The sequence below is a fragment of the Neopelma chrysocephalum genome, unplaced genomic scaffold (assembly GCF_003984885.1).
Source record: "Neopelma chrysocephalum unplaced genomic scaffold, ASM398488v2 Primary Assembly neopelma1_22, whole genome shotgun sequence".
NCBI classification, from domain to species: Eukaryota; Metazoa; Chordata; class Aves; order Passeriformes; family Pipridae; genus Neopelma; species Neopelma chrysocephalum.
Genome location: NW_020897689.1, coordinates 20,676,335 through 20,748,423, shown reverse-complemented (window position 1 = coordinate 20,748,423; position 72,089 = coordinate 20,676,335). Strand labels below are relative to the sequence as shown.

At 37.9% G+C, this 72,089-nt stretch overlaps 1 protein-coding gene and 1 non-coding gene across 5 annotated transcripts; one reads left to right on the top strand and one right to left on the bottom strand.

Annotated features, from left to right (window-relative positions):
• The first annotated feature begins 8,451 nt into the window (after nucleotides 1-8,451).
• TRNAD-GUC lies at nucleotides 8,452-8,523 on the top strand. The gene has a single exon. It is a non-coding gene; the product is annotated as a tRNA-Asp (tRNA).
• A 3,676-nt stretch (nucleotides 8,524-12,199) lies between these two features.
• On the bottom strand, nucleotides 12,200-63,717 carry TRAPPC8 (trafficking protein particle complex 8). Of its 4 annotated transcripts, XM_027674622.1 has the most exons (31): nucleotides 63,437-63,717; nucleotides 57,680-57,874; nucleotides 55,204-55,287; nucleotides 52,318-52,407; nucleotides 50,806-50,980; nucleotides 50,273-50,426; nucleotides 49,180-49,261; nucleotides 47,479-47,726; nucleotides 45,806-45,921; nucleotides 45,058-45,208; nucleotides 43,705-43,805; nucleotides 42,153-42,258; nucleotides 40,510-40,641; nucleotides 38,327-38,551; nucleotides 37,167-37,275; nucleotides 36,259-36,453; nucleotides 35,928-36,058; nucleotides 34,892-34,966; nucleotides 34,075-34,201; nucleotides 32,892-33,049; nucleotides 31,683-32,125; nucleotides 28,884-29,031; nucleotides 27,574-27,670; nucleotides 26,661-26,729; nucleotides 26,505-26,545; nucleotides 24,801-24,986; nucleotides 24,165-24,266; nucleotides 17,840-17,887; nucleotides 16,345-16,490; nucleotides 14,656-14,745; nucleotides 12,200-13,241 (listed from the first exon to the last, which is right to left on the bottom strand). In XM_027674622.1, exons 1-31 carry the CDS (start codon nucleotides 63,591-63,593, stop codon nucleotides 13,007-13,009), a joined length of 4,416 nt encoding a protein of 1,471 aa, XP_027530423.1. In that variant the 5' UTR covers nucleotides 63,594-63,717; the 3' UTR covers nucleotides 12,200-13,006. The 4 variants fall into 4 exon arrangements, with proteins under 4 accessions (XP_027530423.1, XP_027530430.1, XP_027530438.1 ...); XM_027674629.1 differs by lacking the exon at nucleotides 17,840-17,887 and having other exon boundaries at nucleotides 63,437-63,716; XM_027674637.1 differs by lacking the exon at nucleotides 55,204-55,287 and having other exon boundaries at nucleotides 63,437-63,716.
• Nucleotides 63,718-72,089: the final 8,372 nt, after the last annotated feature.

Sequence of the window (72,089 nt, the reverse complement as noted above, 5' to 3'; positions counted from 1 at the left end):
ATATACAATCTTAGCTATGTCTCCTATGATAAATCAGTATTTACAATGGATCAGATCTCTTCTCCCTCCAATAAAAGTCCAGAAGGGAAAAGAAAAGATCCTTTCCACCTTTAGGGCAGCAGCCTCTCTTCTTCCATGCAACAGCTGTAACTGGCTTGTTGTAGCTGGATCTCTTTCCAATACACATAAGGGGGGTCTCCTCTCCCCCCTCTCTCCCATGGACTGTGATATCAGGGATAAGCTCGCATCACCATGTCATATCACAAACTGCAGAGGGTCTTCGTGACGGTCCCTTTCCTCAGGGGATTCAAGCTCCCTTGAGTCAGAATGTCTCAGGCAGCTTTCAGTTGAAAACCTTTGCCTCAAGAGTTCTATCAGAGCTCCTGTGCTCTGTCTCAAAACTGCCAGCCTGGCAGCAGCAGCAGGGGGGGGGGCCAAGATCACCCCCTCCACATTCCATCTGGCCGTCCCGGAGCTCCGGGATGTCTCCAAGCTTCCCAGCTCCTTTCTCCAGTGCTGCATGTTGCATTTTAGGACTTCCATCCAGTAGGAGTCCACCCACTCCACTTAGGAGAGGTCACAAAAGGGTTTTGGGGGGTTTGGCTCAGTTCTTACCCAAAACTCTGTCTCTGTAGAGCTTAATCTGCTCTGTTGCCAGCTCTCTCATCCTTCAGACAACTCTGTGTCTCTCTGCTTAGCTGCGTGCTTGTTTTGCTGCTTCTTCAGTTCTTATCTCTTTTGGCCTTTAGTCACAGCCTCCATTCACTGCTGTCTCGTCCGCTGCTCCTGTTGCCCACTCACAGTGAAGGAAAACTCCCAGCTTTCTAGCTGGGATACTTAGCCCAGTCTAACACTGTTCCAAGTTCCTGCAGCCCCCCAGCCGGGGCTGGGGGGGGGCCCAGCCCCCAGTGGGGTTCCGGGCCCCTTCTCCTCCTGGCCTCAGAACATGGCCACTTCTCTTCAACAACAACAACATCCTTCTTTTCCAGTCTGGTTGTGATATGTTTATATTTGCAGGAGCGCTGATTGGCTCAACACCAAGGGACACCACCCCCTCGGGTGTTACCATTTTTTTTAACTCCGGGGGAAAACTTTTTTCCCCCACCACAAGGAGTTTATAATTGCTTAGTACGTTTTAATCAGGCCACAAACCATTGCTATTTAAACATAAAATTTAGTGTACAATCCAGTGCAATGCTTTGAGAAATGCAAAATGTATATATTCCTTACAGACTTTGTAATATTAATTATCATCATATTTCTACTTTGCAAACCATTAATTTATCACAGACCCAGCACTGTTAACTACCCAGGAGTTGTGTGTCTGGCATTTTCATGAAATTGAGTTTAACTTTGGCCTCATACTTATCGGTCCAGGTGTATTTATAAACTTATCTTTCCCTTTTTAATTAAGATTTGTTAGCTTTTTCTGTGGGAAGATATCCACACGCAAAGCCATTGCTTATCTCTCATGAGTGCTTGACTATTGGCTTTTAAAAGCCATGAGAGCGAAGATTCTTTTATTCACTGATGGTGTAGATTCTCTTCTAGATGAAATAAGCCAACACAAACTCTTACAATCAAATCTGATTACTTTTTAGTCTACTTATGTTCATGAAATAGGAGCGTACTCTACTATTTTTAAAATGTGGGAAGTGAAAAACATGCAGGTTCTATAGCCTCATGATGTCTTAATTATTAACTTCCAGGTGGTTTACTTGCTTTACAAACTTAAAGGTTTTGGGACAGCACCTGCCCAAAGGATACCTCTGGTGAAATTGGAATTAAATTCAGATCCCACTCTAGAATTTTATCCATACACTCGACCGTTTTCTCTGTGGCAGCTGCTTTCACCAGCTCTAGTTCCTCATCTAAGTAACCAAAACTATCCCTAATTTCTCTCTTTTCTAATAAACCTCGACTTTTCTCTTCTTATCTTTACCTCCCATGGACAACTCTGTTGACACTAGACTAGTTTTTGCTTGCACCTTTGGGCAATTTCCTAGAGATTCAGGCTGCATTCTTCGTATACATCTGTTCTTCATATGTACACCTTCGCCTATTACCATACTCTTCCTACTAAGTAAGAATCCCGTCAGCACAAGTGCTGCATTGTGTTTTATTTACTGCTTGTTCTGGGTCCAAAGCGAATGGACACTGCAAAAAACCCAAACAAACAAACAAACAAACAAAAAACCAGCTTATTATTAAAAGAATAATTTATTCTAATTAGGATCCAGTGTATTCTCCTTTTATGTCTTTCCAGGACCTTGGCAACTGGTTGAAACCTCCACAGAAGGATTCAACAAAAATAACAGTTCCAGGCAAAGTAACAATATGTACCTGAAACATCCTCTTCCCTCCCAGGAAGTAACACTTTCAAAGAAACTGAGTTTCTTATGAAACTGTATAACCTTATTGTCACTTTTGACCGGAACAATTAGAAGTCATGAAATTTGAATTGATTTGCACTGATGATTAAAGTGAAGCAATACTTTGATGGGATACAAAGAGGCAACAGCAGGAACCCTGAAATTCACTGCCTTCCCTGGTTGTTAATCTACCCCTTTACATTTTGAAGTTCTGCCCCAAATCTCCCTGCCTCAGATTTCTGTCTGGGTCACAATACAAATACTTCTCCTTCAGTAATTTTTAGGTTTGTTTTGCCAGTTTCATTTTGGTTTTCTAGAAGACAGTTGTCATGAGGAGCAATTTTAGAGAGTTTTGTGATTATCCATCACAACCTTCTGACCACCAGCCTAATATTCTTTAAAGCAGCATAAAGGATAATACAGATTTAATCTCACAAAAAAGATGAGAAAAGCTCTCTATTATAGGACACAAGTCAAATATATACAAGTGGATTAGCTTCCGAAAAGCTGTATCAGCATTTTCCTCCGTTTTTGCCAAAAATGGCCACCAGAGCCTATCTGCCCCTACTGGTCTTTTCGGGTATTTCTACAGGAATCTGAGGGAGAGGGAGGCCAAGGCTTTTATGCTTATCTCCTTTTCCCATCCAGGTTGAGCAATAAAGGTTATATCTTTCCTTCTTACATTCTTATCATGAGCTGATAACAGGAAATTTCTATTAGTAAACATATACAACTTTTCATATACCATTTTCCACCCTTTTCTCTTCCTAAGACCACAGGTGCAACAACTGCTCAGTGTGCTCATTTACCCTATCATTTTGTCTCAGATCCAGTATCAGGACTGAATAAATTTAGTTGGGAATAGGTATTTATTTGGATTGTTTTCCCCCTCAGACCCTTTTTAGCTGCCTAGTGACTGTCCTGCTTTCAGCTGGGATAGAGTTCATTTTATCTTATTGGTTGGTCCAGTGCTGTGTTTTGGATTTAGAATTAGAATATGGACTTGGGGATTTTCATCCTGCTCCTAAAGAAATATGGCAAACTTCAACTACCTTCATAGACACAGACACCCACATCAGTGGAGTTCAATGTCAAACCACAGTAGTATGTCAAACAGCTGATTTTGTACTATAATATGTAAAAGCAGGATTTTTAAATTAAGACATTGGCTTCTTTTCTCCTCAGTCAGGAGCCAGTGCCTACTGAGGTGCTGTCAGTGCTGTTATTTCTCATTTCTGTGACTTTAGAAATGCTACATTGATCAATGCATCCATCATACAGCTACTACATAAGTAACACCACACCTGACTGTATAATGTATAAGCGGCCACACCTGACTAAACACCCCTGACAAGAATAATTACCTATTTAACAAACTTAACAGTCTACAGCAGCATATAGGATTTTTACTAAGATACTTGATGCAGGGCATTCATATGAACAGGACTAATTATACTTGAAACAGACAACTCTATATGGTATTTGGTAAACTGCACTAAATAAGGATGTGAAGAGCACAGTCCCCTTTTCCTTTACCAGCAAACAGTGTCAGAATCTTTTAGTAGGAATCTGCTTTTAACAAGCAGCAGTATCTGGACTGCTGTCTCATCTGCAGGTGTGTTGATCCCACAGCTGGGATTGTTTCATGTGATCAACAGAAGAACAGGTCCTTGAGCTCTTGTTTCCATATTCTACTTCTAGAGCTGCCACTGAAGGGCTTCCACAAGGCTGGCACCTGCCCTCACTCACACTGAGTTACAGAGCACTGACAGCTCAGGCAGAGCATAAACTCACACAAAGTTTTAAACCTATACACTTAAAATTACAAGTTTTCACTGTAAAGATGTCATTCAGGGAAAAAAAAAAAAGGAAAAAAAAGGAAAAGAAAAAATGCAACAATACCTAGCAGCCAAAGTGAGGAAGAAAATGGCAGCACAGTGAATGTTTCCACTACATATCTGCCGTTCCGCTGTCATCCCAATGCATACATACTTGTTTGTCTTGTGTAACAAAGGCATACTACCACGGAAAGACCTTCACTGAAAGGGGTTTAAACATCCCATTTTTAATTGCAATTTCTCAGTGCTAAGAAAAGTATTTTCATGGCAACCTTCATCAATGTCAAGTCCCAGGCACTCAGAAATTATATTGTAAAATGCTAAAAATACCTAGCAAGTCTTCAGAAAAATTCTAGCCTGTAGGAAGTTTCATAACGTACTGAACAAAGTTACAGCATTGCTTCGGACAGAAGAAAACTTTTCTGAGGAGTATGTTCAACACCCACTCATGTTTTCTGAACTCTAGCTTGCAGAGAAAAAAAAATGTCTTAGGTAGTAGGAAAAAAGTGGTGACAAGCAACAATAAATTATTGCCTGTCTCCTTGTAATCTTTTACAGCTCTGTTATGGAAAAAGTTCTAGATATTACTCTAAAAAATACATACATTTCTAAGTGGCATTTCAGTAAGTTAAAGAGAGATTCTGCTCTAAACAGAATAATTAAATCTAATAGTATTTTTAATGCAGCTGAGGATACAATTAATCCAGAATGCTTAGGGCTCATGTGGCCTACAGAAGGAGAGAGTGGATTTGAAAAGCAGCCAGAAACAAAACATGAACATCTAAGGCAGTGACATCTCCCCTCTGTGGTCTGGAGAATGAAAACTGTGATCCTCGAGGACAGATGTTAAAATGAAAAACAGTATTAGCTGTGATTCCTGAGCCTTGTCCCCTTAACTTGACTGATGTGTTCAATCAGTTCTGTCACAGCAGGAAAACTTTTGGGTTTAGTTTTCCCTCACAGGGCTCCCACTGCTCCTTCCAAGCAGAGCCAGAAGTGCTCTGAGCTGCCACTGCCCTTTCCTCTCTCCAGCAGCTCCCTTCAGTTGCCCATGGCACTACAACAGCAAGGGATTTTTATAGTGTTCGTTTGTTTGGTTTTAAACTGTTTTATGGCTGCAGAACTTGTGGTACAACCAAATCACATTTTCAAGTATTTCCCCGACATAGTGAGAGCCAGCAAAAGCTGGTATTTTCAAAGTGTCTCCTGAATCCAAGAGCTCAAGCTTTAGCTGCAATTAATACAATATGCCACCAACACAACCCTGGCATCAGCAACTACAAGAAGTGGAGCCCATGTCCCAAGCACATTTTTGTCTCTCCCTCTGGCATGCCCCCAACAACAGCATTTGCAGTGGGGGTGGGAGGGGGAAAGCTGGTTATGTTGCTGACAGTGTCTTCAAATGGATAGGAAGAAATATTTTGCCTGTGAGTTTCAAGAAATATTTATTTTCTTGGTCAGAAGTGGTTGTTACTTTCTCTGCAAAATCCTCAACATACAGAAATAACTCTTTCATTCTCGACCTTCAAAACACCTGGGGATCATGAGGCAGCTGCTTGAAGATGATTACTAAGTTATTTCCGTCAGTAAGTAAAAATCTATAGTTACATCCTTTTTCCTTTTTTTAGCAGAATTTTCATCACCCTGGAGGAAACAGGCTAAAGAACGATCCACAGTTATCAGGAGGAGAACACCATATCTATCCTAACTTACAAAAAGGAAAACCCAAAGGAATAACACTTGCAAGCATCAGCTGAATTGATTTATTCACTGCTACAGTCTGTAAGCAACAGTTTTTAAACTGTTAATTTTTCACTTCTTCAGCTACCACTAAAGCAATTAGCAGAACTCATTAGCCAAGTGACATTTTACAAATTAATGATTTACTCCTGTAAACTGATAGAAACGCACAGTAAATAAATCTTGAGTTAAATAGGATCAGGAAATCACTCAGTCCTAGACCGTGTTTAATCAGTATTCATGGTTTTAAAAACAGAAGTGTTGAGAAAATTATTATCTTCTGTTCCAGTCTAGCTTTTGCTCTATAGAAATAATTTTTTTCCATGAAATTAATCAAGGGTAATTTTGAAAAGACAGCAAACATTAAGATTTCAAGGGACTGAAATAATAGCAACGTGCATATGAAGAAAGGCTGAAGTTCCCTCAGTGCATTTCTATTACTGCAGACATCTTTATATTTTAGTATACTCAGAAATAATCCCTTATCTCATTGGAATAAGTGTGTAATAAGTGAAAAAACATCCAGGAGTCTCTCCTGCATCCACTGCAGTTCAGAGACCTGACTTTTGATACACCTGGGTTAGGCAACACTTTGGTGTAGATAGCTCTATTTCACAGTAGATACTGAATTAGAAGATGGTCTTTAAAATTTAAAATTCTGTCCCCATTACTCTGACTGTGGCTGTTGTTGTACCACATGATTCCATTCTCCTTCAGGCAGTCTCACTGCAGGTGACTGCTTTTCAGTAAGGCAGCTCTACTTACACTTTACAGCTGAGGAATAATAAAAATGTTGATTGTTGTGGTTTAGTCAGTGCAGGGAAAACTTAACTTTAGATCAGTAAGGAAGCTTTGGTATATTACTGAGCTTCTTTACATTATGTAGTTATTGTATCCTCAGGTTTAAATAATGAAAACCATAGATTTTTTCATCTTTCATTAAACTTTTTATATGCTATCCTCCTCCCCAACACATAGGTATTTTCCACTCTAACACTTTGATAGACTTTTTCACACTACTTAAAGTAATTATACTATCTTTTTATCTTAGTAAACATACTATACATATATGTCTCAGTGTTACACAAGGAAAGAAATTTGTTAACAGCTCAAAATTCAATCCATGCAGTGGGACCCACAGAGGCCGTGGGTATCAAGTATTATTTCTGCCAAACAGGAACTATGTCAGTGAATCCAAACATGAAATTCTTCTATTTTTATACTGGCACCTTGTGCATTTCTTCTGGGGCAGCACATGATGTGAGTGACTGCCAAAGGACAGTTACTTTGAACCTCTCTATTCTGCTACAGAGCTTGGCAAAACCCTATCCCGAAAATGAAATCAAAGGGTGGTTGAGTTTATGTTTCAAGAAACAATATCACTTCCTAACAATAAGAACTTTTCCCAAACATCAAGAAATTGTACTTACAGACATAGTTTAGGGGCCTTCCCTGTCCAGAAGGAAGATATGCAACTCCAGCAGGAATTCAAAGTTATTTAGTAAAGAAAACCAGGACTAAAGTTTCTAAGTGTATTAACCAAGGAACAAATAATCATCATTGGGGAAAAGCCGATGTTTTGAGGCACAAGTCACTAGAGCATTTGCATCTGAACAGAAACTAGTTACAGTCAAAACTGAAAGAGAATTGGTGCTCATTTCCTTTGTTAGCTTCAAGCATTGAATCCTAAGCGTCAGTAATAATTATCAACGACCTATGACATGAAGGATAATAAAGAATACTATTTGGCTTTCTATGTATGGACTCACTGGTAGAGAAATATATCTCCAACAATCCTATTGATAAGTTTACAAATACAGAACTGAGTTCTCCCTACAGTATTTTTCCTGAAGCTATTTTTTACCTGAATCTTTGAATGATACTGAAATCATAGAATCATAGAATCAGCTGGGTTGGAAGGGACCTCTGAGATCATCAAGTCCAACCCTTGATCCACTACCGCTGCAGTTACTAGACCATGGCGCTAAGTGCCACATCCAGTCTCTTTTTAAAAATCTCCAGGGGCAGAGAATCCACTACTTCCCTGGGCAGCCCATTCCAATTTCTGATCACCCTCTCTGTAAAGAAATTCTTTCTAATATCTAACCTAAACCTCCCTTGGCACAACTTGAGACCATGCCCTCTTGTCTTGCTGACAGTTGCCTGGGAAAAGAGACCAACCCCTACCTGGCTACAACCTCCTTTCAGGTAGTTGTAGAGAGTGATGAGGTCTCCCCTGAGCCTCCTCTTCTCCAGGCTGAACAACCCCAGCTCCCTCAGCCTCTCCTCATAGGACTTGTGCTTGGGTCCCTTTACCAGCCTAGTTGATGATGTTATGCGTGGCTAAATCTACCCCCACTCAAGTATCAGTTTCTTGATGGAGATAAAAATAAATTCATTTTCCTCCCTGTAATGGTCTATATCAAAGCCATCGTAGTGGATACATTTTACAGTTATTGCCATTTATCCATAACCTTCTCAGTATATGTCTGTGGTGAGGACCCCTGGTGGTCTAGTGGTTAGGATGCGGCGCTGTCACCGCCGCGGCCCGGGTTCGATTCCTGGTCAGGGATACTCCCCCAGGCAGATGGAGCTCGTCAGCCCTGTGAGGCCATCCATCTAAGAGAAGGTCACTCTAAACAAACCTACGTCCTGAGGACCTCACTGCCATTGTCCAAGCTCGCTTGGTCCCGGCAGATGAACCTTAGGATTAAAGGGTGGGCTCAGTTCAGCGCATGCTGTGTCTTACCTAAAAAATCCATTGCGCAGGCTGGAAAGGTAAAAGACCTTTCCCAAAAATCTTCGTTCGCGAAGACTGGCCATACTTATATGTCTGTGGTGCTCTTCCCAGAAACTACCAATGTTTTGGGGCATCACTGACAGTCTTTATGATATTACTTTTGATTTTTTTACAAGATACTCCCTGCAAAAAAATGAGATGAAAAAGTTAAATTATTTTGAGTGGAATTTTTGAAAGTCTCCGGGAAAACTAGAGAAATTCCCTTTCATTTAGGAAAAATTTCTTGTCATAATAATGCAATGGAGAAACTAGTTCAATTTCCTTTTTTAAGTAGAAAGGTAATGTTTTATTATTTTGAAATCAAAAAATCATTTTACTTTTTTTCCCCTCATCTTTCACGCTAAGTTTTTCCTGACCCTACATGGCTAGTCCCGCTTATTTCACTGTAGAAACAGTCTTTCCAATATAAGTGAATCCTTTCAGAAACTCATCAGCTTTTAAATTTTAGGAAACCATTTTTAAATTAAGGGGGCTTCAGAGGATTTTTTTTTTACTAATTAGTATCAAGCCAAGCTGAGTGAAAAAGAGCAATTACCTCCAAACTTCCAAACTTGAAGTTGTAACCAACTCCTGCAGAGGGCAGAGCTTTTCATGCATGCTGAGTATCAGGAGAATAATACCTGTCTTAAACCATTGTACAGATGGACTTTTTATGTAATTTGCTAGACACTTTTCTAATAAGACAGCAATAATCAATTAAAATTACACCAACCACAAGAGTAAGGAAACAGACATTTTGTTCACAAGTTAGACAAAAATTGATACCGCTTTTGCTACAAACTTTTAGGTATTTATTGATAGTTAACTCATTATTCCATTACTTGATGTTTAGACAGGATTGAAATAATATATTTTCAGAAAAAGACATTAAATGAGTTTCTGTCATAAGTAATTTGTTTTATTTTAAAGTTATGATTATTTTCCCTATTTTGGAGTATAGAAGAGTTCAGTATACAACTTAAGACAAGGAAACAAGTTCAGAAAACTGCTCTATCAGAATAATCAGTCCTTCTAAAATTTTTTTAGAAAAAAGTTTTGGTCAGGACAAGTACACAATTCAAGAATACCCCATTTAGTATGATTTCTACTATTTTTGAGGAGATAGATGCTTGAGATGAGAAAAAGCACAAGATCTTGCTATATTATCAGTCATCTCCTGTAACACTCACAGCCTGTGATTGACTCTGTAAAACCTTATCACTCCAGATTTGCATTGCACAAAATAGTAATCTGTCAATGCAGCATTTCAGCAATTTTTGGCTAAGCAGCCTAGAACCACAAGAATTCCTCCAGCACAGGATGGAGTAACACGTGCCAAGAAGTATGAAAGGGATGGCAGAATTCACCTAATTTCTTGTGCAAGTTTGCTGGGGACACAGCTCAGATTAAAAGCCTAACTTTATGTCTATTACGATGCAGAATTATTTCTGTATTTTATGTAATACAAGATCAAATTGTTCCCACTGTGCCCCGATTGAAATAGGGCATTTTATTTCTCACCAAAACCTCCAGTTTGACAAGTTTCATGGTTTTATCTTACAAAGGTAGTACCAAATGAAAATTCATTAAATTCCTACTACAACAAAGATCCCCTGGATCTCAACATTTTTGAGTGCTTTTTCTAGCTATCTCAAAGTAATATGTGGTATTTTGATCTACTCTGAGCCATAGCATTCCTGTGAGAGATGCACTAGTATGGTCTTGCACATTACAGCAAGTTCATGAGATTCTTCTCAAGTATTGTTTTGCAAGTAGTGAAGTTTCGGCCTTTGCAGATTTACTTATTTGCTCAATAGGAAGACAAGATTAATTGTCATTTCAATAGAACTGTTTTTCATCCTCACTGGGAGTCCACAGAGTGAACTAAGAGTTTCCCATGTGACAATCCATTTAGGAGCCAGGCTTAGTTCTATCTCCATGCTAGCTCCTCTCCTAAGCAATCACAGTAAAATTCTGTTCTACTCTGAAATGAATGTGTAGTCCCAAGAAGCCACAGTATAACCCTACTTTCTGCCACCACTCACCACAAGTCAGAAGATGCCTCTTATCATTCTGTAATGCTTTTCAGAGCTCAAAGGAATGACCCAAATCCACACTTAGAATTTTTCAAGAGACACTAGGAGAGACAAAGAGCGTGTCTCCAGCAAGGAACTGTTACAGCAATTCCCTGAGAAAGCTCCACTGGTAAACTCGAGATCCATGAAAGCAGGTTGACAAGGGCCTTCCTCTCTCCCCAAACACCCACATCACTCGCTGGCTCTCAGCTTGACTGATGAATCACCGATTGCTCAGCAAGCCAGGTGAGCATCAGAGCTCATGCATTTGGGCCTGGAGCACCGAGAACCTGCAGCAGTTGCTTTGCTCTGCATCATCTCATCTCTCTGGCATTCAGAGAGATTTGAAAATCCTCACCTGCTTTACCTGCCAGCCACTGTTCAATGGCCGGATCTCACTGTGCATTGCCATTTTGGCCATCTCCAGCCTCCATCTGACAAGCCTACTTTCCTCTACAAAGTACCTCCTCTTTTCATCCTGGACAGACTGTCTTAAACATACACCAACCATGACTTAGAACATCGGGGCCTACAGCTGAATGGCTTCATTAATGACATCTCTTCCCTAAATGGGTGTTGACACAGAAGGAGGACTGATGACAGAGCTTAAGGCTACAGTGCCGAGAATCTTTTAGATTAGTCTTCCAATCTACCCAATAGCAGAAAAGAAGAACTCAACTCCTGAAGCAACATATTAATCGTTAGAGAATTCTATTCTACTGGTTCATCAACATGATACACAGTCCTATTAAGTAGAACTATGAAAGGTCACGTGCTGCGAATGGGTTTCAAGACTTTCAGGAAGTCTTAAGTCCTTACGGGACAGTTATACAGAAGTACCAAAAATGAGTAAAATTGGAAGCCTTGGCTAAAAAGTATAAAATGCAGCAGAAGGTAGATGTACTGCTTCATACACCAGTGTCGCCCTGTGAAATTTCCTTCAGTCAACAGAAAGAGCAGACTATCAGAAGTCATCAGGTGATCCATTTTCCCTGTACTCAGCTAACCCATCACTAACATTAGCTCCTAACTCATAGCTGGGTTTGCTGCACTTGACTGTCTCCCTACCCTCAGCAGCTGTTACCCAGATGAAAAATCTGCCTCCCCAGAGCGAGTAATTGAGATTTCCCACAGAGCTGAATTCTGTGTTGTACCTGGGACCACTGGATAAGAATTCAAACGACAAAAAGCAGTCACTACAATGGCTTCAGTGTACACTTCAAAGGCACTTCAAGGTAACACACCAAGGCTACACATGGCAATAGGATGGGAATTTCACCTGAGCAGAGGGTGCCACAACAAAGACAGTACACAATATATACATACACACACAGTATCAGCACCTGTGGATTGCTACAGCTGTATACAAGGGAAAACAAAAAGGCCACTAGTCCATACAGTGAATATGGTGTATGCTTTATTCTATTTACAGTACATTTGTTATAAATATAATACATTTCTTGAAAATCTTGAGTAGATTTTTTTAAAACAGATCAGTTGTTATAGTTACATAATAAAGTAAGTGACAATTTAAATGACAATCTCATGGTTGTGAAATAGTGCATTCTGTGTTGAGATGAGTGAGAAAATACTCAAAATGGTTCAAGAAATTATTTTTTTAAACACCTTAGGTGGGACTTTTATGTAAACCTTGAAAGGTCACCAGTTTCCATAAATATGAAAACAAAATTTTAAACTAAAGAACTGAGAATCAGAAATGGATTTGAGAGACCTTATTGAACTTCACAGTAAGGTTGGGATTTATCATGACTAATGGCTTCAGACAGGAAAAAGCCAAGGAGGTTTTCTTCCTGAACCATATCCTAATACAGCCACAAATATTAAACACACCATGCTGGAAGTTGTAACAGCAGTCAAGCTGCATTTTTGACAGGGCATTGGACATACAAGTATGTTCAGATCTGAAGTTAGAGTATTTCGTGTTATGAATACCTTAATTACCAGAGAAGAAATACATTATAAAAGGATAAACGTATTTTCAGTCCAACGTGCATTGCATCGAGAAACAAATTGACAAGTCATCTGAATAATTTTGCTATTTTCTTTTCTACACGATCTTTAGTAACAAGTTAGATGTTTGAGGTGCTATTTCAAAAAAACTGCAGCAAAATGTCAACCAGCAATATAAGAAAAGAATCCCATTTATTTCATCTTTTAGTGCGTTTTTTTCTCAGGAAGTGGTCAGATATTATTGATAATAATCAGTGCAGGCATGGAGTTCTGCTGACTTGTTTCAAACAAAGTAACTTGGTCCACTAGCTTGGCAAATACTCTGGGGGTTCCAAGATTATAGACACCTGTATGAACGAAGCAAGCCTTCAGCTGCAAGCTATAGACCTCCTGGCCTTTAAGTTGAAGCTTGTACTGTGTTTGCCCAAGCCATGTAAAAGATCCATGTATTTCTAGTGCTTCAGAGCTGAAAAAGAAAGTAAAAATGTTACCCTCTGAATGTGAAGCGTATATTTACCAATTTACATGATTTCCTCCAACCTCAAGTTATTCCCAAGATTTCAGGATGCGTTGTGTCCATCACCAGCCCCTTACAAAGAAATGCTTATTTATACTTTCTGAAAACTTCTTTTCCTAATATACTGTACACTATATACAACATTAATTATACATATATGTTTAGTGATGGATTCCTATGTATTCTCAGCTTTCTACATAACTGGCACGTAACACTAACAACAGATGGTAGTAACAAGATCCAAACTGTCACAGTTAAAGGAATTCCTGCTTAAGGCATTCTTAGACCTGTCCCATAACCTAGAGTTAAATCAGACTGTCACACAGGAATAGTTAACATGGATATACACTGCTTTAGAGACATTGCATTAATAAATAGGGAGGGGGAGCGTTGGAGTTTTTTATTTTTAAGAAGTTTCAAGGTTCATGAGTACACAGTCCTTCCAGTGACACATCTCACAATGTTACAAAACATGACCATCTTGCGAAAAAACAACAGATCAGTGAATAGGTTCCTAATCGTATCTGAAAAGTAAACCACACATAAGTCTTCTGTTCTGCATTTCTGAACCTGTGTATCAGGCTCCGGGCTTTTCATTTCTTACTTGCCTGCGTGGATTGTTGGCAAGAAGCCAACGTTCCCCCATGACTAAGCCCACCTCAATGTCTTCACAATCTTTCTCACCCCCTTGGAAGGAAGCAGACCAGGTAGTATTATGTCTAAGGGGGCAAAAGGGAGGAAGGGAGGCTGTCACCTGAATTACACAGGTTAAAGTTGCCTTGTTTTAATAAAAGTGGCAGAATTCTCTCTCCCACAAAAACCTTTAACAATTTTTTTAGAAGCAATTCACAAACATTTCCTCAAAGCTAATATTTTCACACATAATACTACACTTCTAGGCAAAAAGAAAGTTATAAGGATCTGCTGCTAAACCTGGAGGAAGTATTAAAAATATCCAAGGCTCTATGAAATTTTATGCTAAAAAGTATAATTTTATACTAATTTTATACTAAGAAGAAAGTACTTGTTTAAACTTCTAAAGTTGCTTTCTACAAACTACTTGGCATTTTAAAAATTAAAATCTAACAACATGTTTAATAAAGTAAAATTGCTGAACTTCCTATTTCACCAGTTGAAAAGTATTTCCACTTTACTAGAAAAGAGTTTTAACAATTCAAGAGTCACAATTCAAGGTCCTGTCTTATCAAAGTAAAACAGAGCACTGATTGAAGACCCTTTATCAACTTCTGTTCTTTCAAAGAAGCCACTGTTGAAAAAACCCTATTCTAGGTATTCAATATAGTTAAAACACTACAGGGAAGTGTTCTTAAAAAATACTGTTTTATTAACATTTACACATTACCTTGTTGTTTTATGCCGCAAATCAATCAGCACATCTACAACAGCCTGCGAACAATTGGAAAGTAGGAGAGTGACAGGTACCAGACAGAGGCTGCAAAGAGAAACAGTTCCACAGTAAAGTAAAAAAGTTTTACTTTGGACAGTCTTAATTATACTCAAATAGTTAAAATGAATTTCCAATAACACAGAATTAACATGTAGTTGTCAATTATGCAACAGTCAGACAGTGTATGTAGCAATATAATCACTTACATTGACTAGAACTACTCAAAATAAACGCTGTCAATTAAGGCAAACAGCATTTGAGCCAAATGAAGTTACCATCTCCCCTCATCCAGGTGAGAAAGGATAGCAAAAGGATAAATACCACCTCAGTTTACAGGAAATATACTTTTATGACAAGAGACATTTCAGAATGGGAAAACATGGTCCAGCATGCTAGTCTCTGAACCAGTGGTTGGCACATTTTGACTGGTTCCTTTTCTTCTGCACTGCCTCCTATAGAGGCATTGCTGGCATCGCGCCCAAAGTTGTAGCCTGAACAGTGCCCAAACAGAACAGACAGCACATGCACATTCAGTCTTAATGTAAGCCTTTATCCTCAACAGAACATACAGTTAATTGATATTCTGCTTCTTCATAATTAGTATTATTGATTTTATAAATAATGCTGCAGCAAGAAAGACCCCAAGATACTGACAGGCAGGAACACAAACTACTGCAACTGAAACAGTTCTATTCAGTAAGTGATTTGTGTCAATGGAATTCCTTCCCATTGCTCAACAGTTTAAATATACTAAACTTGACTTACAAGAAAAGAACAATTAGCAAGTATAACCAATAAGAAGTGAATGTTTTACGGGAATGATGCATGCTTTGTAACTGTCATTAAAATATGATACCTTATAAAACATTTAAATGTTAGATTTAAAAAAAGAAAGAAATCCCTTTCTTTTGGCAACTTGTACTAACTGAAAAAACTATAACACAGAGTTTTCAGATAAAGCAACTCAAACCTAAATAGGTATCTTCATGCTTCAAGTACAATTCATTTAATGTTTGGAAATTAAACCAGGGGGCTTTGTTCATGTCATTCTAATTTTGAAAGACCCATGGGTTTCACAGGCTCCAACTAATTCACTCCAGCAGTATGCTTTTGGCAGAGGTTAATTCTGATATTCTTCCAGGAGACAAGCCCTGGTGATCTGAACTGTTACCACCTTTCCTTGTGACATAAATCAGAACCATGTGCAGCTAATCTTGGCAAGTCAGATGCTGTAGACATAACAGTTCTTTTGACCTAAAAGTACCTCTTTACTTTCTGTGTGGCTTCTCAAAAAAAATCACACTGTTATACTCTGACAACAAAAATAAACACAAAGGGAGCACACCATTTCCCTTTCAGTAAGTTTGATAACATTACTTGTTAACATTGAAACTGTGACCTGTGGTATTACTGCCGTTTTGTTTGTTTTGCTGGGGTTTCCTTTGTTTTGTTTTTTGGCTTTTTTTACACAAAACTTTCATTTTACCTATAAAACTCTGAAGCTGTGAGTTTAAAAACGGAGCAAGATTTCACCCTTGCATACCAGACTTTTATCTTTTGTATCATAACCCACATAGCATCTCAAAAGGATTTATGCCCAATTAACAATATTTCTAAAGTCTCTAAAGGAAATGTTTCACTAACCTTTTTTGATGAAAAGAATGACTGAAAGACTCTGGATAATGAAGACTTGTCTTAATAAGACTAGAAAGCTGCTCTGGTGTTGGTCTTGCAGGTACTGGTGTGTTTTCTGGTCGAAAAAACTTTAAGAGAACCGTTTCTGGTAGTTCCTGAAACACAAATTCAGAAGAACACTCAAAATAGTGACATAAGGTACAAGAAATCCAGTCACAGATGCTACAGTGTTCCACTACAAACTATAGCTCATAAGGGAAACAAGTCTGCAGTATCACAAAGCTTACATTTTTTTTTCCAAGGTGTTTTCTATTTAAGCATATTGAATGAGGAACTGCTATGATCTATCTATTACTTTCTTTTGAGACAGATTTCACAGCTGCTTGTGAAAACACTCTCTGTGCAAGGTTCACAAAAGCACGCTACTGTTGCAGTGGTTTGCTAGTGTTTGGTTTTGGCTTGTTTCTAAGAAAAAAGAAAAAAAGTTTACACAGTTCCCTATTCAGCAGCTGTACCTAACAACAACAAAAAAATTCATCATCTGCCCCCGGAAGTTCACAACAGGAAAGGCAATGCACAAGTTTCCCAGAACAGATCCAAAGTAAAGACAATATTAGTAATACAGAGTATCTTAAAAATACCACAACAAGCACTTGCATCTGCAGAAGTTACCTTTGTCCCCAGATAAAAGCCCAAGACAAGCACTGACACACTACTTAGGATTCACCCTAATCCTGTGGGCAGAATCAGTCCCTGAAGGAGAAGAAATAAGTGATACAGAAAGCTCCAACACCAAATGAGGGAACCAAGTTGCATTTGGTGCAGCACTTCTGTCCAACATCATCTAAGCTGTTTTGTGAGCAGGATTTATTCAGGAAGGAGCTGCCTTTTAGTATTCCCTTATGAATCTATTCTACAAAAAGTCCACCTTTAAAAGAAAAACGGAATTTGCAGCAGTAAGTGTGACTGACTACTAAAAGTGCTTGAAATAAAAAGATTTTTTAAAAGCCACCAGTAAGTTCAGTACAGTGTCATAAAGTAACACTTTTCATTAAAGGGTGACGGATTGTACCTTCTAAATAGAAAAACACTACAGGCAATAAAACCTGACTTAAAATCAAACACATTGGGCATTCTGCAATGTATCAACATCTTAGTCACTGTTTGTACTGGTAATAGCAGGAAAACACCCAATGTTTTCTCAGGCTTGCAATTCCTTCCTTCAAAAGGAAGAGTAATTTTCTTAAAACGAAATTTCAGAAGAAAATAAAGGTATTTCACAGTAACAATAAAATATATTTTAAGCATTGAACGAATTTGATGTTTCCACCCTACCCTATGGGTACCTAATGGTGAAACCTGACAGCATGAAACCCAGAAGAGATTATAGGTTTTAATTTAAACTAATCTTTCCCCTCAAATTACAGTCCAACCAATTACTCAAGGCTGTCTTCAACCACATATCAATATCCTACATAGTATAGTTTGCCCTAGAGTCAATTACCTGTTCCAAGTCCTCCCAATCAGAATTCCCGAGTATTTTTTTAAAACCCTACAAAAGACAAACACGAATATTTATCTCTACAAATAGACAAGAACATCGTGAAATGCAGCAGGAACATTTACTGGAGAAAGTGCAAAGAGCTGTTAATGTTTCAAACCTTTAGTTCTAATCTTACACCTCTGGCAAAGGACTGGAAACCAGCAAGATCAACCATTTACCATCAGAGGCAAAACTTAATTCCAGCCAGCTTCTGGGTGTCAGAGTCACAAAAGATGTCTGGCTCTCCAAGTTCAGCTGCTCAAAGTCTAGTTTTTTTCTGATTGTGTACCTAGAACAAAGGCTAAGATATGACATTTAGTACATGACTCTCTTACCTAACGGTTCAGGAAAGAATTAAGCACTTCCAAATGGCAACCAAGATGATGAGCATAGAGATCAGGGAGCTACCTAGAGACAGCTAATAAATGCTAAGTTTAAGGACGAACTAAACTCCCACCCTACTCTTGTGAAATTAGATCAAGGCTACAAAAAAACCTACTTGGGCATCTGTACCCTCCCTTCAACAATATACACCAAGCAGTAACAGTCTCAAGACTTTTGTTTTTTTAAACTTAGGAACAAAGCAAAAAAACCCAAAGAATTAAACTCCTAGAATATCAGCCTAAATGGAGTACTGCCATTGTCTTTTAAAAGGCAATAAAAATGAAGTTTTGACAACTGAAGTCTGCTTGCTGACCTACTGTGGTTCTTTGAAAAGCCTCCAGAAGTGTCACAAGCTCCAGTAGAACAGCAAGCACCATATATTGCACACTGACTGGAAAAAGGGTATGTGTTTTTGTTATTGTTTTAAATTTTTTACCTGCATTTTTAAGCTTTTTGGGGTTTGATTAGGAACACGCAACAGGCACTAGCAGCAGGACCGCACTGCTCCTCAGTTACCTTTCAAGAGTTACAAACTGCATAACTGGTGTTAGGAAAATTGTTTCTGTTTTTAGAAAGCTTCTTGTTGTCCAAAGTCATTTACAAAGGCCAGCTTTAAACAAATACACTTAAACCTAGACCCAAGCTTGCTGTTTCAAGTAGAATAATCTCAACATCCTCATTTATTTGGTAGTTACAAAAAAGCCAGGACACTTTTAGAGTCTGATGTTTTGCTACTTTGAAATAGTTACGTATCATCCCTATGTATCCTTCTGAAATTGCATTTTAGTCATTCACACTGGTTTCAGATCTCTCCTGCAGCTATACTAAGCTAAGAGTTGAAAAGGCAACATTTAAACCATTCAAAGCATCTTCTGATAGATATAATAAACAGATCTACCCGTAATACATTCCTTATATCTCTGGAATGCACTTTCAAATTGAAACGTTCTTCCTTTCCCTCAGATGGATGAAAGTGATGGTACATGCAGTCATTTTAAAAAATTTTCTAGGTAATATTAGACAACTTTAAAGTTTTCAGTTTCAAAAACAATATTCTCACAGATTGGGCTGATGTGCTCTTAAACACACCAGAACAAGTCAAATACCACAATTTGATTTCCAAGTTGTACAGAAAAATCAGCATATTTGCCCCATAAATCACAAGTCACACATAGCCAAAAGGATTATTAACGTGCTTGGTCAAGTATGAGGGGTCAATATGCACAGCAGAGGAGAAAAACCTTAACACGAAACTCCTGAATGACGCTAAGCATAAGTAAAAGCAGAGTATAAAAAAAACGACAGAATAAGAGTGAGACAAAGTGAGACCCTAAGTGATGTGTCTCCCTTTCCCATTTTAGATCTGAGAACTTCCATTTAAAAACCTCAGTTTTAAGTTGCTCCCTTCAATATGTGACTCATCTATTCCCTCTAGCTAAGTACAGAAATGACAACTGCAGGAAGAGTATTTTACTGACACCAGTAATAATACATTTGAAAACAAATACCATTAGCTCTGCAGTCCATCAATGTGTAAAGCAGCAGATCAAATGTTTCAGCTATTTGGAACATTTCACTCATGACAATAATATAAGCCAGTCCTCACCCAGTGGTACAGTATCTGCTACATTAATTGATATAACAGAGTAAAAACTTATATTTCAGCTCTTGATGTTTATTTACCCTTAAGAACTTAACTTTTTCTCCACCAAGCTGGTTTAAAAAAAATCTTAAATGCATTCCAACAATCTGTGTTTGATTCAAGCATCCCTTCCCACGTATTCTGTAAAAAAACCCAAAACCCTGAACTAGCACAAGAAGTCGCTTCCAGTAATTCACTGTAAGGAAAAATAGTTATTTAAACCCTACCCTCTCCTACATTTCAAAAATTACTACTTCCAACCAAACCATTGCTGACTCACCAAGCTGCATCTATTTTAAGAAGCGGTGTTACCAAAAAATATCCTCTCTGAAGTGGAATACTGCCAAAAAGCCTGCATCTGTATGCATTTTATGGATATTACTTTGGGCTAGCTAGCACTAGTTTAATCCACAGGACTGAATGAGTAGCCCAGATGCACCTGGATTAATTCTGCCCAGAAGATATCTACTTTCTGTATCACAAGACAGCTTCACAATAAAAACAGAGGACTGAAAAGAGAACAGTACCTTCAAAAAACCAAATGATCTAAAACACGCTCATAGACACTTCATCTCATCTAGACCTCAGTTAAAACTAAGTTTACACTCACATGCTAATCTGTTTCAGAAGGATGGATGCTATTTCCAACATGCTGACACTCAAATGACAAGCCTCTAGACTGCTTCTCACCTTCCACCAGTGCGAAGCTGTTACAAATCAGAAGTGTGGCAAATGACTCAGTACCACACTATTACTTTTATCCCACCATATCACATTGCACTTTTCCTTTGGAATATTTTGGATTGAATTCACCAGATTAGAAAAACAGGGAAAACAGCAATAAGAAATAATATTTATCAACAGCGCTGACTGTGATTGGATGTTTAATGCATTTGAAGTTTTTGTCCTTTCACTAAGTTAAGGTAGAGGTCAAGAATAAGAGTCAGAAGAGCTGTATTTTGGATGCAGTGATAAGTTGACTTTCAGTTCAAACTACCTAATTTCTAAAAACAAATTTCAGAAGAGAAACAGAACCCATAGTAGTATCACTGTCAAAAAAACAAAAAAAACCCCACAAACAAAAACAAAAAACCCCAACTAAACCAAAAAAAACTAACCAAAACCCAGCCATGAGTTACAAATACCCAGCTAATTTTTATTAGAGACACTTTTATTACTTGGACTGAAATGGATCTATTCAGAACTATTCACATAACTTCCACCTTATGTGATTTATTCTTCACATATTGTTGCCTGTGACTATCACACGTATCGCTTTGTGGTGTTTCTGATTCAAAGCAACAGATGAGAGCATTTTTGCCCCTACCTTTAGAAAAAGGACATTTTTTTCAAAAATGCAAATAAGAGAAAGGACGGCAAGATAAATGTTTTCCATATTATTCAGAGAGCTTTCTATATGAAACAAATAAAGAATATTAGTTCTGTTAAGCAGTTAAGTGGTCCTTCAGCATACTACCTTATTGCAAACTTTGAACCAAGCAGAGGTAACCACACATCCTTGCGCCTCAGTCAGCATTCTAACACCTTAGCCTAAACACATAATACAGATGACTTTATACCAGTGCACCCCACTGCCAATACACTAGAAACTGCTGGAACAACTTAAACATAACAGTGCCAAAAAATATCAATCTCCCAGTCTTCACTACAGTGCTTTACTGAAACTTTGTTTCCCTGAACAGCAGTAGAAGCTTTTATAAATCTAAACTACACCTTTAGAAGCTGGCAAAAAATTAATCTGAGATACACTAGAATTGACATCACAGCAGAAGCTAACCAGTACAGAGAATTTAATAAAAATATAAAGCAAGATATCTCACTCTGTTCAATGTAGTTACTTGATTAAGTCATCTAAGGTTTGAGTAATTTCTCCGAGCACTAAAAGAAATAAAGGGAGTGCAGAGAGAAATCTTGTTCATGTTCTTCCATGCCCATTGTGAGACTGTTCTTGGTTGGGGATAACTGTGTCTGTGTCTGACAGACAGACAAAAATTCCTTTGGCTGGATACAACAGCATGAAACAGAAGATGTTTAAATCAAGAAGAAAGCTACTATAGAGGAACAACAAACAGAACTCAGCAAGAAATGCAGACAGTGGAGTCTAGCATCCTAGGTGGCACCCTGTTCAGAATCTACAAATAAACTTCTTGTTTTCAGATCTGAGCAGCCCTCTATCATCTACAAACTGGTAACCAACATATGCTGGCAAAAAGCATGCATCTCCATCTCCCTCTGCTGTCGAGTCCTCAGAAAACAACAAACTCCTATAGTGTCAGCAAAAGGAATTCAGGAACAGTCTAGAGTAGTTTCCAACCGTATTCATGACTTAGGAGAATAAATACAGATTTACAAGACAAAACTATATATACTGAAAATGTTAAATCAGAAGCAAAGTTTGAGTTTGGGATTTTCCACCACCCCTCCACTCCAGCTTTTCAATGCCTGTGCTACTTCAATGCAGGAGCAAGATAATTCAAAGACAATATGCAATTCTTAAGAGATTAAGTATATTATTTTCTCTACCTACCCTAATTTAATCCTATTTTGAGCATTTTTTTAATTCTGAAATGTGGACTGAATGAAGCAAACTTCAGCAAAGTCTCAAATCAGTTCCTTTGTTATATCTCACCTCCTACCTCAGAGCAGTTTATCTACCCTCCTCACAATATGAAGTCTCAATTAGAAAAAAAAAGTAGTACATGAGCATATGAAATTTCTCAATTCTTAGCAGTCCTCAGATTACAGGCTCTTAAAATTCAAGCTAAATATGGGCTTTGGTTACTGTGAGGACACAGAATTTGCATGTTTATTAAAAACAAGTACCACTACTCTTATACCAGATTTCAACCAGATTTCAACTCCATCACAATGCAGATGCTTTTTGCTTCCAACCAAGGTACAGAATGCTTCCAAGGCAGTATGTTCCTTATGCTAAAGAAAGTGAATTCAATAATCAATGTAGAATCTATTTGAATGTAGTTGTAATAAAAATTGATGAGAAACAGATTATAGACAGAGAATGCTAATACAGTAACATGCATTCCTCAAAAAAAAAATGAGGGTACATATGGATCCTCCTTGGTGGTGGTGGAAGGATTAATTTCTTTTAGTTTGAAACTGAATCTGATGCAGAAAAATAGGTTTCAGTGCAAACAACAAAAAATGCAAATTTTTACCCACAGCATGATCAGTCATTTATTTTAGGATGCAGATGTGATTTGTTTCTATTTTCTCTTCCCACCCATTTGTGAGAACCAGACCTCAATGAGATCAGAAATAGAAGTTCACAGTATTTTCTCTCCTAACTTTAGATGTCTACAGTGTGATCTACTGTTCCCCATGCATCTTAAAACAGGAAAAGTAATACCAGAGGGGGCAGTTGCCATTAGACTTGTATTGGTCAGCATAGCTTGAGGCACAAATTCCCATTTATTTCATAGAACAAAGAACTAAATGGAAAAAATTATCTTAATGTACAAATACTTAAGGACTTATGAACCAAAGCTTCAGAATAATTCACTACTTGCACTATAGCATGATATTTATAGACACATTTGTCCTGTATTGTTTTCTTGACAAAATTAACATATAGTACTATTTGCTGCAACTTAAGGTAAGTGTTCACTAAAAGCTATATATTATATTTGCAATATTGGTAAAAACATAAGGGGAATGGCACCAAAACAAGAAGGAACAGCAAGGTACTGCTCAGTCAAAGATTGAACAAGTATTATTGTTTAAGACTTACTTCTTTTTTATTTTGCATATTCTCTTCACCCACATGAGCTGAATTTAACATAGATGTTTTTACAGAAACTTATCTATAGCTTCCATAGTTGTTACCAATTCATGTACCAAAAGACATCCACCAGTTTCTTATAGATGCTGTTTTCTTTCATCAATCAAAATGGCTATGAAATTTCACCATTTTACTATTAACTTTGTTATGAAATAATTATTACCTTTAATATTAACAAGCTTCTAGTTCTACCCAGAAATACCACAGAACCATTTACTCCAACAACTGCACAGCAATATACTTACTTGTATATTGCTTTTCTCATCTTTAAACTAAGCTTACCTATTTCAATACAGGTGACTAATCAAATCTGAAGTCAGTCTGAATTATTTAGTAATAACATGTATCTGATGTTAGATTCTACAAAGGTTTCAACTTATATACAAGAGAATTCATTAAGTCAATGTTGAGAAAGAGTCAACTGTAAAGAAAAACTTCACCTGCTTCTGAGGAAATGAAAAAGCCTCCTTCCCAACTGTGTTAAGGGCAACATGATGCTGGCCTTCCAAAATAAGCTGCTTGTTGTCTTCCACAACATATGCCTACAGAACATAATACAAAGACAAATACAAAAAAAATATTTTGCAGATCACAAACTATCATAAGCTTTACAGTACAGAATTACTGACTTCCTCCAACTTAAGTAGAACAAGCTGTACTGTTCAAAACCTAGAGGTTAGCATGACATATTTATGCCAATTTCTACTACTTAATATTTGCATTCCGGTAAATGAGATCCTTTTCTTCAAAGCCGACTGGGTCACTCTTACAGTAAGAGCAAGCATTAACAAACCTCTTAGTTTAAGATTTCGTAATTTTCTCTTTTAAAAGAGAATTTATAATAAATGAGCGCATCCAGAGCAATGTAAAACCATTTAAGGATACTTATCACAGTAATAGATATTAAGACTGTCTTTGCTTCTTGCACCATTTTAGTTCATTTGCCTATTTTCAGAAAAAACCTCACCCATAAATTTCATACACATATTCTTGAAAGTTCAGGATGCCATATTAAATTAGTTTCTAACAGTAATATTTCATGTCCAAATTACCACAAAGACCACAACCATACATACCTTCCACAGCACTACAATGTTCAAATCGACTTCACTGCATCTTTGTATCAATCTGACTGTCTCATCAAATGATTGTTTTGCTGCCCTTTGAGACGCATGAGGATGAGATTGCACATGTGTTCTTTTAAATTCAGAGGATAAACTTTGGAAAAAAAAGTCTGCACAGGGACTGGCAGAACTTATTATCTACAAGAGAAAAAAAAGCAAGAAAGTGTTCAGAACAGGATGCAGGCTTACACAACTTGCTCTAACAGAGCTCATCACTGTAGTATTTCAGTTCCATTATCTCATCTCGCTTTGCTTCCCTTTGCAAACCTACTGGATGCCAGACATCTTGGCTTCCATGCTTGACCTGTTAAGAGTTCAGCCCTATCTAAAGGGCTGTGTAAGGCAACATAGGGAAACAGCTATAACTTACTGATTTAAAACTACAAATACCAAACTTGGAAATAAGGGGTTTGACTATTACCACAAAGCAGACTACTGTGATATATATGAAGTATAGCAGACAGAGCTGAAGCATCCAACTAACTCACGTGCAAGTCATTTTTGCTTATTAGTATTTTCCTCAGGTTAGACAGAATTATTTATCTAAGTTAGAAATATAAATTTTGCTAGCAGTAGCACAGATAATAGATTGCATACCATATCCCCCCATGTATAAGTGGCACAAACAGAAGTTTGTCACCATTTGTGCCAAGCTCTTCCAACATCAAAAGTCTGATAAGGAAACTGGTTTTTAGGAGTGACAGCAATGATACTGTCTCCTGCTGGAAACAACAGGATAAGCAAAAAACTTTAGCTTCTCAGCCTCTCCCTTTCAAAACCATTACCTCTTCCAGAATATGGTGTTGCAGAGCTGCTAATTATTGCATTAGCAGAATACCAATACCCAGGGAGAAAATCTGTTTTTGGAGTAACTGCCCAGGAGGGAGGGCCCCCTCCCCATCCCCCTGTTGTAATAAAATATTCTCTAGAAAAGTTAAAGTTCATGCAGCTCAGATTCCAATTTTTTAAATGTAAGAAGGGATCATCTACCTCAGATTTTCAGTTCTAACTTCAATTTATATGCCTATGAAATGAAATGGCAGCAAACTGGTTTTCTTTGGCTTTTACAAGCTGAATACATATAGGAAAAATATCCCTTCTGCATAAAATAAGCAATCTAATATCCAGCTAAATAAATCCACTATGCAGATTTCTGATCTGATACAGGTGGTCTATGTTCCCCAGGTTTTGGAAAAGCATTTGCTGTACCAAAATCATTTGCTAAAAGGATTCTTTAAGAAAGAATAAGCTGTAATTACAGCTTATTTAACTTGTCTTAGTAAAAATACAATTAGGAACAAGAATCTTGACATCCACAGACCTCTACTAGAAAACTAGAAGGATGGGATATATCAGAAATAATTGCTCTGAAGAGCTGAAAAAGAAGCAAAAGCATTAGCAAAAAAGCTAGCACTGCAATATGATCCCAAAGTAGTTCAACTGTGGAGCTGGGATCTTAAAATTCCTGACTATACACTAGCCTGTTACCTTACCTTCTCTCTGAACAAAAAGTTTTTGATATGCAAAACTCAACTTTCCAAATATGAAAGCACTGCTCCCATTTTTAAATTTTAAAAAAGGCTTTCACTGGGATACTTCCGCATGAGAAGGATACCTTGCACAGGACAAAATACACAGTTGTACCCATTCACCTACCTGTTCATTTCCAAAGACAATGTCTGCAAATGTGTAATTTTCTAAGGGATAAAAAGAGAAGGCATTGTTTTAGCATCATGAGAAGTCATAACTTCAGAATTCAGTATCCAAAGAGTATTTTCTTCAATAGGTTACTACATTCAGGAAAGAACCTACCTTCTGAGTTTTTGCATCTGACTGCTTTAAAACATAACTTTGCTCTCTCTCTGCTAGCAAGTTTAGTATCTGAAAGAAAAAGGTTGCAAGATTTTTTCACCCTCGGCATAATCAGAGTCCCTCAGACAAAAGTCAGCCTTGAACATTCACAAATAGGAAACACACTGATGATACCCAACAAGCATAACTAATCAGGCAGAGCAATGGCATGGTAGAAAGAAGATGCATCTTTTGCTGACCCCCTCCATCTCCTTCTAGAGGAGGAAGTGAGCCATAATACATAAAGGAGATGCAGAGAAAGAACAAAAGAATGGAAGACAAAAGATTCAGCTTATCATCTGACTGGTTCACCCTCAACATTCATACAAGAAGAATATATGTCTATACTTATTTTTAGGTACATAAAAAGTCAGCATACAAGTAAAGATAACATTTTTTAGATACAATAACAGTACTTTTGGGGTTTTTTGTCTGGGACAAGTCAGCCTTGTCAACAACTAGAAGCTTGCATTAGCTAAGGCAGGATACAGCACTAGCAATTTTGGTACATTACTAATACCTGAATATTCAGAGCACTTGTCAAATATGTCGATCACTTAAATTCAACACTGACATAATTAATTAAAAGTAAAGGGACACTGAAACATATTTCTTATAAGCCAAGTTATCATCCACCCCAGACAAGGAGTACAACATCACAGAAATAATTTACCTGTAATTAAGCTAATTTTTAAAATTAATGAAGTCTGAAAAAGTTGTCTGTCAATATGCTTTTCTTGAAATACTAGCAAAAGAAAGGCTTCAGTTTCTGGAAACTAAGTATTCTGAAAGCCAAATTCAGCTCCTCATAAGATTCTTTTAACTCTTCTTATCAGGCAGGACCTAGACTTGCCGTCATTTTGGTGATACACACCTTTGTCTCCAGAGATGTTAACAGATTTTTGAAGCTTCCAGTGCTTGCTATTACTTGAAACTTGCACTATATGAAATTCCTTAACGCCCGTCTCACTCTAAGGAAGAGACAAAAGCTATGTCAAATAAGACCAATCACAATTGTGATGTGCAAGGTGGCACTGTTAGAATCTTAACTCATTATTTACACCATCCATAACACAGTACTAAGAGACAAGGAGAGATTTAAAACCCACTGTAACGTAAAACAACAGTCCCAGCTCGCAGTAACTTCTGATTCCAGTAAATAAAGCCACAGAAAGAGGAAATAAAGATCCCCCCAAAAAATACCTACAAGCTAGTGCTTTAGTTCAAGTCAACTTTAACAAAAACTAGGCTTGTTTAACTCCAATGCAGAACACTGTCCGCAAGGTCACTTAGTTCCTAAGATTACTTTAGGAACATTGCTAGGTCACAAATCCTAGAAATTCAAGGTTTATTTTGCTTTTACATATATACACAACGAAGTAGCTTTCAGAGTTGGTTTCCTTTCTCGTAAAGAGTGAGGTGGTAATGGGAAAGTAAGCCTCACACTGTTAATGTGGTAAGTACTTTGTAAAAACATTCCTTCCTCAAGTGAGGAGTGGACAATATTAACTTTAGTAACTGAAAAAAAAACAAGAACGTACACACCTTTAAAAGAAAATGACAAATCAGCTCAGTGAATCCACTATCAACTAAGTGTCTAGGAACTCGGTGAACAGAGGCTCAATTACCTTGCTTTGTGATTGAAAAAATGAGAGCAGCTTTACCAAAAAAACAAGTAGATTTAAATTAGTGTGGTATGAAAAATGAAAAAGTCAATAGATCACAACAGACAGATCTGTATTTGGGTTATATTAGCAAAAATGTCTTTAGAGTTTGATTATAAATGTAAACACAAACTTCCTTCAAGCTGGAGTTTAAATTTTGTCTTTGACATTACCACTGAATTTACCAGTGTTTCCACTGAAAGGTGGAAGAGGGCATTGTCTCATTCAAAACTATTTTGGAAGTTGCAATCATCAAGAATATTCATCAATTTGGAATAAATCTCCCTAAAAAAGACTTCAAACTATAGTCCTGAAATTTGATTGGGACAGCAGACTTCCAGAGAGTTGGGATGTAACAATGTTAATACTCTTTCCGACAGTAATTGAAATGATCAAATATGCAAGTTTATCTAGTGTTTGCAAAATTGCTGTAAGAAAACCTTTTACTTGAGTCTTGGTTCCAGTGTGACACATCTGCTGAGCTTTAGAATAGTTATTATTATTATTAAAAATAACTTACAGTATTGGTATTTTCTACATCGACAAACACCAGCATGTTGTCCCCTCTGCCGCCTTCATCTCCAAGTGCATTACTTCTGCAGACAGTAGCTCGAATGTGCAGAGACCGGCTGGTACAAATAACCGCAGTGTGCCTTAATACTCTATGACTAGGAAAAGAGGGGGAAGGGAAGGGAAGGAAAGAAAAAAAACAAAAAAGACAACATTCTAAATAACCAGGACTGCTGCCTAGAACACCACATCAAAAAATTTAGCTTTTATGTTTGTCAATATTAAGGTCATTAGACAATTTATTAATTTCAACCAAAGACACACTTTTTAGCTCCATATTAAAACTATACTATTTTTTAAAACCATGCTTCATGAGTAGGTGCTGTTTAAACATAGTCTCTTAGCCAGTATGAAACACTGTAAAAAAAGGCTCACCTGTTACCATGAAAATATATCAGAAATATTCCAGAGGTAAGACAACTGGCATAGTGAAAACAAACAGACACATACTGGCACAGGGATATCATTAAGCTAATTAATGTCACCACATGCTTTGGAAAATAGTTTTTGAGTAAATAAGCCATAGAAGGCTCACTAGTTAGTCACATCTCTTGCATAAGCATTTCCTATAAAGCACTTCGAATACCACTGCATTCAACAAATTTCCCTGAATACAGAATCTTCTAGAATGAAATCATTGCTACTCTGCCTGTTTCCAGACATGCTCAACCTTCAAGACAGCAGGCCCTTTGTAAAAGTTATCTTCCTGTTTTTCTAGAGAAAAGTAAAGTTCCATCCTTGGATATCACCAAAACACATGAGTTTTTCCCATGTAGAAGCTTCTAGGTTACCGTAACTTCTATGTGGAAACATTTTAGAGGCATGGAAAATTTGATATGCATTACCTACTAAATATGTTGAATCATCATGTGACATTTGTTTTGAGAAGGGGAAATAAAAAACAAAACAGTGACTTCCTAAATTCTACTTCACATGTCACAATCTACGAAATAAACAGTTTTGCAGTTAATATCCAGATATAAAGATGTCTATATAGCTTTCAGGTGGCACAAATTAAGTAATTTTTGAACATTTAAAAGCTCTGCTCAGTCTACAAAGAGTACTCTTAAACCAGAGCACTTTGCATAAGATCCCCTCAAAACTTCAGTGCAGTAGGGAACCTGTACATTCCCCAAACAACCATCTTCCATCTCTCAAATGGCTCCATTTCTGAATACTATGAGGAGAAATTAGTTCTACATTGTACGGGGATGAATTCCCTATTCCTACAGGCTACCTAGAAGCCAAATGAAAAGTTAACTTTGGTATTTCAGAAGCTACAGAAAAATCTCCACAAAGGGTGCATTTGTATTACTTCAATTTCAAGAATATGCTACTGATCCAATCTCTTAACCATCTTCAATTTACTCTGCTCTGATTTACATTACAGACCAGTCTCACAGCCCATGAACATTGTTTCTCTCGGGACTAGCCTGGAAAATAAGCTTCAGCCACAGGAAGACATTCAGTCCATGTTACTAGAGCTCATCTGAAATAGCCCTGCTCCCCACCATCGTCCTGAATATGGATAGTACAAGCACTAGGTGTGCTGGTTTGGGCTGGGACAGAGTTAATTTTCTTCACAGTAGCAGACAATGTTTTGGATTGTGCTGGAAACAATGTTGATAACACAGGAATGATGTTATTGCTGAGCAGGCTTACACAGAGTCAGGGCCTTTGCTCCTCCTCACCCCACCACCGAGGAAGCCAGGGAGGCACAAAAAGGTGGGAAGGGCCAAAGCTGGGAGAGGTGACCCTAACTGACAGAAGGAATATTTCATACCATATGGCATCAAAAATAAAACAAGGGGAAGGAGGAAGCAGGGACAAGTTTAGCCTAACAGCATATGTCTTCCCAAGTAACCATTATGCATGATAGAGCCCTCCTTTCCTAGAAACCTGCCTGCCCATGGGAAGTAGTGAATTAATTGTTTTATTTTGACTGCATGCACAGCTTTTGCTTTACTTATTGAACTCTCTTTATCTCAACTCACAAGTTTTCTCACTTTTACTCCTCCAATTCTCTCCCCCATCCCACTGGGGGGTGAAGTGAAAGAGTAACTGGAGTTAAACCACACCACCAGGTTCACTTCTCATAGCCTGCACTACTTCTTCAAAGGCCTTTGAAGAACATGTTTCTCAAAAAAGTTATCTCCTTAGCCTCAGACATGGGTGGGACATAAAAACTCAGCTTGCTACCTTTTCAAGTACAGTTTAAAAGAAAGTACTACTTGTTAGCTTGTGGTGTCAAACTTGACTGTCCACTCTCTCAAGATGAAGACTATACATGTCAAACTTGGTATTAAACACCTCCAAAGAGAATAACTTTCATCACAATACAATTACTAACCTCATTTTAACTAAGAACAAAATCTTTTATTCAAAGTAGACAAGATTTTGTTTCATAACATGCAGAAACAAACTAAGTGATTTTTCACCCCATGTCTCAGAAAGATGCGCTTTCAGAGAAACTAAATACAAACAAGGTTTGTATTAACAGAATTCCATTAACCCTTCCTTCTATTATATTTTAATAATTACTACTTCAATGGAAGCAGTGTAGGTTACATAATTTCGTATGGATATTAGATCATGGAGTAGAAAAAATATTGCTTAGAAGAGCAGATAACTGGCCATTTTTACATCATCACAACAATGGTGAGAATTCATAAAGTTTTACTTCTATGGTTACAACGTTTATAATGTGTCTAATGAGTATGACAAAAAAGGTAGATTAAAAAAAACTTACCACATTTTTGAGTGTCTTTTAATACTTTCATAGTAAAACAAGAAGTTAATTTCATGAACACCTTCTTCATCTGGTCCCCGTAACCACATTGGCAGCTGCACTGAAGCCCCAGGAAGAAGAACAGCATCAGGAAGTGGAACCTGTATTACTTCAGGTGAACCTCCTGTGCCAATCCCAAAGTCTGCAGAAGAAGCTGAAGACAGCAGTGCTGTTCGCACAGAGGTAGGATCTGTCACAACAGTCTTGTAAGCACTACAGTTCTCAGAAGCTGAAGGACTTAGTGGCGTTAGAACAGCAGTATTTCCACCAAAAGTGAAAAATTCTGGATGCTTAGACACAACCTTCAGTGAGGTAAGAGGACACTTGCTTACGTTCACAAATTCTACATATGCTTTTCTGATTTCTCCACAGAGAAGCCCTGTAGGAAAATTTATAAAGAATACCTGTATGGGAGAGAAAAGGAGAAAATAAAAGCCTGAACACTGAGCCAAGTTATGAATACCCCAAGAAACAACCACCAACACATTCAAACTATACTACTGCCTAGAGCTTCCTGAGGAGGGGAGGTGGAGAGGGAGGCACAGATCTCTTCTCCTTGAAATCCAGTGACAGGACACACGGGAATGGCTCAAGGCTGCACCAGAGGACGTTCAAACAGGACTTTAGGATGCATTTCTTTACCAAGAGGGTGGTCAAACACTGGAACAGGCTTCTGAGAGAGGTGGTCAATGCCCCAAGTATGTCAGTTTGGACAACGCCCTTAACATAGTGTAACTTGGTCAGGCAGCTGGACTGTAGGTCCAACTCCATAAGGTGTTGTCATTAATCACTTAGTCAGACCATTTTCATAACCCCAGTAAGGAAAAGCACTGTGTTTTAATTAACCAACTGGAATAAATATTCTAGATGAATGGCAAGCAAACAGAGAAAAAGCTTCTTTGCCCATTTCCCCCTCACCTAGAAACCTGGCTACAAAAGCTGTTGCCAACTAAAATTCTAAACAGAATATAGCAGTTTCAGAAGGATGTTAACTTTGAGGCTTCAAGTTTCACTTGGGAAAAGCCCACACAAGTTCGTCACCGACAGCTCAAAAATTACCTGGAAAGATTTAGGCATTAACAAATTCCAAGACTTCACTGTCAGAATTACATTTAAAAACTCTGCATTCAGCTATTTTCTCAAAACTGCCAATAGAAAGTAGCTACATACCTCCAACAAAGGCATTTCCTCTGTGATAATGGGATCTAAACGTCGATCGGGTCCATATTTAATCGATGTTTTTTCCTCTTTTGTGTTATTAAGTCGAGGTCCTTGGATTTCTAAATCTTGTCGTCCTCGTACAGATAACCCATTGGAAACAAACTTTCCTGAAAAAAATTTTAAAACATTTGATTTTTTTTTTTTGTAACTCAGCTTTTCTTCTGAGAAGTGATCCAAAGCTCCCTACCCAATCTCAAAAGTAATTTTGATTTTTCTATTATTTGGCACATGCAGTGCTCATTGTTTAAGCAGCATCACTGACAAAGAACTACTCGAAGCTTACTGTCACACATCAGACATGGTTACTGCAAATTCAAACAGCCAGTCATCCACTGTTGTGGACTAATTCTGCCCTTCAATAGTTTGACTACAACTAGGGCGGGGAGCAGCAGACATCGTGCATTTATTTCCTTTCCCAGTTTCCACTAAGCTGCAAGTCACCTAAAGGGTTATTTCCTTCAGACAGACACCTCTCCAAATGTTTTTTATTGAAAAGGTTTACAGTCTGTAGATAAACAAGCTTCATTATTTCTTTCAGACAATTTCCAATGTGTTTTAATCCCCATTTCATCTAAAAACTAAGTTTTCCCTGCAAGAGACAGTTTCAGATGAATGACTCAAAAAACAGATCAAGTAACATGCAATTAATAAGCCATTTATATGTTAGTACAAAGGAAAGAGAAGTCAAGTCAAGATGCTAAAAATAAAATTATATCAGCCAAATTTAAATTTGGGAATGTATGAAAAGAACTTCAGTGTAAAATTTAGACAGCAGTTGAAAGTTAACAAAGCAAAAAGATGCAGAAGAAAACTGAATGCCAAGAGTGTCAATGAAAGTTGTTATAGATTCAACATGGCAGAAATAGAATATTTAAATTTCGATTTTTTACTGGTTTCAGAATTTCCATAGATTTAAAAAGAGCAATAGAGTATGGGTCTGGCATCCCTCCTCATGGGATTCCTAGAGATGTCAATTCACTCTTTTCACATTTCAGTTGTTTCCCTTATTTCTACACCCCTACCTGATGGAAGGCCTTGCATCACGATAGTCAAACACTAGAATTTAGTTCTACTGCAGAAGCCATGTCTCCCCCTTCCAGAGACACACAGCTTAAGGTAGTGACACACTTACCTGACTGTAATCCAATAGAAGGATCTATTCCATCTAATGTCACAGCACCTTGAACAGTGCCAAGATTATAAACGACTCCCAGAATATGTAGCTCCCCTGTTTGATGGGGAAAGAGCTTTAGTCTTGCCTGTGGAGATATGTTAAATTTTTGTTGTTGTTGCTACTAGAAAGAAGTATTATTACATTTAAATGTCCAATTGCTAAACACACTCACAGCTACATTTACCTTATAAGTGTGTCAGATGTAATTGCATCAATAACTACAGATCACTTACTGGATTCAAAATTTCATACACAGCATTTACCAAACCAGGTCACAGCTGAGAAATGCTCATTACATTAGGAAAAAAATCCTAAAAGTTAATTTTTATTGTGCTTAAGAGAGGCAGAGTCATAAAATGGTTCAAGTAGAATAGACCTTTGGAGGTTATTTTGTCCAACTTCCCTGCTCAAGCAGGGCAACCTAGAATCAGCTGCCCAGGACCTCATCCAAATGGCTTTTAACATCTCCAAAGTTGGAGACTACACAATCTCTCTGGGCAGCCTGTGCCAACTGCTCACGCACCATTACAGTTAAAAAAATAAAACAAGTGTTTTCTGATGTTCAGGTGGTGCCTCTTGTGCCCACTGCCTCTGGTCCTGTCACATCCTCCTTCAGATACTTATACACACTGATGAGATATATGAAGTAATGGAACTTCTGAATCAGTCATGCCTTTTGTAAGTTTAGCATTAAGTTCATATAATAACAAGTCTGAATTCCACTCTAGAGTTCAACACTGAAAAGACCATTTTTAAAACAAGGTACAGTACTTACCACTTTTGTCTCCTCACTATTAATTAAAAATTCTGCTATTGCTTCAGTTCCTACCATATCTTCATCACACATTCCCTGAAATGAAGAAGAAACAGCTTTTTAGATACTATTACTCCTAAGCAGAAAAAGTGCCGTAAATAATACCTCTAATACCTTTCCTAAAGTGTTCAAGGGAAAAAAGTATAGAAATTTCAAACTGCAGACAGTTAGGACAAGCATGTGCTGCATGCCCAGCTTCTCAGGATTTCTGAATTAAAAAACCAGCTTGAGAGCTCAGTAAACATTTATTTAGGAGAAATTTAAGATTTAGCACTATAAATTGGAACCATTCCCAGTCAATTTCACTGATATTCAGAGAAGCATTTATCATATCATTAAAGTAGCAGTTCAGAACAGAACAGAAAGGAAAGTGTATGGTAAGCCTTGAGACTTAGTTATATGAAACCATGTTTATCACTCTGGCAAGCACTTACAGCACCTTTAGAGACCACTATGTTCCAAATGCTTTTGGCCAGGAAAACAAGATATTTAGGAATTTACTATAATATTCAGTATTAGAACATATTAAAACCCTTAAAACATGGATGTGACAACAGTCCTTCAGAGGTTTTGGCAGCATCAGTTGAAACATTAAGTTAAACAGTAGTAAAATTATCCATCTAAAGTGTTCAAAACATTCATTTTTAATACATTTTCATTTTTCTTCTAACTGAGATACCAAGATGTTCCTATGTCATATGAGCAGTTTTTCAGAACACACATTTCACTATGCACACTAGTTCAAATAAGAAAAAGGTATTTGATAATCTATCTATTGACACTGCAATTCATTTTTGCTGGTCAAGTCTAGTGTGACTCAAAACAGACATAGTACACATGCAACGAAATCTTGTAATTTTTTTTAATTTACACTTAAACCATAATGTTTAATGCTTACATTTAAATGTTTTCATACTACAGAATTTTGAATACTTAATATGTACTCCATAAGTGTAGCAATTTGCTTTGGGTTGAAAAAGAATGAGGTTTTCCTTACCTGCTCTTTTGTTTCTCCATCGTGCTTTGCATTGAAGTCTTTAGGTTGAAACTTCCACAGCAATGAAAGGTCAGTCAAAAGAAGTGGAACTTTGAGAGGGTTTCGGAAGGACACTTCTACAGTTATCGGTTCTATTAAAAAAGTGCAAGAAAATAATGACAACAGGCTTTCCCCATCACAATCTGAAGGTTCACTTATCTCACAGCATTCATGTGCAAACAACTTGCACAAGAACGTTGGTTCAAGTCTACAGTAAGACAGGAAATACTGTACAAATTTACCTAACTCACTTTATTTCTTTATTAATGAAGCATAAAAATCTTGACTTTACCTTCTATCACAGCAAGCGGAAATTTGGAGTTATCTGAGTAGCGATTTAAACAGAACTGTGTTGGTTGAAAGTTTGGAGGTATTGTTCCTTTATTTATCACAGACACAACCTGCTCTTCAAGCTCCTTCCACTGTTGTGATGACTCTGAGTCATACTCCTGATCCAGACTTACGTGCGTAGCTGCCTGCTTTTCACCTAGTAGGAGTACGGCAGTTTTAGAAGACAAGAAAAGCTGCAACACAGGGCTCCTCTGGTGGTTTGGTAAGTATTCTCAAAATATTTTAAGTTCTAGGTCACTACCACTTTTATGTTACAATTGATTTAAGACAGTGAATTGCAAGACAACTTGAAATACACACATGGAAGACAATACTGAGAATAATTTGAGTATAGTTGTATTTGGAAATTGTGGACTTCCCAGTTTATAGCATGCTACATGGTATACTCAGGTTACAGATAATTTTTACTTTAGGATGGACTACAGCCCCACAGTCCAGCCATGGTTTATGTAATAATTTCTTTACATTCAGGAATCACAGTGTTTCAAATGTTTAATCCAAGAGCAAGTTAACTGTAAAGCTAATTTCTAGCACTGCCACTAGCACCTAGCATTTGCTAAAGCATTAATAATCCCTTTCATGAAGTTCATTACAGACTTGCATTGAAGCTTTCCAGGTATGAAAAACAGTGGTAGTCAGCACAACCACATACATGGATTTCGTGTTTACAAAAGAAGTCTGGAAACATCTAGCAAGTATAAGCTTTTCTTTTGAAATATTTTTTTAAGAAGTTACCCTGTCACATTAGTTTTACATAATGACAGAATTTTTTTAAATGACACCAAGTGTTGCATATATTTTGGTTCCCTAAATGAGGGATTTCAATCTGTTAACATAAGATTTTCTAACCTTCTGCTGGTCTTCGATCGTGCCCGAAGAAAACACGGGTTGCTGAGCTGTTAATATATGGTAAAGGAAGCTGTGGCAAGGGACCATCAGGCGATAGCTGGGTTGCATTCTGGAGCAAAGGAGGAAAAAAAACAGCGTCATGCCATTATGCAAATACATGGATCCATGCTGTACATTAGCAATGGCTGAATGATAAGGAAGCCAAGTTAAAAGCACTCAATGTTTGAACAGGGAGCACTTTTAAAATGGTATAATTTCCGTTAACTATTTTGACAGTCTGAAGGACAATTTTTTTCCTTCAGTAAGAATTTACAGTTTGTGAAATCTTTACAGAAAAAGGAGAATAATTATTTTAATCCATCACTCTAATCACTGTTGTGGTTGCATGGCTATTACAAGCTTTATTTGATGCAAAGCTTGACTCTAACTCAGAATTTGATAAACTGCACTCACTACCCCACCACCACTAAACAAGATTCTCACCACAGCTGAGCTATAGACTCAAACACCAGGCTTGTGTAAGGTCTACCATAACTTAGCGAACACCACAGAAATTCTGTTTGTAAGCTTTAAAATATAGTAAGTATCTACATGGCTGCAATTTGCATGGTGATAACAGTAGTGAACACCCCATAATGTATAGGGTATATTGCAATCCAGAATCACTCATGAATTTACAGCCAACTCAATGAGTCATTCGATCTATAAATACATGTATTAAAGAATAAAATTCACTGCAACATGGAGGGTGACAAAACTACCTAGTCTTTATGACATATTTACTATCAAAAGCCTCAAAAATTATAAATTGATCAAAACAGATCCACTTCCTCTAAAAAGCTACTGAACTATCATAAGCTGGAATTCAGCTGTGACCCTAAAAAGAAGACTTCATTTTAATACAAATACATACATTACAACATACACTGTTGTAATAACAGACACCAACACCAATCAGTGGAAGTACACTTACTACATATATGAGATGCAGTGTACATGGGTTTTTTGAAGCCTGATGTAAAAAATAAACACATCGACTAGATAAAAAACAACCCTGGGACACAGCAGGTAAGACAGAAAATCATTTAATGACTTAGTAGAAAACTAGTATTAATAAAATTACTGATTATTCAAGGAACAAAGACAATGAAGTAATTTACCTTATAAACATAAAGATATTCTCTTAAAAAAGCTCCTTGCTGAGCTGGAGGTTGTTTACTGTCATTGATCAAAATATGCCTGAAGGCAGAGACAGCATTGTCCAGCTGACGAAGCGTAAAGGACTGACGGCCAATAGTGAAGTTAATATGGTCTTCTGCAAGAGACCAGCCTTTCCCCTTGTAAACCTGCATGGCTTGACAGTAGCAACGTAAGGCGTGTTTTTTCTGTAAGAGAAAACAAGTTAATTTCTCAAATAATCCCATTATCCACTGATTGTAATTATAACATTATGAAGATTGAACAGTAAGTCAGAAAAGTTACTGTAGTTTTTACCACCCCCCCTGCTAAGTGTAATGTTTGCAGAACTAGACCTTGTAGCACCTGGTCAATGCTAATCTAAGCACAGAAGTGTTCATTCTTTCAGTATGGAGCCTAGCCTCCAGATTAAGTTCATGTTTTTAAAGACAAGGGTAACAGGCAGCAAGTTTAAAAAGCAAATAACAAGAAAAGATTGCTTTCAAAACCAGTGCTGTGTTACTCTAGTACTGACTGCTAAAGCTGACAGAGCTCTACTGCCAAGCCTCAGGACATAAGTTAGATTTAACACTTCTCATTCCACTCTGTAACTGAACTTTCAGTGTGACACTCTAAGTCAACTGTTGCTCAGCAGACATATCTGGGACAAAATCCATGCCAAGTAAAATAACTAAACACAGCCCTACAGAACATACAAGAAAAGTTACCCATCATATGAGCCATTGGGAAATAGATGTTCCATTCCCAATCAGCTCCATAGTTCCTTTCCTGTACATACATCATGACCTGAGCACTCAATCCCAAATCTAGGTATTGAACAGCTGCACAGACATTCATTGTATAGATAAGTCTCAGCTTCTGAAAAATGGGAACAGCAGTCCCTTATTTACAGCAGTAACAGGAAAAAAAATTTAAGATATGTTCAAATTGGTATGGTGATGACAGCAAAGTACAAACAGTAAATCCTTAACATCAGCACATACTAATAACTTTAAAATAAGTTATTACAGAATGCAGTTAAGCAGCCTGGCTGACGTCTCTTCAGTAGTATTTTATATTTTGGTGCCTCTAAGGCTATGAAAAAGAAAAAAAAAAAAACACCTACATTTCCTGTAACACTGAAAAAGCATTTCTTGGAAACCAGAGTTCCTACAAACACCAGACACAACAAGAGAGCCGTCACATGAAGTAAAAACTTACAAAAATGCATACACTTTTCCAGGCAAAAAACTCTGATCAATAGCTGTCAGTACTGTACTGTACTGCCATAACAAGACAGGGAAACTACTACATGAAGAAAACCAAGAAAGAGAGGAAGAATTCCTACTATTCTTCACATCACAGAAGCCAAGTATACAACAATACTTTCTTTGGTCCTTACCAGGACAATGAAACTGAGATTGAGTAGAGTGGGAGAAAAAAAAACCTCAAGGCCATAGGGCTTTGTTTCAAACAGAATTTTGATGCCTGTGTTCTCCTGTATTCTTTTGCAATAACAACCTCAGCAGGAATCAAGCACAAGCTATCTTTAGAGAGTGCATCCCACAACTGAGGCAGAAAGAAAGTACATACGTTCTGTCCAACAGACTATGAGTTTATTTACTGCAGTTAGAGAGAGCTGCCTGCAAAGGAAAGCGAATGGAAGTAAAAACAATCTGATGTGTATTGGTTTAATTACTGCTAAAGCCTAGGCAGCCACAAAGAGACACTTGTCTTGTATATGCTCACATATCTGCCTCTCCAATAAGACGCATGTATATTTAAGGCACCAGGAAAAACAGATAACTAAATTTTGCTATTATTCTAATAAATAAAGTTTAACAAACACTTAACTCCTGTAATTCACTCTTATCTCAAGAGTAAAAATACTCTTTTACTCAAATAAAAAGTCTTGTATTTTGCTGTGTACAAAATGAGACCCAGAAATGACACATCATTTAAGTGTCAAGTCCATGATCTTCAGCATTACTTCAAATACAGAAGTAAAAGGCTAAGCTGATCAATGCAGAAGTCATTTTCAGATGATCAAAGACCTAAATACTGCTGACACAAGGCAAGCATCTTTTTCCAGACTAATGACATATTCAACATGTTTTTCAAGTATCAAATACTGGGCATATTATCCACGTGGAAAGACATTACTTACCTGGCCTGCTTTACTGAACCTGTGGCCAGCCAATATCATATGAAATGCAAACTTTCTAACCATGGGACTTTTCATGTTTATAAAGCAATGGGCTGCCTGCTCCAACAGGAGTGCACTGCGAAGATCTGAATCCTATTTAAAAAGAAAAAGAAGAATTAGACCTCAGAGTTGAATACAAACAAAAATAACAGTGGCCTTGTTTTAATGCCAAGGGGGACAGTAAGTGCAATAGTACTGTGAGGTTGAAGATTCTTTTATATAAAAACATTATATGCACACGTGAGCATAAAAAAAAAATAAGATTAGAAGTATTTTTCGCTGATATACGTCTAATGTTCAATACCATCACGTTCCTATTTTTTTCGAGTGGAGAGATTTATATACAAGCCTGTTTCAGTATGAGTGACAAAGAACTATTTTCTGCTTTTGCAGTTACTCAGGCTACAGTTTCTAACATAGCATTACCTCTGAAGCACTCTGCTACTTTTTCCCCTCCCTCCCCCTGCAGATATTAAGGCTAGAAATAAAAAGTAAGACCTCTAAAAGGATGAAGGAAAAATAAAGGGAGCAATGGAATTTGGTGAATTTGTATCACAAGAACCTGGATCATTTCTTAATGAAGTACAATTTCTTGTTATTTCCCCATTCTCTTCTCCTGCCACGACACAGCTATATTGTTTTAACTCCTCAGAACAGATCTACTCGATTTTACCACAGTTGAATTCTATGCTATCAGTGACGTCCAAGTAAGTGTCTGGACCACAAATATAGTGGGACACCTATATAGTATCCTATGAAGATTTTCCTTGCAACTACAAAAAGGCACCACAGGCATACTACGTGTACTTTTAAGTTGTAAAATGATTGTGCAGAGCCAATAGTATTAAAATTCTTTGCTTAAATATTCTGCTCTCATAAATGTTGGTAGCAAACTTCAGTTGAAAGGACAAGAATGAAGCTACAGAACATTTATTCCATGCTCAATCTATCCCAGAAAAGTCTCAGAGGCATCACATATGGTGCAGCTAGCCATAAAGTCAGAACTAACTGCCAGTTAGACTTTCCTCTAAGCTACAAAGGAAATGTCATACTATTACTGGCATTACATTTTGTTTCGCTCTTTTCCAAGCAAGACAATTTCTAGGTTAGAAGCTAATTCCATGCTTAATTTCCACCAATTAATATCACAGCTTCCACTTATGCAATAAGATTCTAATGGTTCAAAACAGCTGAGCTATGCCTTACTTAAACTATAAAGAACTTTTGATTATATATAGAAGAGTATCCACTATGGCTCTGGCAAGTCATGCTAATACTTCTAACACACGAGTTCTTAAACTGGAAGTACACTATCCAAGAGCTAAGCAGATGTCAAAGAAAATTAGTTATAAAGCCAAAGATAACACATTTAGCATGGTTAAAGAAGTCAAACAAGTAATTTGACTAGAAAGAAAAAGAATAACTGTACTAGTTCCTTCACTTACAGTGTAAACAGTTTTCTTCACTTCATGCTCTATACCTGCTCATTTGCTACCTTTGTCTAGAAAATATTGTAGGACAAGAATCAGAACATAACCTAGAAGTGCTTGGGTAAGAAAACAAATAGGGAGAGGGCAGGAGTGGAAAAATCTACCAAGTTTTACCTCACTGGTTAAACGAATCAGAAGAGCAGCTGCCTCTGAATATTTGCTTTGACTTTTTAAGATTTCAGCACTAAGCAGTACACAGCGTTCAGCCAGAACCATGTTCCTAAAGTAAAAACATACATGTATTAATATTTATCAAAATAAACCATAGAAAATTTTTCACTTCAAATCTTACTAATTTTCTCCATAGACAGACTGAGGTTCTGTTGCCCATCCTTCTTTCAGTAAAATATCCGAAAGTTCATTCCCTGCCAAACAACCACATATAGATTGACACAATAAGTGTCATATCCTACCATAAAAGCAACTTTCTGAAAGTCAAAGCTAGAGAGCACTTTTGAGGACAGTAATGTGTTTATAAAAATACCAACTAAAGTGATCTGATAAACAAGAAGTCCAACAGCTAGAGGCACATTGTACTGGGTTGACTTCGCTGGGTACCAGGTGCCCACCAAGCTTTTCTATCACACCTCCAGCTCAGCAAAACAGGGGGAGATTAGGTTAAAAACCTCATGTGCTGAGATTGTAACTGGTGAGTGATCTCTCTGCCTCTGTTATAGGCAAACCAGATTTGGTTTGGGGGAAGATTAAGTTAATTTATTGTCAATAACAGAATAGGATATTGATAAATAAAAAGAGAACTAAAACACTTTCCCCTGACAACTCCTTTTCCAGGCTCAACTTCACTCCCAGCTCTTCTACCTCCTCCTCCCCCAAGCAGGGCAGAGGGACGGAAAAAAGAAGTTATGGTCACTTCATAACATTTCTCCCCTGATGCTTCTTCCTCCGCATCTTCTTCCCCTGCTACAGTGTGGGGTCCCTCCCACAGATACAGTTCAAGAATTGCTCCAGCATGAATCCTTTCTGCAGTGTACAGTCCTTCAGGAACTAACTGTTCCACTGTTGTTTCCCCACAGGCCACAGTTCCTGCCAGAAATCTGCTGTGGCATAGGCTCTGTACAGACTACAGCCACCTTCAGGGTACATACACCTGCTCTGGCATTGCGACCTCCATGGGCTGCAGGTGGAAAATCTGCTTCATCATGGTCTTCACCACAGACTGCAGGGAAACACCACCTTCCTCTCAAGACCCCTTGATGTCTGCAGGGCTGTTTCTCTCATTTTCTCACTCCTTTCTCACAGATGCTGCACAGCTATTTTTACCCTTTCCTAAATATATTATTTCAGAGGCAACACCAGCATTGCCAACAGGCTCAGCTTTGGGCAGCAGCAGGTCTCTTTTGGAGCTGTGTGAAAAGTGACTCTGACACAAGGGCAGCTTCAGCTGTTTTTTCACAGAAACCTTCCCTGCAGCCACCCCACTACCAAAGTCTACCACGTGAATTCAATATATAAGTTTAATAAAGCCCTCTCAAGAAGAGCACAGATCTCCTTTCATGCCATCCTATATTATCCTAATGTACCGCACACTTTTAAAAGTTACCATCATTCTGTGATGTCATCTGGCACTATGACTGTGCAGGGGAAGAAAGTTAAGCCACCAGGTCTTTCAACTTTCATTGGATCAGTACAAAAGTTACCCACATACTTGCAGATATCTCGATAGGTCTGAATTGCTGTTTCCATATAATGAGCAGGATATGGTCTAGGAGCCCCCGGCTGAAGAAAAGCTGATACTGCTGCCATTTCCTACAAGAGAAATTCAGTACTGTCACTGCAGTTTTTTCAACAAATTGTAAACGTCAAAAGAACACGTTGCAACAGCTACTAGTTCAAGATCATCTAATCAGCTACTGGCACACAGAAGCGTATTCAACACATTGTACCTGATGAAAGGTTTAATACAATAGTCTCTTTATGGCTGTCCTTGTAATTAGCCAGACAGCAGCAGGAGTTACACACAGAAGTGTCTGCAATTGATAGTACCCCCAAAATTATGCAGAAGCATTGAGTCAGTATTGCTTTACAAATCCAAAAGATAATTTCCTATTGCAGGAACAATCTTTCTGATAAAGTAGCACGGCCGTGTATTTAAGATAAGTAGTCTTCCAACTTTTGCTTAAAGGAAATCACATTATCAGCTTCCAAGGAAGCTCTAGTAAACATGCACTCTGAAATTTTACTTCTTTCCTCTGCAGAAAGCAAAGACTAAGACTAGTAGGTTGCAAAAAATTCATTAGGAAGTTAAAATAACTTTTCGGATTATCCAAATGCAAAGTAACTGCGTAGTATAAAAACATACAATCATGTAAAAGTATTACATCAAGATGGGACAGTGTATAAGAATGCTTCTATAGCTCTACGAAGTACAGTTTCAAATTTTGTCAAGTTAACCAGACTAAAGGTCTACAAAACATAGCTTCCGAAAACTGTTAAAATGAGCTTATTATTTCTTCCCAGTAGTCGCATTTATCTTGTTGAAAATTATTTTATCAACTCAATTTCTTTAATCTCAGGAGGAAATAATATGTGTTCACAGTGAAATTCAGTAGTGACATACTCAAACAACACCCCTCAAGTTTCAAGTCCCCCTAAAATAGGTACAATACCATATTCATAGTGACCTAGTCTTTGACTTTTTGGCAAATAACTATTTGGTCAAAGTCTAAAAGAGATTCTATAAGACTATATTACATCTGGCTTTGAGTTGTTAGTCTAAAGATTCATTTTTCTGGAGGTTGCATTCCAGGTTTCCACCTTTCCATATTTCACATTTTAAGAATTAACTTCAATTTTTATTCACAACTTTATTCCCTTCACGTAACGGCAGAAAATAAGATTTTAAACCACTTTAGAATTTGCTAAATATATGCAGTAAATTTGGGAAGATCCTTATAAATTTGGAGGGAGAGGGGAGAGATTGCATTTTGTTACCTTCAGACAAATATTAGAAATTATTAGAAAAGGTTCACAGAATGTTTATGTTATGTGAAATACCAACCAGTGCTCCAGCTGCATAAAGCATTGCCTGATCATTCAAGAAGTCTTTCTTTGCTGTGTGGTAACAGCTATATGCAAGTTCATAGTGTTGCACCAAAAAGCACAAGTCTGCCATTTTCCGGATCTGAAGCTCTGGTGCTTCTGGTGGATATCTATAAACACAAATATTTAAAGTTGTCATTTCCATCAACAGAGCAAGATATGCTCTAGAAAGCCATCCTTTCTCATCTTAATATCTATTCGCAAAGTAGGAATAAAAACCGCATTGCTTCAGCCTTACCCAAAAAACAGCTAAGACAAGTGAAGCTGCTTCCTTTCTGCCACATGTACTTTGGTTTCACACCCTACTTTCTGATTAACAAGATCCACTGTTCCAGTAACAAGCAAAGCAAGCACTCCACTTAGCCAAGAAATAAAAAATACTGAATAAAGCATGCAACTATCACTGAAATTGCTCACTAAAATTAACTAATTGAGCTAAGCAGAGCAGTATGAGAAGGAAAAAACTTGCTCACCTGATTACAAGCTGTTATTTCTCCCCATTTCTCTTGAAAGAAATAAATCCACTAAAAAACTATGCTTTAAGGTAAAAAACTGCACAAGGTATAGTACTTTTCATTTCTCCTTAAAGTCTGCTGATTTAGTTCACTTTGCAGAACACCATCAAATAAACACAGGTTTTCCCTTCCCCCCCAGAAAAAAGGTACACTTCTACTTTAGATCTCAAAATAAGTACTCAGGTTACTCACAGCAAACCAGAAGTGTTCTTCAGTTCGTTTATACTTTTCTCTGGAACCTTGCTGCCGCTAAACCATTTTTTAGTAGCAGAAAACAGTGATCGACTCAAGCCTTTCCTGGATATTAACTGCAAAAAACCACTGAATTAGAGCACTACGTTGCAAGACATAATTAAGTTAAGCTAATATAAAAAAACAAGCTTCCTAAATTGTTTCTAATAAAACAGAAATAAATAAAAACAGTAAAATCACTAGGAGCACGCTCCTCTACAATAATCACTGACACCAAGATAGAAGTTGCATTTCATATATTTATTTCAGACAGCTGAGGTTCACTATACTTGTTGTAAACTGCAGACATCATCTTAAGAACTGAAACATTCAATGTATCTATCTGAAATCTAACGGAATATCTAATTTTGAGTGTTAGTCCAACCTAAAATCTAGACTAAATGCATATTACATGAGAGAATCTTCTCCCCGTCACCATCCACATGAAGCATTACCACATTGTGAACATCAATTTCAAGTGTCAAGGGTACAAGTCATACCTGCAAGCAAGGTTACACAACTTTTTTTCTTTTAGGTAATTTCCACTAACAAGGAAATTTCCACAGGAAATTACCATTCCCAAGATCTAAGGCAAACTATATATCTTTTGAAATACAATTTTAAAAAAATTGTAACAACTCACTCTTCTTACCATGATTAGGAATCTATCACTGCATTCCTAAGGGCAAGGCTGTTTGCTACACTTTATGTTTGCACTTTTTTAAATGCTTCTTCATAAAACTTTTCAAGTGTAAACATGGTCTGCATACACAAACTCCCAAAAGTCAATTCAGGGAGTGAATGTTCCTTACTGGACACGATACTTAGTATCAAAATCCCTCATACTTAAAACTATAACTTGAATAGACAATTCAATCAAAATACAGAGCTCAGATAACAGACTGATATTTGGATCCAAGTCTTAATGTTAAATACAGTAATTTGATTATACTAAGGTAAGTCAATCCATCTCTGCAGCTATTTAAGAGTATATGAAAGTGAAACACCTGTAAAACAAAGGACTTCACTGTGATCAAAATAACTGTAATGCATGTGCTTGATTAAACAGGTGCATGATATTAACTATCACACTTCCAAAAAATCCAAGTTTGAGGGAAATATATTCAGCTGCAAAAAATGATGAGATCAACACAGCTGCATGATTCAGGGTGTCCATGCATTTCTCCTCTGTCAATAGCAACTGAAGTATGCAGCTTTCTTTGCAGATGATTATTGATAAAATACATTTCTTAAATTTAGTTGTGTATTCTGATGCTAAAACACAAAAAGTCCATTTTGTTCCCTGTGCCAGAATCCTTCAAAAGCATAGAATATAAAGATTTCAGGGGCAAGGACAGATTTCCCTGATAACAGTTCAGACAGACTTTCACCAAGAAGCCACCTTGCAATGAAGCTGTTGATACAAACTAGTTTTGTTTTTTTTAAAAAAGACAAATTGAGCAAAAATTATAACTTCAGCTATTTCTCTTTAATCTTCTTAGTTTTCAGACAGACCATTGAATCATTAGACGCCAAAGGAAGTAATACTGTCAAAACAGATTTTTGGATATCTGGAGTTATGCCCAACCGTTTTTCCTTATTATGGCACCAAGTGTTTTTAAGGGTAAACTGACCTGATCATTAAGTTGCCGAATTGTCTTCTCTATGTGTGGCAGAAGTCCCCGGAATGTAAATTCCTGTATGAACTGCCTAATTCGATCGTGATCTGTGAGTGTTAAACAAGCACCATGAGGTGTTCCAGAATTTGACTTCTTTGAGTCCTGCAACGATGCAGCAGCCTTCGTGTAATCTGCACTATCCAAACTGCCACTGGGATGATCCAGTTGAAGGGGGTGAGTCTTAAAGTTATTTGACAGGCCATCTATTGAAAAATTGAAACCAAAACCCCCATAAGTATGAAGTTACTTAAACATTTTGGGTTTTAAAGGTCATTTTTATTAACCACCTTCAAAGCCTTACTCAGAACTCTGTTAAGGAAAGCTATTCACCAATTATTCTGCACTACAGATCAATGCTGAGCAGATAGCAGCAGAGTGCTACCCAAGTATTGCATCACTCCTCAAATTCTTCAGAAAGTTCAGGGAATCTCAAGAACTAAAACATGGCTAAATATGTATGGTTTTGGCTCTCAACTACAGTGCAAAAAATCCTCAAGTATGCTGCCTAATATCAACAACATTAAAGGAAAACTACAAAAAACATTAAAATCAAAGTAAAACATTCAAGAAAAGTTGGAAATGCAGCAATTACTACAATAGTGCCATTGGGTCCATTCACTTTCTTCTGCTTACGTTTTATGGTTAAAAAAAAAAAAAATCTCATTTTCCAAGCAATCATGACATAAAACAATCTCCTACAAAGTCCTCTCAGTTCAGTGAGAAGGGCTGCTCACCATTATTGCATTTAGCTATCCAAACCAGGCTGAGAAACCGCTTCACTCTAAGACTTAAACAGTTGTCACATTCATTATTTCTCTTCTCTATAAGAAAATCAACTTGCCCTATCTGACACTGAGCAAAGCTGAGCTGTGAAAGCACATCTTTAATGGATTTTACTCATGAAATATAAAGCTGGGTATGTAAAGTTCAGTCAGCAGCTCACAGACGACATCTGGGCTGCAGGCCCTAGAAAGATGCTTTTATAGGCAACTGCAGGTTCTCCTGCATACAGAGGTCTCAGCATGCCTCTCAAGTCAGGTATGAAGGATCTGGGAGGCAGGCCAGACAATGCAGGGTACCTCACTTCTTTCCTATTTCATGATGCTCCTCATCTGAATCCTACACAGCTACCTTAAAAATTTCTTTGAAAAAGGTCATGCATTAAATTTGCACTCAATTTCATCTACTATCCTCTCCCATCCACAAGCTGAGTTGCAAGGCAAGTGCTTCCAAACAACTTACAAACTAAGTCACTACTCTGACATTTACAGTCTTAATACCAAAAACAAAGACAAAAAACCCTCCAGAAGCTCAGCTTCCAAGTTATATCAGAGCACACAACCCAAAACTTATTATTATGAAAATTGACCATTTAATCCTATCTTACTTTTTACTAGCTGTCAGAGTTTGCAGAGAATATACTTTATCTTACAAAATATGAGCCCAATACATCATTAGCCACCTCATTAAGGATACATCTACCAATTGCCATCTCTCCAGTAGCTCAGTACCACAGCATTTTATTTGGTGGACACAAAGCATTTAGAAAACTATTCCTTTGAATTCCCTAACAAATCACCTAAGTGATTACTGTCTAACAGGAGACAGTTGCGTAAATTCTGTAACATCAATGTTTTGATAAAGTTACAAAAATACCTTTAATTTCACTGTCTAAGCCATCTGATATCAAGTGATCAGTATTCTTGCTTGAAACAGCAGTATAATCTTCATAGCAATCCTGCCAGAAAAGGGGGAAAAAAGTCAGAATTTTAAGACTACTAGATTACATACAAAAGTCAGTAAACAGTACTTGTCAGCTTCAATAACAGCTAACTGAATTATTACAAAAACATGTGTGTTCATATATATTAATTTCTCTAAGTAGTTTCTGAGGCTTTAAGAAACTGTCCTAAAGATGAAAGTTATATTCACCAAATTAAGCAAGTACCTTCTCACTTGCTCAATTAGCATCCCTGTCAACCAAAGCAAGCAACTCCAGCTCTTACGCAGCAATGCCTACGGCAGCAAAAATATATTCCCTAAAGTAGTTCCTGAACAAGTTCTCACATGTTAATTAAAAAAAAAAAATCTATGTTGCACAGTTGACAGAGTTGATAGAGGACAGAAAAAAGATCTGATCAGTTTATAATGGAACATAACTTATTGGTTCTCTTAGCTTATAGAATATGAAATGCTTTGACTTTCCAGTGCCACCCAGATTTGGGGAAGAACTATGCTTTCACAAACCAACCTTTTAATCAGATGTAGTTATAACTGCAGCCCAATCAAAAGCAAACTTGAACTCAAGAACACACTAACACTTGCAATCTTAGCAGATGACAGACCAGACTGGACCGAAAGAAAAACCACACATAGTCCCACAAAGCAACACACCCACACTATTTAGTGAAGTACAGAAGACCTAGAAAATAAAAACCAAAGAGTGAAGAAGATGTAAGTAAGTAGAAAGTAGAGTTCTACAAATAGGACATTTCTGAGGTTACTTCCTCTTGTCAGTCTATTTCAGACAGTCTAGTATTTCAGTGCTCCTTTCTGTCAACTGTCCTACTGACAGCAGCCTAGAGTATAGTTCTTAGAGAGGATTCATCTTATGGCCTCACAAAAAGTCACAGCTATGTCAGAAGTCCATTCTGTAGAAATACATACATAAGACTAAGGTAAAACTTTAACACAACTAAAATGGGCTTTCATATGCACTTAATAAACTGTTTTTAGAATACTATAGTACCTGGTTCTGGATAGAATTTTTCTGAAGGTATTGACTCCAAGGATCTGGTATCTGTTCATCTGTTCCTCTGTTAGACACCCGAGAATTTATTTTCAGCAAATAGCAACCCTGAGTTCCATACCTCTGCTTCATCTCTTCATAAATGGAGTCAGCTCTGAAAAAGTAAAACGTTTACTCTGTGTTGATATCAGACTAACTTCATTTACTGCAACAAGTTATTTTAGACTATTATCCATAGTAATTAAAAGAAAAATTCTCCCATTTTTAAAGCAGTCCTTTATGGAAAAGTAAAATTGAGAATATTTTGAGAATTAGTTCAGCAAGCTAGCAAAGAAAGCATCTACCTCAAAAGCTGATTCTTTTCATATAATGTAAACACAAGAAGTAGACCTAAAAATAATACTTAAGGAAATCTGCCTTGATAACAGCATACTGGTAAAGGCATCCTACTGTATGTCTGATCTCAACAGAATTTATCAACACAAAAATTTCAAAGAGTTCATCTGTAAATTCACTGAAGGCAGAAGACCCACCTTTGTTCTTCTCCTGTGCTTACATCATGCAGTAACACGTAGTATTTGAGCGTGTTTGGTATAAACCACTTGGGATATGAGTATTCACTACTATGCTGAATCCGATGTTGCTCTTGAGACAGCTTCAGAAACTGCTCCACAGGCTCTGGTTCACTAGAGGAAACTACGAGCATACCTGAATTCATCATTAAGGACATACCAAGGGAACACAGGGACAACCATTGATCATATAACAAAACAGGAAGGATATAAAATAAAATACATGAGTACAATACTTAAACCTGTAAAACACACTATCACAGAAGTACATGCAACTAGAATTTGGCCTCAGTCTCAATAAAAAACATCATTTAAGCAATCAGTTAACTAACAGCTGTAACACAATGCAACAGGAATGTGCTCCGATTCTGACGCTGAATCCAAGTTTAAGCCGATACATAACAGCTTATCTAAGATTTGAGATAGAGACCAAATGTTCATATAGGAAACATGTAACTAAAATTCATCCTCACTGGACTTTAGCTTTCAACTTCCACAGAGAGCTGAGACTTTAGGTTACTACCTGAGCAACAGTAACGACCACTATTCATAAACACAGCAACACATTCTGAGTAAAAAGCAGAAGTGTTCAGATTTTTACCTCACTGCAACTACATAATCATTAATAAGGAATATCCTGCTCTGCTACATCTATTCACCAAATCCAAAGACATTAATTCAGAGAAGCCAGAAAGCAAAGTTGTATTTTAAATGCTACTAGAATTCAGAAGTCAAAGGTCAGAATCAATATTTTGTGAAGTTAATTCTACTCAAATAGCTAATGGCCATACCTTTCCACCATACTAAAATGATAATGTACACTAAACAGTTAGGAACAGAGTAGGTATTATGAAGCCTGCAGCATTATAATTACTGTAAAGCTGATCAATGGCTACACCATGAAACAGTGAGTATTTTTATTTTCCCTGTAGAAAAGCAAATCCGGCCTAAGTTTCGGTAAAAAAAAAAAAATGAAAGCATTCAGGCATCTTTCTATACTTCTTTTCCAAAATAGCTCAAAGTTCACCAATTTTCCAAGATATCCTCTCCATCTGCTTTAAAAAAAAGCTATAAAAAGCAGCAGGTGCATCCCAAATACACAAATCTCTGTTGTAGATAAGCGACAGTCAACAGATTCCTAAACGGTGACAGCAGAAAATGTTTTAGAGTGACAAAGTTTAGTTTACAGGTTACTGGCTTTGAGTTCACTTTGACACAAAAAAGTGTGTGGAGAAGGGGGAAAACAAACAAACAAACAAACAATACAAACAGCCCAAAAAGCCTCCAGCCAAATAATAACCACAAAGAAAAACCTGACACCCTTATGAAACTAGCCTGTGTAGTCAGACATATTGAAAAAAGATATAGGGTTCAAAACATAATTGCAAAAGAGTTACTGCAAAACTTCAGTGTCTCCTATATTACACTTTGAAACAGCCTCCACTGGAGCAGTCTGTAACACTCAAAGGATACATGCAACATAGTGGTTTAAGAATTCGTGATCTGATGCAGGCATGGACTGAAGAAAGCACTCTCTGTAAGACTCAAACCAAGGAGTAGTAGCTGCAATACACAAGAAAACAGGACAAATTAGACTATTCAGTGAAACTTCTGCATACTCACTTATGAAAAGGAAATATGAAAGACTACACCTAAAAGTGAAGCTTGCAAACTCTTGACAAAGTTTGCATGGCAGGGAAAGAAGGGGGAACAGTCCAAGGAGAAAGCATCTGAAATACACACAAGTAGGAGAAACAGTAACACTTTAAATCAAATCCTGTGAAACTGAATAGCATGGTAAGCACCGAATTCCTCAACACTATAGGCTCACCTCTATTCAGTTGTTAAACTACCTACTCTTTACCACCCCTTTAAACACACACACACTTGGGAAAGAAAGAAAACAAAAAATTGCTCTAACAGTCACTGAATTTGATGGGCTAGGGATGCAAGAATTGACCAAATTTTTGAGTATGCAGAGGAGCTAAAGATTACCAAAATTCTATCCTGCCTGTTTGTCTGAAGTCTTTGTTAAGTGTTGCGACTTGGCTTGTCAGCAGGCCCTTCCCTATGCTTTGCTAAAAGAAACAGCTCAGCTGTCAGCTGGCAAAGCAAAGACCCAAGAAGATAAAACCTGGGACCTGAGTTGTGCCATTAATGCCTCATAATTTTAACCTGCCACGTTCAAATCCTCTTTTACAATAGGGATTTCATTTTCCTAAGAGTAGCAAATCAAGGGAAACCAAGGATGTGTGGGACATCAAAAAACACGTGAACTTTGTCCATTTCTTCCCGCTCCAACTATCAGTCAAGCAATGAATTATTATTTCTTCTTTCAAGCCTGTTTTAGGCCATCTCAATTCTCCAACTCCTTCCCTTAGGTGGACCCCAGAGCAAAATCAATTCACTTCCAATAACCTGATTTCACAGTGAAGTAACTGGAATCCAGTGTCAACTAACCTAGAGTGATAGCAACTAGCAAACTAGAAAACAGTAACTAGTACAGGGGAAAAAAGCATTAACAAGAAATCCTGAACATATTTATTTTCTGTATATGGCCCCAAAAACCCACATTGCCTTATTTAACTCTCACAAGAATTTCTAGTGTTTTGTAAACCTCTCATGCATCCCTCCCCACAGGGAAAAAAGAAAATAAACAAACTACCACCTTGATTTCTTAAACTGACTTTAGGAAGCAGGTTCATTTTTATGTTGGAATTATCTTCTAGTGCACTAAGTTAATGCATTTTGTTTAATCCTACATTGTCAAGCCATCTTAGATCAGCTGCAGCCACACAGAAGTCAGATAGTCATGCTTCATAACTGAACTCAGTCTAGCAGTCAGCACATCTCACATAAAAAAGACCAATAGGAGACAAACTTCTAGTTTTTGATTATAGCCTTTCTAGAAGCTGCTCTCTGAGCACTCACCTAGGGTATAAAAAAGCTCTTGGCTTTACTTAGTCCTACATGTAAATATGCCAACTATTTAAATTAATGAAAACACAGCTTGTTATTAAAAACAAACCATGAGAAAGTGATTCATATACATATTTTTCACAAGTATAACAAGGTTTGCACTAACTCAGGTTCATGGCAAACAACGTTAAACAACCTAAGGCAGAATTTTCAACTGCACTGTAGTTTCAAGTGCTGTTTTCAAATCTTCACTTCTGTTTTGCTGCTTAATCACAGCTCTTTAAAAAATCTGACACGGTTACAAACAGAGAAGTACAACTTTGTTTTGTGAGGTGGTTCCCCCTTGCCCCCCTTTCTCCTTAGGCCTATTAAGAACTTTGGAAGTGACCTCAAAGGCAGCTGGATTCCCTCTACACAACCACAACATACATTAACAGGATTCACTCAAACATTTACAGGGCTATAATAATTTATAGTAGATACTTAAAATAATAAACACACACCATATTCAAAACAAAGGCAGTATTTGAAAAAAATTCATAAGACACTACAGCAGTGCATACCAACACTGTGTCATGTAGGTACCCAGACCTATGTTTTGCATTTTTCCAGTAATATGTTTTACAGTATGCTACACAAGCAGAACTGAAGTTTATGCAAACGTGCTAATGTGTTCAGAAGTTGTTAAGAAAAAAAAGTGGTAAGTAATGTTTGTACATAACAGCTTAAGAATGAGAAGTCTACTTCACAAAGTTTTGTATTCTTTAGGCACTTAGCAGCATCTAAACAAACACTACTGAAAGGATAGCTATTACTAACCAAAAGCATAAACTTTGTTAAAATCTAATACTGAAAAAAACCATAAAAATCTGGCTCTTATAGACCACAACAGCCTCACTGTGAGCTGAGAGGTCAGTAACCAAATGGTTTGGTAGCAATAAGTCTTATAAACTAGGTGAAAATGTATTAGAAAGCTTTTTTTCTTTTAAGAGTCATACTCCAGAAAGGATGTCAATATGTGCTCTAAGTACAGTCAGCACTTGAGTTCCAATTCAAAAAGTGTTACTTTCCTCTGAGAAGGAAGTTCTGTAGAGAAGCAGAAAGTTCATTTGAAATACAGCATATTAACAGTATACAGTTCCATGGGATCAAACAATCCAGTACTTTTACAGCATGAGGTAAATTTCCCACCACCACCACCGTTACTGACTGCAAGGAAAGACCAAATGATTTTGATTAACAAGAGTAGAAATGTGACTAAAAGAAAATTAAAACAACCATCACCAGCAATTTTTCATTTAGGGGGAAAAATGGAGGAACACACATCTACGCCAAGAAAAGTGCTAAACAGTTATAGCAGATGGTAAGGAAAGGTGGATGGGGCACATGAAAAAGGAGTAAAGGGCAATCTGGCAAATCGGCACCAACCACAAAAAATACCTGAATAAAACGTGGATGTGTTCAGTTCCATCAGTGTCTCTTTCCAATTACTGTACCAAGGAACACTAGCTTTAACTGAGCGATCTGATAGAAAAAACATGATATTATTATACTAAAAAGGGTCAGGTGCAAACACACTATTGGCTTTTACACTCTGGTAGCGTGAAGTAGAAAAATCGATAGCATGCAGGCCCATCAGGGGCACTGAAGACATTTGCTAACCTTAATCTTTACTATTTCAGGTTCCTCAACATTTGACAGTGTACTTTCATGGAAATCAATATTAATTTCTAGTTCAGCCCCAATTCGAGGCTTGAACAAAAATGGAAATTCTATAATATAGCAAAGATTTAAGTTTTATCTTGATATTATTTCCCTCCTCTCCATCATATTCCTGCATTGCTTCATGCCAGCATTAACATCATGCAGCCCTGAAAAAACATAGCCAGGGAACTGATCCAGCTGCAAAAATGTTTTTTTCTCTGACATATTTTAAGTCTTTAGTGGAATCGTTTTTCCTCACTTTCTACATGCACAAGTACATGGAAGAAGCAGGGGTGGCTGAACATAAGTAACCTTTCAGCATTCAACCAAGTCTATCAGTACAAGATTATGGAACTATGAGACTATTAAACAACAATTCTAACAAAGAAGGATTACAAACAATTAAATCAATACACCACAGCAGTTCCAGAACTTTTCTGAAAAGAGAGCAGGATCATGATCCCAGTGCCAGAAACACTCATACCTCAGCTTCTTAAACATTTGTGTCTTTCTTCAAAGCAGACTGCACTTGATCATAATTTTAAAGATTAGGGAAATATTTAATATTGCTATACTAGAAAACTAATGCACACACATCACCCCCACTCCCAAAGGAAAAAAAAAAAAAAAGAACAAATTAAAGAACTGATTAGACTATTTCACATTTTGTGTCAAATAACTATGTTTTGGTTTCAGGAATGACTGCTTCCATTGGTTTCAACAAAATGCTCTAAGAAAGTTGGAAAAAAAAAGTTCCTTAGTAAATACTTTTAGTTTTCTAAGCAGAAACGGAACCCTACTTGGCAAGCAAGGGTTGCCAAGTTCCTCACATTCTCCTGCAATGTAATAGGACACGAGTTTCTTCACCAAGAACGCTGCCAGTGCTTTGTGCTAAACTCCTAAAATGGGATACTACAAAGCTGCTACATGATTTTGTCCTTCTGTATGATCTTAAACATCTTATACATCTCTCCTGCCATCAAATAAGCATATAGTCAGTCTAAATGGAAATGAGAACCTAATCACTAAGACAGAAAATAGTCAAATATGACCATTTGTACATCTGATGCTCCAGCAGCAAACATGAAAAATAAACTACAAAGCATAACTTAATATAGCCACTATTTTTTTCTCCTTCTTCAATACCTGACTTCTAAACTGAGATCATTAGAAATCTTATGGAAAAGTCTATTTACTGAAATCATTCTGCTTTCTTTGGGTCTTCAAATCTCTAGAACTGAAGCAAACTTTTCTTCAAAAAAACTTCACAAAAAAAGTCAATTCACCATTTGACAGATAAACAAGGGCACAGAAACTGAAACAAGTGTACCATTTTTCCATCCTCAGCAGAAAGAAAAAAAAACCCACACATCAATGTACTACAACAACATCAGTTACTAATCCTCTGAGGTTTTATCAGCCTCTTGCTATAGCAGAGACAAATTCTTCACTGCAGATTGAACTTTCAATACAATAAATTATAGATGTTTAAATAGGGCAATGCATACATGCTTTGAACTAAGTCTGTACTCAAAGGCTTTAACGGATTAGGGTCTTAATTGGGAGGAGTTTAATCTTCTCAGCTCCCAAGATCAGGTCTCATTTAGTATTATTCACAATACCTCATCACTTGGAGATCTGAAAAAAAGAACATTTTTAGAATATTCTAGTCATTTTGACAGTGCAATATGAAGCACTGAGTTTCATGAGGAGAAAAAAAGCAAGACAAGGAATCATATACCTTTCCTCAAAATCTTTTTGTGACAACTTTATGAACTCCATGCAATAAGTAAAAACAAAAATAGAAGAAGCCATGTAACTTCAACATAAAGATGTACATTAGTACCAACATTATAAATAAGTGCTGATATTCATTCAGCCAAGTGTAACAAGTCTTGTTACAATCTGTTTTGTAACAAGAAAATAAGACAACCAAAGCATGACTAATTTCTACTTGAAAATAATGATTTAACACAAGTTCGGAAGAATTACAACATTAGGAAATATTAAAGTTATTAACTAAGTTCAACCATGCTTTAAGCATCATATAAACCCAAAACTATTTGATAAATCTACAGGTACAGTAAGAACAATGACTCAAACCTAAGCATCTCTGAGTAATTTTAATACATGCCATGAAGCTGAAATCAAGGTTAGAAACCTTACAGTAAATTCCAGTTCAAGTTACGAAAAATACAATATCATTACATACCACTAATGTTGAGATCATAATCTCCAGCTGTTATCACATTAGCTACTAATCCTTCAGCAGGCTGACTGACAGACACAACATCATTCAGAAGTTTCCGAATGGCACCAGGCTGAGGTGGGTGAGTAACGATGTTGTTGACAGCAATCTTCAAATTTTTAATTATGTGAAGTTGATTATTAGGATCTCTCATGTGAACTAAAAAAGAAAAAGAAAATGCTTTGTTGAGAAGTACAACATAACAGACAGTTAAAATAGTTGTCATGAAGCAGTCTTTTTACAACAAAGTTTTCCCTTAAAGATTACTTCACTAAACTTCTCCATCACCAATTTTAGATCACAGTCCATAATATTTGACTATCAAAAATGAAGTGGGGGAAGGTAGTAACAGCAAAATCAGTTCATGTTCAACATTAGGCTTATCTAGACAAACTGATTAAAACATAGCATAGGATTTTAGCTTGTAAGAATATCCACTACAACTAACAAAGTACTCAAAATGCACACCCTACACTGCTGCATGCCCTTCTATGTGGAACATACTGAACTTTCACAGAAAGCTTATAGGAACCACATATGGATTTCACACATCTCACATTTTGAGGAATCACCAGTTTCCAAGAAAACCCCATACACAATAAATAGCATTTAAGAAATCTGACAGGGATAGCATATATTCTTTCATCCAAAATGAACATATCCTATGAAGACGGGCTGAGAGAGTTAGGATTGTTTCTCCTGGAGAAGAAGAGGCTCCAGGGAGACCTCATAGAAGCCTTACAGTTCCTAAATGTGACTGGCAAGAGCTGGAGAGGTAAGCAGGCATTTACTGACAAGACAAGGGGGAATAGCTTAAAACTGCAAGAGGGTTGGTTTAGATCAGATATTGGGAAGAAATTCTTTACTCTGAGGGTGGTGAGGCACTGGAACAGGTTGCCCAGAGAAGCTGTCAAAGCCGCATCCCTGAAGTGTTCAAGGCCAGGCTGGGTAGGGCTTTGAGCAAGCTGGTCTAGAGTCCCTTCTTGTGGCAGAGGGGTTGGCCCATTGCAGGGGGTTTGGAACTAGATGTTCTTTAAGGTTCCTTTAAACCACTCTATGATTTTTAATACTACAACATCCTTTTTAGATTCTTTGTGAAACTTGCTCCCTCAAGCCATCTGTTTTTAAAAAAGTATTCATGACATTTTCAACACTCATTACAATTCTGGGCCTGCTCTGATTTTTCATGTAATTTTCCCCTATTTCAAACCACAACCACCACCAATCAAGCCAGTTTTGTAAGTTCAGGCAGGACACACTGACTATGGCTGCCTAAGCCAACTGGTGCTACCACATGCCCCATAGTACAGCCCTCAACTAACTCTTTTGTATTTTATTTTCACAAATCCCTGCATAGTATATAAAAGGCAGTGCACATAAAGGGAAAATTCTCATTCTTCTCATCTTTCAACTGATCACACAATTCATACCATGAAAGTCTGAAACTGAGTCTTCAATCCCCTCCAGCCTGGAGAGCATACCACACCATTTCCACAAGCCTTTTCAAAAGTAAAAACTAAGCAGCCCAAACCAAATCACACTACATGTGTTTACAACCCATCGTAAGTGTTGAAGCAGATTTCTGGCGCAGTTGAAATCTTAACTAGTATAGTTCTACCCTCCTCAATCGCATATGCACTCCCAACCTTTACCCAGCACTGAAGCTCATGGGAAAACACAGTAAAGCAGTTTAGAAAATTGGTCCTACCCAAGCAACCTAAAAATTTGTGGGTTTTTTTCAGCTCTAAGTTTCAGGCTACATATCAACACAGGGGAGGGCAATTGTGCTGTCTAAACTTAATTTGTCCAGTTCAGCATTTCTAACAGAAAGCTGAAAGAGTTGTTTTGGGTTGGTTTTTTTTCATCTTATCACATAGGTAAATTATCAGCCCTTCTGCCGCATGATTACTGAAAATATCAAAAGTAAAGGAAGTGGAAGAGACAAATAACCATGAAACTAGTTTGCCTTCACCAGTGAAGCTGTAACACAGCAACTCATCCTTGATGCCTATCCTAAAATATAACAGCCATAATAATGAAGAGCAAACACATTTCCATACAGAACACAGATGACATTTTTGGCATATGTGCAACGCTAAGGACTGAAATAACGGACATAGCTGGAATCCCATAAAGCACTTGTCTTAACGCCCAATAAAAAAAAATTTCTAGTGTTAGACATTTCTTTCAAGTGTTTAGGAGAACATTTCAGAAAGCACTTTACCAGAAGTGCAAGTAGTCACATATAATATTACAACAGTATCTTTCTCAACAGAAGTTCAAAATCGCCAGATGCTGACTAAAATACTCACAAACAAGGAATTCCTAACATCAAACTAAGCTCAAAAAAACACAGCATATCCATGAAATCTCCTTCATCACTTGCTAGTTGAAGTGTACACTGTAATTCTCCCTCCCACCAAGACAGCATTAGTTCATATAGTATTTTTAAAGACTCTTAAAAACAGGATGCTATTCTAAAGAAAACCTACCTATACAATATATATATTCATTAAATTAGGCATCGATTGTTATAACAAATGCAATAGTTAAGAAAGACTGACACTTTGAGAATAAATACGTAGGTATAAAATCCTCAATATACTTTTATTTCCTTTATCAAAGGAAATTGAAAGTTTGGGGAGGGTTTTGGTTTCACTTTCCTCTAAAGTCAAGACTCACCAGAACTGTAAAGCTGTTCCTCTCACTTTTTTAACCATTTCAATAACAAAAAGCAACTTACCTAGAGAAGTCAAGAAGCTAAAAATTATAGGACAGACCACTCTGAATCTGTGCTCAGCATTTCCTACCATCACAATTTGCTATATTGCAAGGGTATTTTCAGCTTCACCAACATCAGCAAGTCACTGACAGGCCAAAGTTGATGAGTAGATTAAATAATGATTAGTGCAGAGGGCGGCCCCCTAGATCTACACTATGTATCTTTGTGTGGTTCTACTTGAAATTAGATATAATCTGGCCTCCTTGGATTGAGCTACCTCAAGCAGTGTGTGGTTTTACACTACCTGAAGAATAAAGCAGCATTTTCGGCCTTCCCATCTCTGTTAACACATGTAGGATGACTGATATATGCAGAGTAGACAGCTCAGCTTAGTTCCTGTGTATCAGAACTGTTCTGCACATAAATCGGGAGATTAATTCCATAACTGCACTGCTTCTCTAAGTAAGAACACTGATGAGCATGAAGCCTTACACAGGTTCATAAACCATGTAAATCCTAAATTTCAGACAAAAATATCTATTATGACAGGACTCTAAAAATGCAATAGCAAACCCATGTCTGAGCTTATCAAATTACAGAAGAGTTCAGGAAGCAATGCATGTACTTTAAAGTTTTGCACAAATACAAGGGACAGCTTATTGCCAAAAGAGAAGAAATGCTAATAAACCCAATTTTATGTTACAAATTCAATGAAATAGCTACTAAGTAAAGATGAGAGTATTAATTTAAAAAGGACAGCATTTCACACTCCCTTAGGAAAATACAGAAATGCTGACAAATTAAGATGCCAAAACAGAATCACAGAATAGTTAGGGTTGGAAGGGAACGCTGGAGATCATCCTGTCCCGCCCCCCCCGCCAAGACAGGGTCACCTGGAGCAGGTGACATAGGAACACATCCAGATAGGTTTTGAATGTCTCCAGAGAGGGAGACTCCATGACCTCCCTGGGCAGCTGCTTCCAGTGCTCTGCCACCCTCAATGTAAAGTTCTTCCTCATGTTGAGGTGGAGTTTCTTGTGTTTTAGTTTATGGCTATCACTCCTCACAGAATAGTTATCACAATAATATCACAATCATATATGATGATGATAATAACAATCATTTGCAGTGAAACACACAGTTGTGGAGGCATGGCATGTACACACATTCTGCTGTACTATGAGCAGATCATTAATCATGCCTCTTCCTCTGAATTTGACATGAAAAGCACCATGGAAAAATTTTACTGCTAATTCTGGTCAAACCTATTAAAGTAGAGAAATTTAAAAACATATCCTATGTTTTCAGTGTTTTGCTCTTGGTACAGTTAACAGTGTTGCTATGCAAAAGTGTTTGTGCAGATTCCAACAAGCATGTTCCCCTGTCGTAGACTTCCACCAATTCTGGAGCTCAAGAAATCACTTACCATTGCACAAACTCATTAGAAATTTTATTCCACCAAACTACTCTTCTGCCTGAAGAAAATACCTACTATGGCTTTCCTTACCCTCATGCATGCTGGTTTCCACCACAAGAAGTTACAGACAGCATGCAGTAACATTTTTTTCATGAAGCCAGAAGAGGAAGTCACAAAGAAGAAGAACTAGAGTCAGGCCTGTGGCCTGTCACAAAGTAGTACAGCAACAAAATTCTCTGTCCCAAGCTTTACGCAGGTAACCTGAGGATAACTGAGGTTTTCGAGCTCCTTAACTGTCAAAACAATTGGAACAAAAACAGTTGCAACTAAGCAACACAAGAATTAAGTATTTTTCAAAGTGAATGCTTCATTTTTAATAGTCTGCCTGGTTTGGTTTGCTAGATGCATTTTGAGAGCCTTTCACCAAAGAACCTAAAGAGATAATTAACTTGGAACTCTAAGGATGCAAGCGTCTGCATTTATTATTTTTATCTCTGCTGCATTATCACATAGCTCATGAGTGTTGCTAAAAAAATGATAAACATTTATAAACAAATCTTAATAGGTTACTAAGACTTACCACAGAATTAAGAGATTTTTAACACAGAGTAGCTTTTAAGTTCATGTCATTTTTTTTTAAGAGAAATGCAAAAATCTAACTCAAGAGACAATACAAGTTCCATTTTCTTGCATTGTTTCTTCAGCACATGACATGCAGAGGCTGAAGTCTGAGATACCAAATCTGACAAATGTCACTGCATTATTATCCTGACAAAGAGTTCTATTCAAATTGCTGTCCTGCATACTATTTCGATGAGCAACAGCTTGAAACACATAGGTTAGTTAAATTAAAAAAAAAACAAACAATTCCAGATAGTAAGTTAAAGCATTACAGCACACTACGGTTTCCCTCCAGTGGTCAATTTCCAGTTCTGCTAGACTTCACGTGGTCATTTCAAGGCTGCCACATGACCAGCTCAACTCCCACCTTCTCTATGCACGTCCTACTCAGAGAAACGTCACCCCAAAAAAAAGTATATAGGATAAATCTACAGGTGAGAGAAAGACTGAAATGACAACGTTTGTGAAGGACTAACCACACTTTCAACATCTAGGTAGCAGAAGTGTGAAATCCAGTAAGATCCATAGTAAGAGTCGGGTACAAGTGCCAGCCAGGTAACAGCAAAGTGGTTTCAAGGAAAGACAAAAATTCGTCTGGAAGAGATGGATTTACAGACACCTTCCTCTTCCGCCGTATGATGTCTCCAGGAGAAGCCCAACTTCCCGGTTTCCGCAGACCGAATGAAACTAAGCGGTCTTAAGAGCTGTCACCTGCGGCAACCCCGGCAAACGCAAAGCCTGTCCCAGCTCCAGGTGACAGCCGGCCGGCCGCCGCCAGGGGCCCCGGGAAGGGGTATCTCCCTCCGGGGAAGGGGTGACTCACTCCCCGGGGTAGGGGTGTCTCGCCCCGGCGGGTACAGCCCCGGCAGGACCCCCCAGAGGCCGCGGGCGGAAGGGAGGAAGGGAGCGGCACCGCCTCCCCCGCCCCGTGTAAACAACCCGCTCCGCTCCCGGCACCGACCTTCTGAGGTGAGGCGGCAGAAGGGCCTCACCAGCTCGGCGAAGCTGAGGTTGTTCCTGCGGGTGAGCCGCTCCGCCTCCTCGCTGCACAGCGCGGCCACCAAGGGCACAAACGAGTCCTGGATGAACTCCTGCACCGACTGCACGCACTGGGCCATCGCCACCGCCCGGTGCCGCCCGAGACGGCCCCGCCACCTTTCTGCTCGTTTCTCCGGCTGCCCTCCCTGCTTCCCGCGGCGCTGCCTGTGCGCGGGTCCCGCCCCGGCCCCACTCAGCGCCCGCCGAGCGCCGCCATGTTGCGCCTCGGCCGAGCCCCTCGGGGAGCGCCCGCTCCCGGCGGCCCCCGCGCCCGCTCATGTGATTGACCGAAGGGGCGGGGCCGGGCCGAGCCGGGAGAGGCGACGGTGGCCGAGGTGGGGAGGGCTGTGATCTCCCTCTCCCCCCCCGCGCAGGGACTTGGTGCGGTCCGAGGTGGGGAGGTAGGGGGGCGGGCGCGGAGCCGTGGGAGGTCCCGGAGTTATCCCTGGAACCGGGAAGCTGGTTTGGCACCCCGAAACCTCCCCTCATAAAAAAAATTCTGTCGGTTTTATTTAAAAAAAAATAAATAAACACAAAAACCCAAAACAAAAAACCTCCAAAACCAACAACAAAAGCGCCAAAGAAATCACCCCAAAACAAAAACAAAACAAAAACAAAACAAAAAAAAGGCACCAAAAAATCAGACCAAAATTAAAAAAAAAAACAAAGCAGTTATAAAAAAGCACCAAAATAACCCTAAAACAAAAGAAAAACAACAACAACCCCACACAAATAAAACCACACACATAAACCCCCGCATGGTTAGCTATAAACTAAAACACAAGGAGTTTCACCTCAACATGAGGAAGAACTTCTCTCCATTGAGGGTAGCAGAGCACTGGAAGTGGCTGCCCAGGGAGGTCATGGAGTCTCCCTCTCCGGAGACATTCAAAACCCACCTGGATGCATCCCTGTGTCACCTGCTCGAGGAGATCCTGCCTTGGCAGGGGGGTTGGACTGGATGATCTCCAGAGGTGCCTTCCAACTCACAATTCTGTGACCCGCTGATTCTGTTAAAAAGTAGAGTTGTTTGGGTGTTCTCTGGCAGATCTGTCAGTGCTCAGTTGTATGCATGACATTCAAATGGGGCAAAATAGCTTCAGTTTTTGAGATTAGCCCATTAAGGCATGATATCATACAAAGTCCTTTTGCATTCATCGCTTAAGGAATTGACATCGAAGGAGGATGACAACGATGATCAGTACGAAGTAAGTAATTTTGAACGTGTTCTTTACAAATACGGAGTATCGTAGTAGGGCTGGTTTCAACACCCTACCAGGAACAATCCTTGGGACAGGGCTTGTAAACATCACAAAAAAGCCCTTGTGTCTTTGGCAAACAAGACTTTAATAGAGCATGATTTCAACAGTAAGGTTTGGAAATCATTAGCCAGTTTCTGAGTATTTGACAGGCCTGTCAACAAGCAGGAAGTTTTTATGAATTGCTGAAGTGAGCCAGGTAAGTACAGGAGACAGCTAATGCTGAGGGAAAACTTAAAACATGAGATCACTCCTCCCAAAGTGCAAATGTCAGAGGCAGGGATATTATTACAGCTTAGATTCAATGGAAGATCACAGAATCACAGAATCAATTAGGTTGGGAAAGACACTCTGAGATCATCGAGTCCAGCCTGTGACTGAACACACCATGTCAACTAGACCATGGCACTAAGGGCCACATCCAGTCTTTCCTCAAACATCTGCAGAGACGGTGACTCCACTACCATAATACATTATTTTTCAGATGCACAATTTACAAAGGCATAAGAAGCCAAGGCTCATTATTTCTCCAAATGCCAGAGGTACTCTCCATGTACAACCAATTTCTATGGTAAATCTTCATGTATAAGAACCTTTTTAAAAAAAAGCAAATGAAAGATAATGGTTTTTTTCCTAGTTGATATCGCAGAATTAATAGATCCCGATTGAAAGCCAAATAAAACTTGGGGGAAAATAATATCTAATTGTCTTCCTTTACAAAGTCAATAATTTGGAAGTGAGCGTTAACTTATTCATCTACATCAATTGGGTTAGCAATTTCCTTTCTGAATGAAAAATTAGTTGTTATGTAGACAGTAAGAAAAAAAATAATAAGCCATGCAAGTTGATGTCTTTCAGTATTGGGTCCTGGGAATGTTATCTAAAAGCTACTAAATATTGCAGGAAAAAATATTTTGGCTTTGATAGATTATTAGAACAAGGTGAAGGCCATCATTCCACAAATATTTATGGCTTATCCACATTTGGAAATTCCCCAGAGCTATTCCAAAATAATGTTTTCAAGGATACTTTAAAGTAGGACCTCCACATGGGCGTTTTGGAAAAATTGTGCTTCTCCCCCATTTCTCTTAATCCATTACTTCAGAGTTACATCTGGTAGACTGAAGTGGATCAGAAGTCCAATCCTGTTCACACATGACTGAGATTAAAAATTATTTTAAAATTCTGACCATCATCATGTCCTTCTGGCAGAGATTCAAATTTCCAGCGGAGTCTCAAATTTAATGTGGCTATTATCAATCTTCAATAGCCATTACAGAATGACAAGTCATTCTTTTTTTTTTTGTAATTGTGTTGGGGTTATCTTGTTATAGCAGCTCTGCATTCAAAACCTACATTTGCATTTAAAATTTATTCTCTGCATACAAAAACATGTACACATTTTCTTTTTACCCAGTATTAGGAATTTTGTGCTTAGAATTCTTTCTCTCATGGCAATCTCTCCCAGTATGACACTGTCCAAAGGACTGGCTCTGTCACACTCATTTCATGCAGCTCTGCTGTCTCATGGGCTGCTCTCCTAAGACAAGGGCATTGAATCACAGAATCATTTAGGTTGGAAAAGGCCTCTGAGTTCATCGGGTCCAACCCTTGACAGAACACCACCATGTCAGCTACACGACAGCACTAAGTGCCATGTCCAGTCGTTTCTTGAACACCTCCTGGGATTGTGACTGAGAACTTTTGATGCAGCCTCGGACTTGCCTGGTGTACTAAGGAGGGATGAACAACCCCATCTTCAATGCGCACAGGAGCTCTGTTGTGTCCTAGATCTGTTTGTAAAAAATGGTGCAGTCAATTAGGATTCAAATAATATTATCTTTATTTACAAGGCAGAAGGCACATTAGAAGGAATATAATATATCATTGCTAATGACTTGTAGCATCCTAAGTCTGGCAATTTGGGCACAAAATTTTGCTTCCACATTCTGACAGTGTACTAATAGATAGGAGAGATAGTGGACAGAAGTACAAAGGAATAATACAATATCATGAATCCATGCTTTAACCATCCAAATTATTTAACTGAAAATGCTGGTTATTACAGAGAAAGCTACAGATCAAAGGAAATAGCAGGTGAACAGAAGTGAGTGTGTGTAGAATGAGAAGGGGTAGGGGAGGCCTAGTCTGACTGAACAGAAAAAGAGAACAAATAGTAAGAAAGTGTCATGAATAAATCAGAACATAAACATCACTGAGACAGAAAAATACATCCACTGTTTCAATTGTAAAAGAATCCAGAACATTACTGTAAAATTTTGAGTTGTAACTTCTCAGCCTCTACCCTTTGCTGATTCCTTGCTGCTGCCAGTAGTGCTTTTTTACTCCCTTGGGCTAGAAGCTTCCTGGACTTTTAAGTTTTTGTGATTGATTCCTTTATGTAGATATTTCTGCTGAATGCAGCTACTGCTGAGGAAGTTTAGTTGCAACTGGGTTTTTTCATCTGTTAATAAAATAATATTTGTATTACTGTGTAGGTTTTAAACAGGAAAAATAATATAGAATTGCAAGTGCTGCAAGCGGAAGTTGAATTCAGTGCCTTCCTTTCCAGTTATTTGAATATGGAATGTGTTTGTTTCCCTGTTGTAGTTACAGGTTAAACTACATCCTTAAAAGTTTACATCATGAACTCCCAGCTCCTTGCAAACTTCAAGTGTACATTTGAGTTTATGCTCAGTTCAAATTTTTGTAGTGTTACAGAAGTGATGTTTTTCACAGCAATTCACTGCAGCATAACTTGAAATGAGAGTTTAAGATTAAGCTAAAATCACACAAGAAGCTACCTATTGAGAGGTGGAGATGGTTGTTTGAGGTTTTCTTTAATAAACTGCAGCAATAGACAAATAGTTCCAATTTAAATATCCGTGTAGATTTACAACCAGTTAGCTGTTGTGTGGTAACTCCTCAAGGTTAATCTGGGTCCCTGATTTCTCAACTTTTTGATTTGCTTATGGCCTTCACAAGCCTTCTGGACAATGTGGTTGTCTGTGTCAGCAGTTCTGCACCAGCGGCACTGGTATAGAAGATGAATTGCTGCCAGAGTGAGGCTGTGGTGTCTGAGGCTTTGGTCCCTGCAGTCTGCCCTGCATGAGTTTCACTGCGTTCCATAGATCAGGAAAAGCTCTTTAAATGCCCCTCTGCAGCTTGCAAGACTAAGAAAAACAACACACAAGGACAGAAGAAAGAGCAACTCATCCTGTGCTGAATCAACACATTTTCCCAGAAGACAAGGAAAAATAACCATTCTGAAGGAAATTTTAGACAGCAAGGCAGTAAGAGCTGTTCCAGGGGCCTCGAGTGTGTACCAAGCCCATATGTACCAAGGCCAGGGTGCCTGGAACATGGTCCAGTCCCTCTGACTTACAGACACACTGGCTGAAGCAGAAGGTCAGATCTGAAGCTGTAAGGATTAAATGGAAAGATTTTCCCAGCCATGCTTCAGGGTGGGTCATAGAGAGGAGTGGTGGTAGCAGGGGGTCAATCTCCAGCTCTTATGAATCAATGGTACACTCTCCCTGACAACTCTGGATCCCAACACCCTTGACGGATGTGGAATGAGAATGGGTGGTCATGCAGTTCTCCTTCCAGGGATGATAATGCAGCTCTTCCAGTGAACAACTCCTGCCATCTAGATAGAGCTAGGAAGAACTGGTAGCTCCTGATGATCCTGCTCTGGCTAGGATTTCTGAGGTAATTGTTTTCTATAACCTCTCTTTTGTTCCCTTCAGAACCAGCCATCTGCCACTCCCCTGACTCAATCCAGGATTAACAGCAATCTTCTATTCTTCGGTGGTATTGCCCCAAGGCTTTTAAATCACTAGCCTCTTTTTATTAACAGATGTAAATCTAAGAAAACTCCATAAGAATCAGTGTTTTTCATATAATTATGGGGCTTGTACATAACAAAAGAGAGAGAAAAGTAGAAAAAAAAAAGAAGAAATTAAGGAAAGCAAGTGGATTCCAAACTCAGAAACACAGACTTTGGCTCCATTCACCACAAAACTTTGGGACATATATGAATCTTCCCAGTAACCTTGTAAGAAAAATTCAGTTCTAGTACTCACTCTCTCACACACACTCACTCTCATACTTCTCTTTTCCTAGGGAAAGGGAATCTGAGAGACTTCTACCTTAAATAAGTCATCCTTGCTGTCCATTTCTTTTAAACTGTAATTGGATAATCTTCCTGATTCTGGGGGACCCTTTGTCAGGGAAATTCCTGGGGATATTGCCCCCATTGCTGAAACTGCATCACTAAATTAATAAAGGACTGCCTAACAAACTGGTTCTTCGTGTGTAGGCAAAATTTGAACTAATTTCCCCAAACTAGTTTCATTTTTGCAGACTTTGTCACATGCAAAAGCCCTACACATAACGTGGCCCTATATCAAGGGCCACGTTAAATACTGGAGTATTTATGACTTAATATGTGTATATAGTAAACAGCTTTGATTTGTAGGTGATCAAAAGCAAGTTGGTACGTCTCAGGTGGATGGGAGGCAAGCATTGGTTACAGTATACATATGCAGAAATGTAGACAAATAACTGAAAGTACGAATTAAAACTGATTAATTAAATCCAGTTCTTTAGATTTCACCCTGATTTCACTAAGCTTAGCTGTCAGAGTGTTGTTAAATTTAAGCAAAATAAAGAGAAAAAATTATCAGAGCAATAATTGGAGAAATGTAGAGACAGCTCGGGATGTAAAAATGCATTGTCGAAGGAATATGTGATTTCAGAACTTTTCATGAGGTAACCATGAATATACTACATCTGTTCACCTGAGGTGAATTCACACAAAAAGTCTCTAAATTAAAGGGGAAAAAACCCCCCAGTTTTTCTTTCTATGTCCTGAAAATAGACTATTTTCTGTCTATCATAAAGCTCTCTTTTTTATACCATGTTATTTTGAAACACTAAATAAATCCTGACCCTAAGCTACCTTTTTAGTTTACTTTGAAAGCAAATTTACAGTAAATTTGACCATACCATGCCATGTATGAAAACCAGCCTTCCTACAAGGCATTGTATGGCAATTTTTGGGCATGCTTCAGCAACAGCAGCAGCAGCATGACAATGGGGCAGGAGATGGGGCTTCCGCCAAGGCAGGCCTGTTGCCTGTGAAAGCTGCCAGTGCCATTTGGGATCGATGCCCCCCACTACCCGAGGCCTCCACTGGCATGGGCAGCAGCAGAGCAGAGACTGTCATGTCCTCCAGTTACTTTTAACACAGCGGGGTTTCGCTGTGGATGCAGTATTTCTAACGTATGGATTTTTGTTACTCATCTCCCCAGAGAAACTACAAATTTTTACATTAGCTGTGCAAGCCGTATTGTTAAAAAATCTGAGATACTGAATTTACAATTTGTTGCCATTCATTTATATATATATTTTTTTTTTTAAGTCAAATAGCAATGCACTTAATGCAGAGGGACTTGCTAAGACATCTTAATACTAATTTTTTCTCGTTTTTTTCCTTAAAAGGGAGTCATGGCACATTATTGCTGTATTCAACTGGATTTTTTCTTTTGCTTTTCAACATATTTAAGTAATTAGGAGATAGAAGGAGAATATGAAAATGAGCCAAACAGCAGATTTTCACTTAGAAATCAGTATTTTCCTGGCTCACAGAGAGTATTTTGTCCGAGGTTTTTAGTTATGTAAATAAAGTGCTACATAGTACAAGGTCATACAATAATAATAAAATGCCTTGAGATGATAACATCAGAGTTTTCCATTGTTCACCAGATATTACTCCAGGGAATAAAATCAATTTGAGATTTCCTGTCTTTCCTATGATTAGAATTGCCTCTCTGTCTTTCCACAAACATACTTCTTTACCATATTTAAGAGAGCAAACAAATAAAAAAAAAGTCTAAATAAACTTTTCTTTGTCATTTAAAAAAATTTAGTCCTTGAACCACCAGTTCAGATTTTCACTGCAAAAGGTATTTCAATGCATTAGAAACAACTAAGTAGCCGTGGAAAGGCGATTTTGAGCTTGCTAGAATTTAACAGTTGCAATAGTCGAGTAGATGAGATTAATCTATTACACCACAGGCTAATTGAATAGGAAGAAATTTTTTCAACTGCCTTTATTGTATGCTTAAAGTGTGAGAAGTAATGTTTCCAAACGAACAATTTGTTATTTGGGTTCTAATCAATAGAATTCACTATATTCCTAGAAAGTGCCTTGTTTAGACTCTCTGTGACTGTAAATTACCACTTTTGGCCAAAAAAAATTAAATTGAAGAGCAGGAGAAAAGCAAAAGAGAAATCCTACTCAAGAGATTTTTTTTTTTTTTTTTTTACTATTGGCGCGATCAAAAATTCTCTTGGGAAAGGTTCAAGTTACATATTTCTTTTATTGTGTGCCTGCAGAGTTTAGGGAAAGATGAAACTGTCCAAATAGCATGTAAAATCTATGAGGTTTACTCTGTTTAATAAATCTTTCAACCCTAGTGCTCGCTGAATAAAATCAGCAATAAAAATAACTACTGGGCGTTTCTGTTTATTTTAGGAGCCATCATGTGGATGGCTACTTAGGGAATAGTTTCACAAGTAATTGAAGACAACTGAAGCCTCATTTACTGACCAAAAAAAAAGAAAAAGGCAAGCAGTTCCACCCTCCTCAATTGCTCTTCACTTGGTACCTTCATAAGTCTTTCCCAAGTGGTTACATAATAACCTGGAGCAATGAACTAACACAGCTGAAAATTAACCATTTTTAAAAAGTGGTCCAGTTTACTTGGCCAAAGCTGCACAAACAGGAGAAAGGGGCCATGGCAGGAGATGACATCAGTCCTTTCAATAGAAGCCTGGGCTGTGAGTGACCTCAGCTGTCTGCAAAACACCCTGGAGGTGATGAAACATTCCTTAGACAGCGTGAACCAGATCTGCCGAGGCAATACATGGGATATAACTTTGGTGCTGTTTTGGTTTAGATGAGAAGCCTGCTTGCTCACTGCGCTTTGTGTTCATATGAAGGGATGAGTATAGATGTAACTGAAAGAGAAAATGCCTTGCATGGACACAGTTGCTGCACTCAAACTGCTTATGGGTGTCCAGTCCACAAGATGAAAAGCATCAGCTGTCCCAGTCTACAAAATAAGGTCCTTTCAGGGCACACTACCTGCTAATGTAGACATAGCCACATGTTACCTTCTCTCAGCTCCATTTCAGGGGTAACTTCAATTATCTGCTAGAGTCTGCATTGAAAGCACCAGAGCTGCTTCCTCAGTAATGGTAATGAAAAGGGCTGACAACAGGGAAACAAAGAACATGTAATTTTGTTTA

Bases quoted from the DNA above. Each gene is read 5' to 3' on its own strand.
- TRAPPC8 (XM_027674622.1), bottom strand. From the start codon at position 63,593: ATGGCCCAGTGCGTGCAGTCGGTGCAGGAGTTCATCCAGGACTCGTTT. The intron at 40,642-42,152 runs GTAAAACTTGGT...CTTTTTAAATAG, and splicing joins TGATTCGTTTAACCAGTGAG to GATTCAGATCTTCGCAGTGC. The intron at 38,552-40,509 runs GTAAGTAATGTC...TTTCTCTTACAG, and splicing joins GGTTCAGTAAAGCAGGCCAG to AAAAAACACGCCTTACGTTG.